The sequence below is a fragment of the Ambystoma mexicanum genome, chromosome 3p (genome assembly GCF_040938575.1).
Source record: "Ambystoma mexicanum isolate Mex_15411 chromosome 3p, UKY_AmexF1_1, whole genome shotgun sequence".
In the NCBI taxonomy this organism is placed as follows: domain Eukaryota; kingdom Metazoa; phylum Chordata; class Amphibia; order Caudata; family Ambystomatidae; genus Ambystoma; species Ambystoma mexicanum.
The window spans coordinates 984,125,363-984,197,451 of NC_090925.1; positions in this window are offsets into that span (position 1 = coordinate 984,125,363).

Consider the following 72,089-nt stretch of genomic DNA (forward strand, 5'->3'; position numbering starts at 1 on the left):
TAGAATCCCATAAGAATAACCCATATCATATGGGTGGCCCTCTCAGAGAGACCTTCCAGTTCCCAAGCTAGACCCAAACATCCAGTGTAGGAAATAAAGCCTTTGCATATAAAGAAACAACGTTGCAGCATTTCTAAGTCACCAGCGAACAGGGAAATGCATTTCTTTCTCCAGCACCAAGCAGAGGGAAGCATTTTTCATTATGAGTCGTACTCGTCCAGAACGCGAATACAAAGTTGCACACCTACAATCTTAAACTGAATTACACTGTACAGGAGAAAAAGAAGGCGCATGATTACTATTCGCCCACTCCTCTTAATGTCACAGGAATATAAGTTTGTAAAGGAGTTACAATTAAAAAAAACAGTATCACACGTTTATTCCAGGGTTTCCTGACTGCACATGTACCTACAGGGAAAGCAGATGGATCCGAAGGACACATTATAAATGGAAAAGGCTGTTTGGAAAACCAAAATGACGCAAACCGCAGACCACCCGCTATGGTACCAAGTGCATAGCTTAATTAATCAAAGAATAGCACAACCCACACTAACTAGGTGAAAAACATGTTCCTGAGTACCTGACAAAGGAGGGACCAAACTATAAATAAAACCGCCAATTCAGTCTCACGCTGCACAGCTAGAGGTGTTTTGAATGGATATCTGGGTGAGAGAGGATTGAGGAGGCTGGACGAGTTGTGAACACTTAGAGAAAGAGAGCGAGGGTATGGGAAGGTTGGACGAGTATGGTCATCTAGTGTAAACGAGGCAAGGAGATTGGAGGAGAGCAGAACCATTACATCTGATGTGAAGGATGGAAGAAAGCTAGAGGACAGCAAGAGTATGGGAGACCTCCAGGGAGGTTAAGAGCAGGAAGGCTCCAGGAGAGCAGACTTTAGAGGCAAGAGGAGGTACAGAGTGGTCACATCTCACCGAGGGCCAGGGTGTTTCATCAGCAACTGTCAGGGACCATAACTCTACAGCAGGGAGGATGTACAGTTGGAATATAGTCTCCAAACCGGTTCTCTAGACCAAAGGGAATCCAACCCCTGTGGAAGAGGGTCCAACAGTAGCTTCAGCTTGTGTAGAAGAGCCTCAGACTTTTATTGCGAATGGAGGATAGCAAAGGGGCAACGCACTGGTCTTGGAAGCAAGACGAATGCAGAGCAACAGAGGATCGAATCCCGAATCTTTATGAGTCTGGAAAATGTGATCCTCAGATGGCTTGTTCCCAGGACCTGCACATATAGGATTTGTGAACCCCAATCAAACAATAACCGAACAAAAGGACTAAGGTGTAAGACTGAACTTTGGAGTGGTTCCAGAATGAACCCTGAACTTTGTTTCTTTTGATCATAATTCATTTCGGGAGCCTTATGCTGCTTTCATAGTTTTAGTATAAATAAAAGTTTTCATCTTAAAAATGATATCATTGTGTCGGAATCCTTGTGCTACCATCCATGTAGCCTGTGGCAGCAGGTCCAGCATGCAGTCCAATATCAGGTCCCACCAGAAGCAGCAAACATCAGATAAATAACAAGGCAGCATAGGGGTAGAGCCTGCCCTCCCCAGCACCCAAGGTTTTCAGCAAACTAAATTATATAGAGGGCAAGTACAAGACTGTGTTCACTCGGAGCTTTACAAAATACGGCAGCCTTGCCAAACTTTAGTCAATGTTTCCTTTCACAATGAAAAAGTTTGCTCCAGTGGCAATCCCTGGCTTTGTCCAGTAAAGGCTTTCCATCATGGGGAAGTCCTTGGGGCAGTGTCCTTATCTGGTCCCCTACATTAGTTGGGAGGACACTATCAAGGTCACCCTCTGGCACTGCATATGGGTGAGGCACCCTGCAAATGTTTACAGCTGCTACAATAGCCCTACTAGGCACTGTTTCTGGCTCGCTACTCTGAGTGCATGCCCCCTTTTATAATCAGTGTCGTAGCAAGCAGGCAGACATTCCTTTACAGAGCTGGCAGACACTGTGGCTCCTGCAGATGCAAGCCAATCATCTATGAGAATCCAGCTAATAAACCAAACTTATCCCTGTATCTTCCAGATCAAGAACCATACAGCAAGTGGTTCCACCAGAACTGGTTTTGGGTTTTGGGGCTGGAGGTGGGGTATTCAAATGCCAACTGAATTACTCATTAGACACTGAAATCCGAGCCCCACACTTTGCCCTAGTGCTATCACAGTCCCGGCATAAGGTGGGTCAGCCTTCCATAAAAGGAGTTGACCGTTGTCATCAAGTTCCCTATGGTATTTGGTACATCTACCGAGAAGTGCAGAATACCTCTCAGCCCTGCCCGTAAATCTTTGGATCCTAGTGATTGTTGAGTAATTTTGTGCATTTTAACATTGGCTCATGCTGATATGACACGCCAATATAATGTTCACACTTATACTATCCCACCTCGCAATTACGGGCAAAGAACAAACAGTGAGGTATTCAAAAATCAAAATTCATTTAAAATAATTCGATTTTGGACAACCTGGTCTCCAGCTTCACCCTGGAACCCACTACAATATGGTATATACACAACAATTACTTAAAACAAAATGAAATGGTATCTGCCTACATGAATCCCAATATGGTAAGTCCATAAACGCATCCACTTCCAATAATAACAAACTCCATTTAAATATTATATATTCTAGTAGACATTATGGGCCCGATTAATGGAATTATTAGACAGAGCGTGGGTGTGGCTTTCACAGGGGAGAGGGAAGGGGGCAGATCTCATAAAATGAGGAAGAACAAGGGAAAATGTTGACGTTACGAGGGACAGCCCGCAGGCAGTCCATCACACGCCCCTTATTGCACGGAATGATACATATTCATGTATCCGACTGTACAACCTCTCAGTGGGGAAATGGCCACGCAAAGCCCTCATACTATCCGCCACCCGAAGGCAGTGGTACAGACACTGGCGCATAGGATTCACCATGCAGAGGTAAGATTGGGTGTCAGATTTATGGGTACTTGTATGCAACCGAGATTCCAATCTAACTTAGAGGTGCACATATGCAGTGTAGCAGGGTGCAGGAGCGGTTTATGGGTGTTCGCACACAGATTTAGTTAAGAAGTATCGTACGCATGTTGTCAGGGTGCAGGTAACAGTTACGGGGGACCTCACGTATAAGCCCCCAGTTGCAGGCCTGCTTGTTGGGGACCCCACGCACTGCTTGAAGGGTGTATATATTTGTGCCGGGGGAAGCATGCAAAGGTGGCTGTCCTGAATGTTTTTGCTTCTTTCGTGGGGGCGTGTCGAGGGCATTCCACCTGCGACTTGCGTATACAGTTACTTTGCGCAAACAATTCCATAAACATGCAGAGCGTGCATTTTTTATTCTAGGCACAGGCTTTTGCAGTGTCATTCTCGGCACTTGGCCCTTGCAGGATAAATGCACACTTTTTCATGAGCCCTACACCTACTGACATTTCTGCTTAGCATTGATCTCTTTTTTGAACATCATTAAGGTCTCACAAAAATATTTTACATAATGCAAATATAGTTAAACATTTGATTTTCTCTAGAATCAAGACAAGTATGTCACTGGAGAAAAATACATCAATAAACAAAATATAGATATGCACCAACTCCCAGGTGCATGTGTGAGATAGTGAATATATCAACAAGGACACTTTACATATAAGCAAGGACTGGTTGACATAGGGCTGTGTGTTAAGCCATTTACATGCAAAAGGTAACTTGCTTGCACTGGCTCATTTAAGTGTGCATTCACAATTACAGTCCTTGGGAATCTATATTTTCAGTTCTGAACCCACATGTACACTATGTTATTTGCATGCAGTTCTCCATATACATGCACATGTGACTCTGTGTGTGTGCACGCACATGCGTGTGCAGCTTTCCTTGCACATGAATGATTCCTTTCTATCCCGAAAAATACATATAACGCTTTCAGTCTCTTTATATTTCTGGTCTGGAGATATAATTTTCTCCAGTAACAAATATTTAGTTGACAATTCTCATACCTCCAGCACTACACCTGACCCTGGCTAGGCACTGGGCCTCATTACGACCCAGGCGCTAAGTGGTTAACGGCGCCGTAAAAGGCTGCGGCGCCGTTAACCACTTAGCGCCTTACTACGAGGTCCCTTTGCAGGACCCGACCTGAATGGCTGGTCTGGACCAGCTTATTTGGAATACCCCTGCGCAGACTGGTCATCCTTCTATGGATTGCTCTAGTTTCCCTCTCCAAATAGACAAATCTTCGCTCTGTGTTAATCATTCCTTATGTTCTCCAATCTCCAGTTTCTTTCCCTTCTGTTTCTTCCTCACTCAAGATTGCATCTTCCAGAATCCTCTCTTTCTGTCCTATGTCTATGCCATTATAGTCCCTCTAACTCCACTTCTGGCTGGTCAGAGATGTGGCTTTTCAGTCCCAAGGGTCGGAGGTTGGTCCTCCTTATTTAGAAAAGCCTTTTGCATTTGTATGCTTGAATTTCTGACTCATCTATGATAACTTGATAAAAAAATATATATTTTTAGTTTTTGGACAATTGTATGTGTTTTTTCACAAATTAAGGTAATTCTTAACATGGTGACATATCATTCTGTTTCAATTTATTTCTGATAGACCTTGCGGTTATATACAATATATCAAAAATCATATCAATCAGAGCTAGCATTTTGATGCAATGCTTAATTTTGTTTTTACATTTTTAAGTGAGATGTTTGTTCATTTAAATGCATGATTTCTTTGGTGTGCTATTGCACCAGTTCTATTTAAAATGGAAGAGATGATAATATATCTAAATATTCTTTCTCCATGTTCTCATGTTCTCACTAATCCCAGTAACTGTTCCTGGTTGTACATATCTTCAGTGACCTTTAACCTTAACAAATCCTGTACATCTAAATGTCAGTGACCTCCTACACTGACCTCTTCATAGCCTAATGGAAATTGTTTAGAGGTTGCAGTAAATTAAAGCATTTGACATTTCTTTGAAGCAAGGCCATAAGTGCATGCCTGAAGACAGTAGGCCTGATCACGACTTTGGCGGTAACCCTTAAATCCGGCGGTAGTGCTATTACCACCAGATTTAAGAGTCTGCCAAATCAGGACTTCGGCGGATTTTGCCCCAGCTCTGAGCTGGGGGCAAATCCGCTGAAGATTCGCGCTATTATCGCCAGCGGGAAATCCGCCAGCGGTAAGAGCGTGGAAATTCCCCATTGAGCCCAATGGGGAATGGGGCATTCCCGAATGGGCTCAATGGGGAATGGGGATTAACATTACTGCCGAACTCGTGATCCGGCGCTATTAGCACCAGGGAGTTTGGCGGTAGGGCTAATACCGCTGGCGTTACCGCCAAAGTCGTGATCAGGCCCAGTGTATGGTGTTTACATACACTGAAAGCCTGTGTTGAATACAATGGAGCAGCATCTCAGATAATCTTAAAAGCCATATGGCCCAACTATAACCTGTAATTATTTTCTAGGCAGTCTGACCTGGAAGACCTGAATTCTTTATTTATTCATACACATGAGAATAGCAACTTAAAATGCAAATTGATTCTGTACTTTCACTCCATCTCCTTTAAGTTTAATTTCTTCACTTATAAATGCAGACTTGTCCTTTAAATGCACATCACAGGAGTTTCAAACAATATAGTTTAAATTAATTAATAACATGGCAGAATAAAGGAACACATTTTGCATTTTCACATTGACTGAAATACATCTTTTGCTGTGCTGACATATCTTTACCTATGCTATTAAAAATGGGAAGGCACATGAAGAAATCTAAGCATAACCTTCAATTAAATGGCAAAATAACAACTTTAATTCTTGGCCTGCCTTTCACAAGTAGCATAGTCCTTTCTTGGAACACTTTAAACAGTATGGTTTTCTCTGCTTAAAGCTGAATCCATGATAAGTGCCAAAGGTGGTACATTGTATTTCTCTCTTTCTTGCCAGGAAGGCCTTTCTTATTTTATTCACTTTAGGCCTCATCTTTATTATAAGATTCCTGACAAGATTAAACATCAGGCTTTGTACATCAAAGGATATATCAGCACCCCCATGCACAAGCCAACTGTATGATTCACAATATGTAGAATACAGCTTGGTTGCACGCCAGGTGAAGGGTTGTGTCCCAAACTATCGTTTAAAACGACATTAAACTGTGGGGATCATTCTGAACCATGTACACATCATGGCATTAAAGTATAATAGCTGCCACCAGGAAAAATAAAAATGTGTCTATATCTAGCTGCACTTCATGGCTGATGCCCAATAAGGCAGAAATCTGTGTCTGGGTTTCTGGTGCTACTCCTGGTGACAGGCAAATTGCCTAGCATTTCGGTGCTGGAGTGCTTGTGTGCGTGGGACCACAATGATACTCAAATGGGAATTTCTCAATTGGTAAGCCACAGAGAGTTAAAACGTGATTTTAGCCCCCACTGATTGGCACCACACTATCACACTATAGAACTGATTGTTTGACTTTGTTCATTCTCAGTAAGGAGACTCTTACATATTGTAAATGCCCTAATGAACTTTCCATGGAGGTGAATGATCCTATTTGCTCCTCCATTCCCTCCCCCCTCCCATAATGAGAAATACGCACGCCTTTATTATGTAAAGTCATGTTAAAGTACTTTTGTAGCACACATACTCAACCAGTGTCTTTATTGCACTAACATATTTGTCCCAACACAACCCATAATGTCAATCTAGTGAAAGAGAAGGGTTGATAATTGTTTCTGATGTCCCAGCTGATTATCAATACACCTGATTGTCATGGGAGGAGCACTCCAGTTCAGGGCAGCCTGAATGAAAAGACATCAGCCCCCATATTCTGTATTTTTTCAGTAATGGGGCATGTAGAAATGAGATAAATGAGGACTGCAGGGCAGTGTCACAAAGAAAACCAGATGGCCTATGCATCAAACTATATGCTGTTGTAGCAGGAGCATTGTGGTGTCAGAAGGCACAACCAAAGAGACGCTGGGGTAGCAATGCTCTGACCTCATTGCAAGCGATATTTCAGGTAAATGTTCTTTGCATTATCTAGCCAGGTTCAGGGCAACCTGTATGTCATCAAGGAAGTTCCAGAAGAGAATTGTGCTGCTGATGATTTCTAAGAAGAGGAATCCAGAATGTACGGCCTTGAAGATCCGGGGCTAAGAAGAGTTCTCGATTAATAAAAATGCACAAATTGTTTACCCCTTAAACTGGTAATGACACTGCCAGAGACTTGAAGGGAGATCGCATAGATGTGTCCACACCAACAACTAAAATCTCAGCCTTTGAAAAAAATGTCCACAAAGGAATTCTGGGGAATCTATGATATGATATGATAGCCAGCACACATTACAGGGACAGTAGAGTCCTAAGTATCGGCTCAGAGTTCTCAATGAAGTATCATTTGGGTAGCTCCTATGTAGCAATAGATTAATTAAAAGGGAATGGTGAAAGCGCTGATCACTGCAGTGGTCCACATGTCAATTAGTATTTGTATACAGACAACTAGAGGGGTTTGAATCTGCTCATTTTCAATCATTCAGGAAAGTCTCCACCATTGATGGATGGTGTGAAGCATGCATATTTGATACAATCTGTGCAGCAAGATTTGCTGACTTATGTAGTCAAATTATGTCTGCAAGTCCAGTAGTATCATCTCATCGGCACAACCGTCATAACCTCACGTCTTACGTCATTCAATAAAGAAGCAACAATATGATCAGTCCCTCTCCTAACCTCATGGCTTAAGTTATTCAATAGAGAACCAACAATATGATCAGTCCCTCTAATAGGTTGAAAACTGGACTATGTAGGATTGAGGATACCACTGTCTCCCACAAATGCTTGGACCATTACTCTTTCTCGGAGCTCAGCAACAAATGGCAGGTTAGAAATCAAGGGTTATTTGGGAAGTCTCCTGGATCGCACTCAGGCTCCTTCAAAAGCGGGTGATAATTGTTGTCTTAAAACCTGTGAGTATTGTTACAGAGGTCACCAACACTCATCACACACAATGCCACCCAACAAATCACATGCACAAACACTTTATCGCATACATTGACACAACCTCAATACAATGTGATTCTTAGACGGACCTACATATCACTCTCACTAACCATCCAAAACTACACTGGCATTTACATGACTAAAAAATGCCAAACTGAAAATTGTTTAATTTGAACACAAACCTAATGCAGCATTCCCTCCTTACAAGCCTCCACTGTCATGACTCATAGAACCTGCCCTTTCTGGACTTCCTGGTCCTAATCACGACAGGGCTTATATTCCTTGTTACTCCCAACATGGCCGTGCCAAGTGACTTGCCTCGCACCAGCCTTTACGTCAGACACGGCACGTTCTATAAATTGGCCACGCCCCCGCGGCCCCACGCGTCTCAACGCTATCATTAGGTAGTGACTAGACGTGTGTGCGCTTTTCGGCGAATCCACTATTCCTAGTTTCCTGGTCCCTTCTTCCTCCCTTCCACCTTTTCCCTCTAAATCTGCTCCCGGAATCCTCAACCCTAGCAACCGCTACTTTCTTCCTGGACATCCTGGAACTGCGACCTTCCTGGAACTCTGGACGCGCTCTGGAGCCAGACGAGACTCGAGCGAGCCTATACAAGACCCAATCCGTCCACAAGAGGAATCCTCCCGCGGAACAGAGCAAGAAGCGATCCCAGGTGAGACGGGGGGAGATTTACGACAGTTTGAGACGCCAAACGACCAACACTGATACTGCTATGTAGAAAGCAGTCCAGGACCTCATGCATGGCATGCAAGAACTAACAACTGAAGTGCAGAACTTAAAAGCCGAGAATGCTGCGTTAAAGCAACTTGTTTTGTCTCGCAACTCCCCTAACAAGGAGAGTGTGTTACTGGGTTGAGTGGTAGACAAATATGATGGCTCAGCAAAGTCCTTACGTGGATTGCTGGATTCCTGCTTGGTGCATTTTACTTTTAAGCCCTACTATTTTTCATCTTCCAGGGTGAAGGTGGGCTTCATAATCTCGCACCTCACAGGGAACGCATTGACCTGGACCACTCCCCTAGTCAACTCTGGAGATCCCCTCCTGGATGATTATTATGGATTTATTCAGGCACTCAAAACTATGTTTGACCGCCCAGAACAGGTTTATAGTGCTCAGGAACGGTTACTTGATTTCCGACAGGGATCCCAGGATATGCTAACGTATGTTACTAGATTCAAACAATTGGCCAAGAAAGCAGATTTGTCCTCAGAAGCAAGTTTGATTCTATTTCGCAGGGGTCTAAATGAGGATATAAAGGATGAATTGGCCAGAGTGGCTCGTCCTAGCTCATTCCAGGCTCTTATGCATCTAGCCATGCAAATAGACTTCCGAATCCAGGAAAGAAAGGCTGAAAGAAGAAAGACCAAGATACCCTTTCAAAAGAACTCCCTTGAGACTTCTGTAAAAAACGATCCTGCCCCAACCCCTGACATAGATCTGGAACCCATGCAAATAGGAGCCTTCCGTGGACCTATTTCCCCACAAGAAAGGATGAGAAGGATCCCCACAGGCCTGTGCATGTATTGTGCCTCGGATAAACACCTTGTTAGAGAATGTCCTCTAGCCCCTCCATGGCGTTCGGGAAACGCCAGCTCCCGATCCTAGATGGAGCGAGGTGTCGGGAGAGAGATGTTTGCTCCACATCAATTCCATCCTTGAACTCTCCTGGACAAAACAATTTGGTGATACTACAGGCCTTCCTATCACCCTCCAAGAATAAGACCTATCCCATTCTGGCCTTGGTGGACTGTGGAGCTATGGGAATTTTCATTGATCAAGACTTGGTTATTAGTCATCATATTCCGTACGAGACACGAAGCACCATGCAGCCGGTGGAAGCAATCGACGGAAGACCCCTCTCTTCAGGACCCATAAACCTGCAGACAAAAGAGATCCAACTTTCCATAAACCATCACCAAGAGTGGATTACATTCGACATCATTAAGTCAGCCCGTTACCCCATGGTATTGGGTATGCCCTGGTTACAAAAGCACAATCCGTATATCAATTGGACAGCATGATCACTATTCCTGGGCTCAGAGTTTCTTATGTTCCACTGTTCTATCCCTGGATCCCTCCTCGACACCTCCTAAAGAACCACTAAGAGACCAGAAAACACCACTCATGGTTTCCAATATCATACAAGTCCCAGAGGCCTATCAGAGATATGCTGATGTATTTGTAACTGCCATAGTCCAGGCCTTACCCCCTCACAGACCTGAAGACTGTGCCATAGATACAGATCCCTCAGCAGTGATTCCCTTCGGCAGAATGTTCATTCTTTCTGAACCTGAGAAAAAGGCCCTCCGAGAATACCTGGACACCAATATTGAAAACGGCACCATAAGACCCTCAAAATCTCCAGCGGGTGCTTCGTTGTTCTTCGTTCCCAAGAAGGACACCAAGGAACTCAGGCCTTGCCTCGACTATCGTGGCTTAAATCAATGCACCCTCAAAGATCGGTACCCACTGCCCCTGATCTCGGATATCCTAGAAGCTGTGAGAGGCGCCGTAATATTCACAAAGTTGGATCTCCGGGGTGCCTACCATTTAATCCATGTCCGGGAAGGAGACGAATGGAAAACAGCCTTTAGAACACCCTTTGGTCACTATGAATATCTAGTCATGCCCTTTGGACTAACTAATGCTCCCGCAGTCTTTTAACGTTTTATCAACAGTGTGTTTTCTGACATGTAATTCCTCTTCATCATTGTCTATCTGGATGACATATTGATCTTTTCCAAGGATCCTCTAAAGCATGAAGAACATGTAAAGGCAGTATTACAACGACTCCGTGAACACAAATGTTTAGCCTAACCCGAAAAATGCTTGTTTCACGTTACTTCTGTTCACTACCTAGGATTCATCCTTAGCCCAGAAGGAATTGGTATGGACCCTTCAAAGGTAAAAGCCATACTGGCTTGGCCCGCTCCCACATCTGTGAAACAAGTTCAATCCTTCCTGGGGCTTGCCAACTTCTACCGGAAGTTCATTTCTACCTTTTCCAAGATCGTTCAGCTGATCGTTGCTCTCTTGAAGAAAGACACCCCCTTTATCTGGTCTACACCGCAAGATAAGGCATTCCAACGATTGAAGACAGAGTTCATGCAAGCCCCCATCCTGGCCCAACCCGATATAAATCGCCCATTCCTAGTGGAAACGGATGCCTCTAACTATGCCATAGGAGCGGTCTTGAAACAGGTACTTGAGGATAAACTGGAACACCCCATTGCTTACCTCTCACGAACCCTGACTCCCAGTGAGACACACTATTCCGTCCTGGAAAAGGAACTGTTAGCCATCCGCCAAGCCTTCACTGAATGGCGACATCTACTTCTTTATTCATAGTGTTAGATATCCAGTTCAGGTCCGCACGGACCATCGGAATCTTCAAAATCTACACTCGTTGGAGTGCAGGAACAGTCGTCAGGCGCGTTGGGCCTACTTCTTTGCCCAGTACCAAAGCCAAATCACTCATGTTCCCGGATCACAAAACATGATTGCTGACGCCTTATCTCGACATCCTGACTATGTAACCACTGAAGACAAGGCCTATCCTAAGATGTTTCCCCACACGATCTTTGTAGCTCAAGCAGTCAACCTCCTGGAAGAAATCTGAGTGCAAACCCAGTCCTCTGACCTCTGGAAGGATATTTCAAGGAAGAATCCATGGAACCTAAGAGTTAAGGAAGGATATTTATACAAGGACAATGCACTGGTCATTCCTACACAGAAATTACAACAAAGAATGATAAACCTCTGCCATGATACCCTTCACTCCGGACATCGTGGCATAACTAACACCCTCCGTTTTATACAAAGACAGTTTTGGTGGCCTGGAATGAAGACCGACCTACAACAGTACATCAAAGCTTGTGCTGTCTGCAGTCAAAACAAACATGATAATAAGAGACCGGCGGGTCTTCTACTGCAACCATCGCTGCCAACAAGACCATGGGAATTCATTGCTACAGACTTCATTGTGGAATTACCACCTTCCCGAGGATACACGACCATCATGGTAACCATAGACTTGTTCACTCATATGGCTCATTTTACGCCTCTGTATAAACTACCATCCTCCTCAGAACTTGCTGGAATTTTCATGGAACACATTTTCCGTCTTCATGGACTTCCTTCCAAGATCCTATCGGACCGAGGACCTCAATACGTCTCACAATTCTGGAAACATCTGTGTCGTATTCTAGGGATCCAACGCGCTCTCTCATCAGGTTATCACCCACAAACCAACGGAGCCATGGAAGTGTAAATCAGACTCTAGAGCAATATCTTAGTTGTTTTGCCACCAAGGTTCAGGATGACTGGTCTCTCCTTATGCATTTGGCCGAGTTTGCCTACAACAATTCCGATCACTCAGCAGTCAAGGTCAGCCCTTTCTACTGCAGTCAAGGTTTTCACCTGTCCGTTTTACCTTCTGTTCCTCCACATCCCACACCAGTACCTACTCTCGACTCATGGATTGAGACTCTCATCAACATACACAAGGAAGCCAAGGAACAATTGGAAGAGGCCCAGACACGCACTAAGCGTTACGCGGACTCCAAAAGAAGACCAGCGCCTTCTTATTCTGTTGGTGATCAAGTCTGGTTGTCCTCAAAACTATTACCACGACATCTACGGCCAAACAAATTAGCCCCCCGGTACTATGGACCATTTTCCATAAAGGAAATCATCAATCCTGTCTCATTCCGGCTCAAGCTACCAGACTCCTGGAAGAGAATACACCCAGTCTTTCACACTTCTCTATTGAAACCCTACATCCGATCCACCCGGAAAACCTGCAGACCCTGTCCTGTGATTGTGGACAATCAACTGGAATATGAAGTGTCCAGAATAAGCGATTCCAGGTATAAACGGGGTCGGCTTCAATACCTGGTTGAATGGAAAGGATATCCTCCTAGCGAGAGAACATGGGAACCAGTTTCTAACTTAAATACCCCTCGATTGCTTAGAAGATTCCATCTCATACACCCGGGCAAACCTGGTGGAACAGGTTTTCGGAGGAGGCATGCTGTCATGACCCATAGAACTTGCCCTTTCTGGACTTCCTGGTCCTTATCGTGACGGGGCTTATATTCCTTGTTACTCCCAACATGGCCGTGCCAAGTGACTTGCCTCGCACCAGCCTTTAAGTCGGACACGGCACGTTCTATAAATTGGCCACTCCCCCGAAGCCCCGCGCATCTCAACGCTATCATTAGGTAGTGACTAGACGTGTGTGTGCTGTTCGGCGAATCCACTATTCCTAGTTTCCTGGTCCCTTCTTCCTTCCTTCCACCTTTTCCCTCTAAATCTGCTCCCGGAATCCTCAACCCTAGCGACCGCTACTTTCTTCCTGGACATCCTGGAACTGCGACCTTCCTGGAACTCTGAACGTGCTCTGGAGCCGGACGAGACTCGAGCGAGCCTATACAGGACCCGATCCGTCCACAAGAAGAATCCTCCCGTGGAACAGAGCAAGAAGCGATCCCAGGTGAGATGGGGGAGATTTACGACATCCACACTATGTCTTACCTTCGCACTTTACTCAGAAATATACACACACGCAGTATCGCACCCACCTTACGTTTAGTAGAAAGTGACTTGCATTGTCTTATCCATAGACAAAAGCCTAACACTAAATGCAACATCACAATCTATGAATAGGGGTGTTGGTGGCTCGTGCTCCAACAGACCAGTTACTTGAATATGTAAGTATCTTCAATCAGCGTAGCATATTTGTTATTATGGGACTCATTGAGAGTTAGGTGGCATTACCACAGGGTGAACTGAAACACCCTTACTTCATGCAGTCATGTTGCACAACCGCCTAATTAGGGGTTGCTCTTATTTCCCTTGATCAAATCCCATAGGATTTTATTGAGCAGGGCTCATTACATGTTTCCTGCTATCCCGCTGGAAATTCTGTCGGGATACCAGGAAACTGCCCCTACCATCTCTGCCACCTGTTATTGTGGCATTACCAGGATATTACAGGCTGCGGAGATGCTGGTAAGTTCCCATTCCACATTGGACTCCATGGGATGGGATCGCTGGAATTACTGGCATTGGTAGTACCGGTGCCGGTGATTCCGGCATTTATTTTTTCCGGTAGCTGCCAGTTCTACTGGCATGTCAGGCCTGCCAGTAGATATGAGCCCCCACCGGCAAACTTGTGTTTCCCCAGTCAGAAATAAATGCCAGTGCCGGAATTACCAGTATTTTGTATAGCTTTCTTCCAGACCCAGGAACTCCTAAGGAGCCCGGGGATCCCCGGTCTGGAAAAAATGCTGGTGTCGGATTTACTGGCATTTTCACCTGCATCTCATCCTGACTGGGGAACTCCTAAAGAGCCCCGCAGTAATTCTTCCTGGTTCTCCTCTGAGAAGTGAAACGTCCACTTCCAAGTAATAGTTTTTTTGGTGTATATAGGTTCCAAAACCCATGGTTAGTTGAACAATTCAAAATAACTCCTGTTTCACAACTACCGCCAAACTCATAAACGCACCCCTTTAGTTGGCAATTCTCTTTTTCCACAACACATCTTGTGGATCTATGTAGCAAGCACTGTTTTCCTTTGTGCTAATATCCACACGCTTATTTGCCTCTCTTTTTTAAGCATTATCCTAAGGCAGTGAAACAACACATTCTTGGGGGGCAGTTAAAATTCCATTAGCACCTTAACGTGGGAATTAAAAGATAGAAGATTTAGTTGACATTTGTTAAATTATTGTTAATTCTTTTAATGGAGTTTTCATATCAACAGGGTTGTGATTGGTAACTGTTCATTAAAACGTGTTTTAATTAATTGCATCTATTTATTGATGTCAAATATTTGTATGTGGGTGTTTTATGGTGTGTCCCTGTGCGGAATTGTATTTTTCTAAAGTGTGCATGTAATATGAAGTTAAGGTGTTTGCATGTTGTTCAGTAATATTGTCAGTTGTAATCAAATTGTGGTTCTCCTCAACCCCCTTAAAACCTGTTTTTAGTAGTAACAATAATAATAATTACTTTTTTTTTACAGCGCTTGCCTACTCAGTGTCTGACGTTTCTTCGTGCTATAAATAATACATCGGAATATTACTCTATTTAGTGGTGGTACATGAATTGACCTTGGAATAATGCAAGGCTGAGTCTCAACTGCGAGCACTGGAAAATCTGTTATGCGGTATGAATACAGATCTCATATGCAGACGCTTTACGCACTGAGCTATCTAGGCAACTATATGTACTCATTTGTGTTTGGTTAAAGTACCGTGCATGGCTGGCTTGCACCAATGTGTTTATCCAAGCGTGTGAGTGCAATTGTGCATATGACCTCCTATGGAATTAGAGGTACACTGAGCAAGTTCAATGCAAACCCCAGCAGCCAATGCTTAACTCACAGAGCTGCCTGACCGGCTATTTGATACATTTGAATACTCATTTTATAGAAAGCTATATGGGTGGATTTAATTGTGGGATCCTGAATGTTTAAATGCCATTCCCACAGACCTGGCATTCTCCCTATAGCATCATCTCAAAAGTACATATTACCCATTACAGAATAAACAATTTATGATATCCAGTCCTCGAGTGGGTGAGATTTATGTGATATTGTAACCTCCACTATCGTAAACGTGTGTTTTCTATAATAATATGATTGGGATGTTTTTTATATGCATCTCAATGTACAGCATTTGTCCCTTTTTTATAACACCGTGGACAGCAAGAGTTAGCATCACTCAACTTAGTGACATTATTCAGATAGGCTTTGGAAGGATAAAGGGTGAGTCCGCCCTGCCAGGATTCACACCTATGACCTGCAGGTGAAATGCAGATCACCGTGGCATGCAATTTGGTTGTTGAGCTAGCTGACTGCCTGACAACTTAACCTCTTCCATTTTCACTGAACGAAGTTGTATGTATGGGTCTGAGTCTGATTGTGGGTTCCTGGGTGTGTGAGTGCAATGGTGTTCCTCAGAGTGTGTGAACACTTGGGCTCATCCCACCACATGAAGCTGTAGCACTACATGCTAAGTTTACATGTCATTCATTGCAAACGCAAACCTAGCTTCCATGTGGCACCCATATCATATGTGGCGCCTTTAGACAGTCATGACTTTTCACTTTTCATGTTGAGTATTTTAGTTCCATAATTATAACAGTGAAACATAACGACGGGCTTCAGAGTCCACAGTGAAAAAGCCAGGACTGGCTCAAGTTCTCACATATGACATGGGGACACTGCAGCTATGACATATCTTCTGTTTTCAATTATCGTCACATTTGTTTACGGTTACCACCAATTGCAATTGGGCAGAATACACCTGATTACAAGTTTAAGCCATAATTTCACCGTCTACAGGACTCCATTGGGATTTTGGAGGAATTCCATCACTTGGTAATGCATGTGTGATCAAATAATCCAGTTTTCGACACTAATGTTGAGGAAACACCTCGAGCCAAGTGTTGGATTAGTTCTACGTTATTTCATTGTAGTAAATTACTTTCTTGTAATTCACTTCGATGCAGTTACTTCGAATTATGCTTTGTTCTTTTTTATTGATAATAGGGGGTTCCCCAAACTCTCTTACCGACCTCACACCCAACTCCTACTTCCCCAACCCACTCTTATATTCCTTACCCTCAAATATGCATGTACATATTTTAATTGCTTGCCTACAAAGATACTGCTTCAAAGTGATTTACAACGCAGTAATTCACTTGGACAAAACAACCAAACACTGTTGCAAGTATCTCCTCTGCATTACGACCAAACTCAGAGTATGGCGGTGCAGTATAAGTGACAGTAATACCAGTGGCACCAATTTTTACTGAACCCCATTGTTTGCTTTTTTGTGGTGAAGAAGGCTATTTGTGTGATTATGTGTTGCTCAGTGTTTAAATGAAGTTGTGTTTCTCTAGGTTTGTTACCACAAGTACATATATGCTTTGCCTAACATTGTATTGTAATATAGTTCTCATTTATATAGCTCCTTTTACCATTATTATAGGCTGACCAGGCTCCAGTAGAGGGCAACCCATGCGGTCAGGCATGTGGATGGGTGCTGAAAGGAGTCAGGAGCTGGTGTGAGTGCTTGAGACTCTTTATGTGTTCAGCATGCCCAAATTCATCATAGGTCTTCGCTGCATTCTGATGTCAGAGGTGTTGAGGCATAGTCTTGTGTAAGTAGGTGGAGAATCATGTGGCCATCATGACTGATTTTGTCATAGTCCTTGCTGTATTCTAAGGTGTGCGGGTAGCCATGCTTGCGGCCAGTGTCCACAGGAGTGTAGCATTATACGTACCTAGTGGATTGGGTGGTGATTTGTTGTTTGTGTGCCCGGTCAGTTATTGGCTTCTTCTATGGATTCTTGCGGCTACGATAAAATGGTTAGAAACAGCGACAGTCTATGCTCCAACTATTTGGAACCAGAGGAGCACAGGTTGTAATTTTTATGTTCTTCTAGACGGATTGCGTGGCCAGTCTACCCAGATATTGAGCGAGTACTAAACCTTCTCACTTGTTACCTTTACTGTAGTTCATACATATTCAACACCTGCACAACCCTCAACCTCTTCCAGAGTGATTCCGGGGCTAGTTCTTGGTTGCCTTCCTGGAGTAATGCACGAGAAACCCCCACCTGGCCTAATGGCACAAGATGTGTCCGTGGCACAATTCCTCCAATAACAATTCCCTGCAGTGCATCTCAAACTGTCCAATTGTGATGGTGGCTATTCTATCACAACAACTTTGAGGGTGATTTGCCAGTTTTCTCATACATGCCAGGTGCAGTGACTACTCAATTCTGTGACATTTCATAGTGTGAAAAAGGATATGAATGGCTGTGGTGGTGCTTGTGGGAAACCAGGATCATGATAGGTGTTTGACAGTGTGTGTGGTTGGGCCTCCGCGATAACGGCCGGTGCCGCCAGGTGCTGTGAGGTCAGGTCCACCACGAATACAGCCGATGCCACCTGATTGTGAGTGATCTTCTGTTTGGAACCAGGAATTGGAAGGTTTAGGGAGGGGTTTTGTGATAATGTGGCAAATAGCCAGGTTTTGAGGACTTTTTGTAAGGAAATGTAGTTCTCGGTGCAGCAGATGTGCAGAGGAAAAGTGTTTCAGATGGTGGTAGATAGGATAGAGAAGGCCGAGCCATCACCTCCAGTGGGTGTTAAGGGGGATTAGCGAGGAGGAGAGCTGAGCCTCATCAGAGGTTTATGGGTGTTGGTAGCGGATGATTTTGTTCAGAAGGAACTCAGGTCCTGTGTTATGGAGGGCTGAATGTGGGATGCACATGGCTTTAAAGGTCACTCTTAGGTTAACAGGGAGCCAGTGTAGTACTCTGAGTGTAGGTATGAATTATTCTCTGGGCGAGAGGGCAAGGAGCAGTCAAGCTGCTGAGTTTTGAATTTGTTGAAGTTTCCCAAACTGGCATGCTGGGATGCCAAGATAGTGAGAGATGGCGTAGTCTAGGTGGGAGATGATGATGGCCAGAATTGCAGATACTCTTTGAGGGTATGAGAGGGAGGGAAATATTCATTTTAGGATGTGTAAGTGGAAGATGCAGGTTCTGGATACAGAGTTGATGTGTTTGGAGAGAGACAGGTCTGCATCCATGATGCACCCAAGATTTTTAACAGAGTTTGAAAGACCAAAAGGAAATATCGAGGCTTCGTACCACCAAAAGTGAAATACGCTTAGTACGCCACTCACAAGTTCAGAGTTATAAGTATACTTTTTAATCAAAGTTCAGAACACAGATAGCTATCTGGCTCTCAAGTGCCTCGCAGTGTTTACCAGCAGACACCGTGAGGGAAGAGAGTGCTGGACATCCCAAAACATGCTCTATTTATACACCATCCCGGTCATTGTCCAGCCCTTCTCCAAACTAATAGGTTACATAAAAGGGTCCATGCCGAGTTCACATGACAAATATGACAATATTGTTTAACACATTTAACATGTTTACTTGTCCATGAAAATTCAATGGCAATGTTGCTTCTCCAGCTTAAAGTAAGTCCCAAGAATGAACAGAAAGAGTTTCTGCCAAAGCACAGTTTTAGTTGTTTTGCATTATGTTCCGTTGTTTGAATGAGGATGTAGCTGTGGGTGCAGACAGCACTTAAATTGCAGTTCATTTCGGCCAGAAGGTCTCTTTGCACAGAACAAACATTCTGCTCTCAGCAGCCTTAATGTTGATATAGCTCAAAGTTCACTCTGCTCAGTTGCAGCCGAAAACACAATTTACCATTTTAGGATAGAAAGCAGTTGTTAGAATCAAAATGACGGTTGTTTCTAAGATGGCGGCAAAGTCAACTCTATTTAGATCTGTTTAACCACGTTTTTTATACAAATGCGAATGCGCGTAGGCCAATATTCATAATCAGGCGGTTCTATGCAAAATACAGTTTTACAAACCCTCCCTTTGGCCTAAGCCAAGAGCATAATTCAAACATTTTCACTGTACAATGACCATGTGTCATAGTCAGAGCATTCCGAGTTGCTGGTTTCAAGAACATCAATCGCCATTAACTCTTTGATAGTAATTTCCTTCATTACTAAGGCATTTTTCAGGCACTTGTATTTTAGGTCCTAGTGTACCTACTGCTTGTGCACAACATCCTCATATCATGGATCATATGACAGGGAAACATTGTACACAACAACAGCAGAACAGAAAAATACCAAGAATCACCATTAAGACTGCGAAGATCTTCCAACCCATGATCGCAACAAGTCCCAGAACCAAGTTCTAAGATTCCAATTTTAGTCTGGGAAATGTACTTCAGTACTCAAGGTATGTAGATTTTGAATTGCCTTGAATATGGTAGGGGAGGAGTTGGGTACAAAAACACAACATGCAGATCCCACCATTTTGCATATCCCCCAGGCTCAGCTACAATGATGTCTAACACCATTCTATTTTCGAGTGCTACTAACCTAATTGCCTTTTGCTCCAGCATCATATTGTACAAAATATCAGTGGTCCTATTGATGGTTTTCTCTAATATCATTGCTAATCTTCTAAAATCCTCAAAATTCATTATCTGTCCCCAAAATGGCATGAAGGATTTTGCTACGTCACCCAAGACTTGTGAAGGAGCATCACCATTCTCATCCCGCCTTGGACGAGCTTTAGAGATTTCAAAGGTGGTAGCAACATATACTCCTGGCAACAGTATACCCAAGTAACAAGTACCCTGCCAATCTATGGGCAACCAAGGATAGGCCTCATTACCACAAACAAAGTAAACAGGATCTCCTACATATAAAGGCCTGTCCTCACTGGTTAGATTTGCAATGCTAGTACAACCCATGTCTGCAGAAAGGAACAGTTTCTGGACTATGGTTGATAGTATAGGAAGGAGGCATTGTGTCCTTAATACCTTGTTCAGCTCCCAGGGCTATTGGCCATGGTAAAGGTTGGGGAATTAGAGCAGTTTTGCCACATATTAGGATTTCTGATAAACCTGGGTTGAGGATTAGCTGGTTGGTTTTCATCCGTAGGTCGATATCCGAGAGGCAAGAGGTGAGGTGGGGTGGCTGGAGTCTTGGGAATTTTGAAAATTATCTGGGTGTCTTCTGCGTAATTGTAGACGGTAAGGTTGTGAAAACGGATGAGAGCTGGCAGTGGACTTTGGTAGAGATTGAAGAGGAGGTGCTTAACAGAGGATCCTTGTGGCACCCCTTTTGTGACAAGGAGAGGAGGAGAACGGTGGGAGGAGAATGATTTGCTAGCCATTGGAAATAAAAGAGGTGATCCAATTAAGGGCAGAGTCTTGATGCCTAGGGTGAGGAGCCTGTTCCTGGGTATTGTGTTCGATGGAATCAAAGGCTGCAGATAGATCCAGGAGGATGAGTGCAGCACACCCTTCTGAATTGGCAGCTCTTTTAGGTCATCGCAGATAGAGACCAGAGAGGATTCCTTTCTACAGAGGGGTCGGAACCCCTACTGGGCTGGTGAAGGAGTCTATTACCTTCTGTGAAGAGGCCAAGTTGCTTATAGGCGGCACAGTCAATTAGTTTAGCAAGGAAGCAGGTGTTGCCGATTGGGTAGTAACTTGATTGGTGAGAGTGGGTTGAGCCTGGATCTTTGGAGTAGCAGTTTGACATGAGAGGTTTTGGGTTTTGAAAGCATCTGGGAAGGTGCCAGATGAGAGGAATTTATTTATGATGGAACGGGTGGAGGTATGGATCTTTTTTAGAAGGGGTGGTGGGCAAGGATCTCCAGACAAGCCCGAGGGTCAGCTAAGTGCTAGTAGGTTGTAGAAATTGTCCTTGGGAAAAAGGTGTGAATGAAGAGAAAGTTGGCAGGGAGGGCAATGAAAAGTTTGGGTTTGGGAGAGAGCAGGCTGTAGATGGCTTAATACAAGCTAGTTCTGTGGTGATGGTATAATGTCTTTCAAGCACAACATTATGAAAATGGTTGGAAAGTTTGTTCCAGAAAGCTTATGAGTTAGAAGGGGGGCTTAGACAACTAGGGGAATTGAATTCCCCTAGGATTTTGTGGAGATCCCTGCATGATTTTTGGAGTTGGAGATACTGTTTCCATAGTGATTTGTTTTTACTTTCTTGATTTTGTTCCGAAATGGCCTGGTCAGTTTTGCAATGGCTGTTTTGTTTTGTGGTGTGGGGTTGTTCCTCCAAGTTTGCTCTAGGTGATGCTTGAGGGTTTTGAGGGCCTTGAGGGATGGGGTGTACCACTTTTGGCGCGTGCTTGATTGCAGTGAGGGGCGATGGGTTGGTGTGAGGGGGGGTCATAGATTTGTAAAGCCATTGGACAAAGAGGTGGATGGAGGAGTGTATTTAGTTGCAAGAGAGAACAGGTAGTGTGTGAAGTAGAGAATTGTCCAGGTCTGGGATGATGATGATTTTATTCCAGAGAGGGAGGATGGCTGGGGTGGTTGAGGAAATGTTTGCTGCCAATGATGGGGAGGGGAAGTGGTATTTAAGTGAGAAAGGTAGAACGTGGTAATCAGTCCAGATGAGGGGTTGAAGACGGAGTGGAGCGACTAAACCCAATGTGCAGAATAGTGCATTGAGGGTGTATCCTGCATGGGTGGCTCGAGCGTTAAATTAGTTGTGTTAGGCCGAGAGCTTCAGATTGTCGTGAGGGTCATGGGGTTGGCAGGAACATCAAACCAGATGATGACATTTCCAAGAAAAGTGAGCACGAGGTGGTGGACCAGTGTGGTTGAGAGGGAGTGCAGAGAGAGTCCGCAAACTTTCAGTCGTGGCCAGGAGACCTATATAGGAGAAGGAAACTGTGGGTGACAGTGGGCTGAGATGGAACTTAGTGAGAACCGATTTACATTTAGTGTTGCAACGTAGATTCTCTGTAGATATTACTGAAAGGTGTTGTTTGTGGAGGATGGATAGACCCCCCGCTCTGTTGGGCCTGTTATGTATGAGCAGGGAGTAGCTGGGTGGGAGCGCCTTTTGTGCGATGAGGTTGAAGTCATCAGTGAACCAGGTTTCAGTGATGAATAGGATGTCTGGGTTTTCAGTGACTATGAGGTCAAAGATGTGTTTATTCTTAGTTACCGATTTGGCATTAATGAGTATGCAGAATAGTGTGTAGGAATTCTGGTGTATGGTTGACCTCGGAGTGGTAGCAGATTGGGTGTGGGGCGGGGGAGCAGGTATGTCTGAGTGCATGGTGGGAAGTTCAGAAAGAGGGAGGGATATTTGTCTGTGAAGGGTGTTTTGGAGGGGAGGTGAAAAGAGCCAGGACAGGGATGGTAGTGTGCTGGGGAGAATAGTGAGGCAGATCGGGGGGGGGCATGCGGTGAAGAAAGGGAGAGCAATATGTTGGTGGCGGTCTGCGATGGCTACTGCCTATGCGATTTGAACATAGTGAAGGATGTATGTTTATTCTTCAGTTGTGAGTGGTGTGTGTCTTTATGACTGTGCACTTATTTGCAAAATGCAAACGCTGAAGGAATTACTTTTTTGAAAACAGTATTTTGAAACTGGATTTATTTAATTGATTAATGTTTCATAATTTACTTAATACCAGGGACCAATCTCTAAGGTCATGTGTTGCTTGGCATTGTCTTCCTCCCAAGACAAACGCATTGCCCCTGAGCTATAAGTTTCACTTAAAGTATCCATCCAAAATTAGGTCTGACTTCCGTATCCTCCATCCAAATCATGATGCGAGCAGGGAAGATTTGGGCCCTCCACCACGTGGAATCAACTGAATGAGAACCCGGGAGTTGGTCAACAACTCCTAATATTGTCCGTTAATAGAATGTTCTCAAATTAATATAATCATCATATTAATTGTTACATTTTAGATTCACAATACACACAAGATTGATTAACTAGATACCATGAACTGACCTGGAGATACTGAAGACTGGGGAACTTCACCTGGGTCATAGCCAGAAATCATGCCATCCAGGAAATGCTGGCACGGGTAGTGTGCGTGGGAATACTATGTACACGGCTGTTATGTAGTACTTCTTAACAGTTTGACATGAAAATTGCATGCCTAGACATTCCACCATGTCACATCTTGATTGCATCATTGGCCACAATAATTTGTTCATCATCCTGCAATGGTTTCATGCAAATCGATGACAGCAGGCATCTTGCAGCATGTAAACAACGTTTTCTGCCTTTCTGTTTTAGTCTTGTCCAATAAGTGATCCAAAAAACAAGGTAAGCTAAAATCAGAGAAGTATCGTCCCCTCTTAAGCAGTCCCGTTATATCTGCTCTTTATCAGCCAAGTCATCTTCCCTTCATGGATAACTAAGTACATAGTACCATCTTGGTGGCTTGAGTCATACTCTTGAAAGCAGAGGTCTGCACAATGTGACTCTAGGGATGTTTTGGACTACAGCTCCCATCAGAGCCAATGTTATGTTATGTTACTTTGCATTTATATAGCAACTTATGTATCATCGGTATGATCTCAAAGCGCTGGTAGGTTGAACGCCCTCGGGAACCGTAGTTCAAGTCAGTTGAGAGAGAGTCATAAGGTGCATGGGTGCACCGGATATGTGAGCAGCTGGTGTGGCACTTGCATGATAGCTGCTTTGTAGCGCTAGGTGTGGTGTTTAGGAGGTCAGGAATATGTGTTCATTCTGGAGGGTTGACACCAGACTGATTTCTGGCTGCGTTAGGCCTGAGGAGACGCTTAGGCTAGCGGTGTGTGCTCAGCTAGCAGTGCTTAATTAGGATGTTGAGGAGTAAGAGGCAGGTGTTAGTATGAGAACAGCTATACCGAATGTGTCATAGTATCTCTGTGTTCTAGTTGAGTGGTGGTGTATAGAAGAGAGTTACGTGGTAATGTGATATGGTGGTTTCCACTCCATTCACTCCATCCACTGGATGAAGAAAGAACATAACAAAAACGTTCATACTAGTCCTTGAGACATTCGGATCCTGCAAGTGCTCTAACATGAAAAGAGGGAGAGAGAGGGGAGGAGGGAATGTGCAGGACAGGGAGGAAAGAGATACTTAAGGAGGGAAGAGAAGGGCACATAAGTGCCAGTGAACAAAAATCACAAGGCTGGAAATGCAGAGTGGGTGCACAAATTGGGAAAGCCTCAAATCATGGCTTTTGGGCTACATCAAATATGCATGTACAAGTAGTAAAAAGCAAATGAAATTCCAGTGCTACGCTGACGACACTCAACTCATTTTCAGGCTGCCCTCTGCCACCTCCTCTCCCTCTCTCATTTCTGATTGCCTAACTGCCATCTTTGTCTGAATGCCAGCAAGACGGAGATCTTCCTCATCGGCACACCTTCACCATCCTTTCCCCTCACTCTCTGGCCGACCTCCCTTGGCCCTCCTCCTACCTCCACCTGCGAGACTAAGAACCTCAGGGTCATCTTTGACTCCACCCTTTCCTTTTCCGCCCACATCTCTGAGGTCTCTAAAAAGTTAAATTTCCTACTGCACCTCCTCAAGAGTACTCTGCCTTTCCTTTCCTTCCCCCAGAAGCTCATGGTATCCCAAGCTCTGGTTCTCTCTAGCTTGGACTATTGTAACAGCCTCTTTCTAAATCTACCTGCGTCTACTCTCCGCCCTCTGCAACTAATCCAGAACAGGACTGCAAGACCTGCCCTTAGCCTCAAGCCCTGGGATCGTATCTCTCCAGCTCTGAAATCTCTCCATTGGCTCCCAGTGGATGTAAGGATTACATTCAAAACCCTCTGCACTGTCCACAAGGATTTCTGGGGCCTGGGTCCAAAATACCTTCAGCTATCCCTCCGCAAATACCTCCCCTCTCGAGCTCTTCGCTCCTCTACCTCCAACTTCCTCAGGGTCAGTCGTTTTTCAAAGAAACGAGCTGGGGTAGATCTCTGTCTTCAGCTGGGGCCTCCCATTGGAACAGCCTCCCTGCCACTCTAAAACTTGACAAGAACCATCTCTGGTTCTGGAAGCACCTCAAGACCTTCCTCTTTCCTTCTGCCTTCGCTCCCCCTCTCCCCTGCTGATCTGTTCTCTCTTGGCACCGTGCACCTGGCCACCCTCTGTCCTCCGGGCCCAGGTACCTGCTCACCCTGCCACCCTTCTGCACTGCCTCCAGGCCACCCCTTGCACTGGGGTCTGTATCTGTATACATACAGCCCCCCCTTTTTCTTCCTGCACTTATCAAACCTACCCTGTCTGCTGCCTTAAACCTAGCACTTTCAAATTGCTGGCTGCACTACCACTGTTTGTTGCCTTTATTATTTATTTATTGTTATTTATCTGTTTCTCCTCTGCTTCGCACTTTCCACTTCTCCCCCCTTCCATGGACTTTTCCCCTCCCCCTCTCCCATGCACTTGCGCGTTCTCAATGTCACTGGGCCTAGTAAGATTGCTGTTTTGTTCTCCCCTGTTCCCCTCCCTTGCCGCGCTCTGAAACACTTGTGTACGAGCACGATAGAAATAAAATATCACTATCAACATTGGAATGCCTCACCTCATGGTGCACAGGGGTGCTACACCAAATATCAAATCATGGTTTAAATGCAAAACAGCACAGGCTGCGAAAAAAGTTAATCGAGTGGGTACAGGTAGGTAAAATGTAAAACAGCACACGCTGCGAAACGTCAGATCAGTGGTTACAGCTCACTTCATGTTATGGGGCAACAGTGTGTAAAATGACCATATTTGTTGACAGAATCAGTGGAGGAGCAGTGTTTTCACTTTGTAGTGAGTGAGTAGCACAAGGAGTGACAATATGGGCAGCCAGCCAGAATGGTCTCGTTTGCTGGGACAGGTGAAGTGGCAAGGACAGGTGAAGTGGCAAGGACAGGTGAAGTGGCAAGGACAGGCGAGCAGGCGAACAACAGTTTCAGGTGAAAAGTGGAACCGGTAGACAGTGGATGCCACGGCTGCAACCGGAAGTGAGGTAGGGAACAACAGGAAAAGGCAAGAGGGCATCAGAATACTCAAACCGCAATGTGTGGAGCTGGCAGACTAATCAGGGGCACCAAGGATGTGCTCACGGCTGTCGGGTGATATAGTGACAGTAAAGTGACTGATTACAGATGAAAGGAAGGCATCTTGCCATGTGCTGCAGCGTGGGAGGAGTGTACTAGTATGGAAGGAGAGAATTGGCTAGGAAGTGCAGACAAGGGAACGGAGGGGGGGGCCTCCTTATGAGTGAGGATAATCCAGTGCAGTGGGTAAAGGAGACAGGAGGTGGAACGGCAGCGCCGTAGAGGCCCTTATAGGTGGCTGGCATTGCCTGTCGGCTCACATACCCACAGCCATCATATCAGAGCCTTGGCCAGTTTGCAGAGGCGGGCTCAGCGAGAAACAGGGTGTTTCAGTCCTCGAGGTTGAGCGGTGGCCATGTTGGAAAGGCACATCAACAAAAAGTTGTGCTTCTCTGTGACTAGTCTCCTTGGCTCTCAGAACCAGGTTTTAGTGGTTCCTGCACCCTTTCTTTTTCTGAGGACAGGGGCTAGCTATTATTACTTCAATCAAAAATCATTGATAACAAACATGCATTCTTTCCAGGGATATAGTACTGTGATCACACTGTCATAAGACAAGGAGTAAGTGGGGATGACCATGGGATACTACCAGTACTTACTCCAAGTCCATTTGCTGCTAGTTTAAGAGATGAATGAGGACCCTGTGGTCCCTCAATAATCACCATCAGAAGCAGGCAGAAGACCATATCACAGCACATGTATGATACACCAGACAGACATACATTTATGCACACACAAACTCTGAAGGCACAGGTGAAAAGGACATATGCAGGCACATTTACAAGGCAACAAGCTAGCTAGTGCACACATGTACAACGGATTGCCCTCCTAATGGTAGTCCCTACCAGTGCCTGTGATACACCTTGCAATTACCTCTTGAATCCCACTCTGGGCTAGGTCAGCGCCAGCAACAGAACTAACTCTCAACAGATTCTTCAATCGCTCAGTCTGGTCACTGTCGGCATCATGGGTACACTCTAAACAGCCTTCTCTTCTCCCAGCTTCTGTATTACTTAGGGGTTGCCCTTTCTATTCCACTTTCCCACAGGATCCTGCCAGGCGTTTCCCCCTTCCTAAAAGGTTTTTGCCCAATTGACTTCGACCTAGCGTGGCTCCCTGAATGACTCTTCTTCCCTCCGACATGGTGTTTTGTCCTCCTTCCAGGAAGGGGTTAACTAAAAGGACTTACCTGCTTCAGAATATTTGTGTGAACTCTTGTTCTGTCCTAATAATCTTTTTCCTTTGACAAACTCTGAAGTCTGATTCTAAATGCAAACAGTGGAATATTAATGTCCACAGTGTCCTAATTACTAAAGTCACCTTCGGGTATAGGAGGCGTCCGTGTGCCTTCCCAATAGGGTACTTACTGATTTAGAAATATTAAGGAGTGGGTATTTTGAAGTGTATTTGTCTGTTACTATTATATTGCCCCCCTTCTGAAGGCGGCTTACTCTAACTGACTTAAATAAATTAATAATTGTTTAATCAAGAAACATTGTGTGTAAGTGTTTATTTGGATACTTGTCACAGAATCTCTGTGCAACTCCCCTACAGCTCACATTGACCCCGCTTGAGATAAGCCTGGCTTATCAGCACGCTACCAACCTGTGTAGTACAGACTTATAGCAAAGGTTAGGTTCCTATTGCCAGGAGGTCAGGGTTGTTGTAGTGCACCCAAAGGTGCCTAACACTCATACACACTTATGACCAGGGCACTGGCTGATGATCCCTGAGGGGTAACACCAGAACAGCCGTGTAGCAGAAAAAGTGCAAGAGGGGGTTAGTTAACTTGCTCTTAGCGGAGGAATTCATGTAAATGAATGCTACTGCTGTTCTGGTCACACTGATTTTGAAGACTTTCTGGTTGGGGGTCACTGTAGCATAGCATCTTAGTCACACGATCTACTCCAATAAGCCTAAAGGTCGTGAATATCAGTTTCCTGTAAGAAAGGGTACTGGCTACTGCTTTGGGCACATCAGGCTTTAAGGGGCCTAGTTCTATCGAGACACTGTGATTTTCTGTGTTGCTAATTTGTGTTGCTTCTGTTGCAGTCTATGGGCAGCGCAAGTCAGCCAATAAACCCTCAACAACCTGACTAAGAAGTCTACTCTGCAGTGCCTCCATTACTGAAGCAAATCAACGGATATCAGAAATGGAAGGCCACACAGAGTCACTTCAAATCTGGGAATTCCTGCCAAGTGGATAGAAGCAAAACTGATGGCAGGGCTTTGAAATTTGCCATGCCCGTCAAAATTCATCATGTTCAGTCTACACAGCCAGCGGCCCTCTAGTCAGTCCAGGTTTTCGCAACCCATAACTGCAGAAAATGTTAGCAACTCAACCTGCTTCAAAATATTGGGGGCCGATTTAAAACAAGTCATTGGCAGTGACCCAGCTAAACTTTCTCATACAACCTCCCAAATCGGTCACTTTTCTCTTGTACATGCTTTAACTGCAGAGTCTATCCGTCTAGCACACCCTGCCCACCTTTCTTACAGAGCAATGCGCAGAAAGGCCAAAATTGGCAGAAAGGCGCTATAGAAGACCACTTTACATTACATTTTGGATAGTTCATTCTGCCCACTTACTATATTCTATTGACCGTTATTAATGCTGAAACACCCATGTGTGTTCATTTGTTCAATAACATGTTGCTATGTATTTCATGGAAATGTTAATGGACATTTCTGAATAAACAAGAATGAATTAATGTTTTAATCACTACCAATGCAGAATATCCATAGATTTACTTAATACCAAGTCTAGGGGGATACAACAAACAAGGCCATGTCTTACATGCCAATGGATAGTCTTCAAAATAAACATGTGATAGTTCCAAACATGGAATAGTTCACAACATGTAGCCAGTGTACTACCTGTACAATGCTTGCAGAGTCTGTGTTATTATGGCACTGGAATCAGAATTACTTTGTAGTTACAGGACAGGCCATGTATTCCTACAACTCAGAGTTGTTTTAGACAGCAATTACCTGTTGAGGGGGAAGCGTTTTCCTTTTATGCCAGTAAATTTAGCGTTGTTAGGTAGTTTAGGTCCATGTTCCTTATGTAGATGGATACATAGAGTGTTCCAGATAAGATTTTATATAGGAGTATAAAGTTGGGAGTAAAAAAAGAAATCCCCATTCCCAATGGGAGCATTTTATAAGAGTATTTCTTTTACTGTATTACAGAAATGTAATGTAATAAAAATGTCTTTGCACCTAGTTATTCATGCACAATAAAACATATGTTATCTCTTCAGATCAGGCAGTAATAAGAATAGAGTTTCTTTCTGTGGCTCTACGTGTACTACTGCCCAAACATATCCATGCAGTTGTGTGTGTGAAAGCATGTGCCGAGGCTCCTTATGTGCACGTTTCCTAGATTTGTTGGGAGGATTTTTACTCCCCAACTTTATTTCTTGGGAGTATTTGCCTATTTTTTGGGAGTCAAAGTGGCTGATGGCATGCATTACTTACCATAATAGCATTTCTGATGATTGTATCTGCTCAGAGTCAGATGCGGTGCATATAGTCTGACATCCAGTGGTTACCGCATAATATTGCCTATTGTCTTTCGAGGATCGAAAGGGGACGTCGACATGGGCGTGCCTGTAACACTATCCATGACGTGTAGTGCACCCAAAATCAATCATGCGTCGAGGTCCCTCCGATTGTTTTTTTTCTGCAATGATGGAGCCCAATGACTATCCTGAGTGAGTACATAAAAGAGAAAGTAGTAAGATGCCTATGTTCATTCCACCCTAGTGGGGAGGAAGGGTGGGCGCATGTGAATCTAAGCAGATACAATCATCAGAAATGCTATTACGGTGGTGAGTAATGCATGTCTTCTGACGCTTATTAATCTGCTTAGAATCACATGCTTTGCAGAGACTAGAGAGCAGTACCCGGAGTTGGAGGTGGGTTGTGAGAAAGAACAGTAGTGAAAAGATGTCTTAGTACTGCTTGTCCCACCTGAGAATCAGACCTAGAATGAGTGTCTAGGCAATAGTGTTTTGTAAAGGTGTGTACAGAACTCCAGATTGCCGCTTTGAAAATTGACTCTAGGGAAACATTTGCAATGAATGCTATGGAAGCCCCAGTGCTTCGAGTAGAGTGTGCTCTAGGCTTGAATGGCAGTTCTCCCTTAGCAAGAGAGAAACAGAGTGTGATGCAATTGACAATCCACTTTGAGATGGCCGATTTAGAGACAGGGGCCCCTTCTCTACCAGCTGCCATTGAAATGAAAAACTGGGTTTTCTTTCTCAGTGGTCTAGTTCTGTCCAGGTAAAACAGGACCGCCCTGCACACATCTAAGGTGTGTAGGCTTTTTCCGGCTACGTTAGTGGGGTTCTGGAAAAAAGTAGGCAGTTCTGTTGATTGGTTCACATGGAATGTGGAAATAAATGTAAGCGCAAATAGAGCGTGAGTGCGCAGAACCACCTTATCTCTGAACTGTAACGAATGGGTCTAGAACAGAAAGGGCCTGTAGTTCACCAACTCTTCTTATAGAATTGATAGCCACTAGGAAGGCTGTCTTATAAGCAAAATCCTTTAGACTTGCCTTATGCAGAGGCTAAAATGGACACCCCATAAGTCTAGTCAATACCACATTTAGGTCCCATCCGGGAGCCGGGTTAGAAATGGGGGGGGGTGAATCCTTTTAAACCCTTCCATGAAAGCCTTAATAACTGGTATTTTCCACCACAACACCATCTGTTGTGATGTAGTGTAGGCTGAGAGAGCAGCTAAGTGAACCTTCAGTGAACCTTCAGGGAATTAAAAACCAGGCCCGAGTCTAGTAAGTGAGTCAGGTACAATACAATGTGTGTAGCAGAATTGCATATGTATAAAACAGGACAAACAAACAAACCCCTCTTAGAACAACCCTACTCCACGGTCGGGGGCAGACCTAATCATGTTAAATACTCAAAGGAGGAAGGTACAGAATAGTTAGAAACCCATCGTCTTATTGGCCTAATAATAGAGGTAAATTCATCTACCACAGAACAAACTGAACAAAATGAATGTCCTGCACATCCTCAGTATACTATTAAATTTCAATTCAATTTATTCAAACAAATTATTATTCTTTTCTTAAAAAATATATTTTTTCATTGTAAAGAAAATTCATACATTTTATAAAAACGTACAATCATCAATTTTTATCCCTTGAACAACCTTCAATTAAAGGAAATCACCTGTGTAAATCATAAATACATCACATAACAGAATTCACAACATATAACCAAGATTAAGGTTGTTCAAGGGATAAAAATGGGTGATTGTACGTTTTTATAAAATGTATGAATTTTCTTTACAATGAAAAAATATATTTTTAAAGAAAAGAATAATAATTTTTTTGAATAAATTAAATTGAAATTTAATAGTATACTGAGGGTGTGCAGGACATTCATTTTGTTCAGTTTGTTCTATGGTAGATGAATTTACCTCTATTATTAGGCCAATAAGACGATGGGTTTCTAACTAATCTGTACCTTCCTCCTTTGTGTAGCAGAATTGCACCAGATAACAAAGCGCTTCAAGCGCTTCCATTTACTGCAGTAGCAATATCGGGTGTTAGGTTTCCTCGCCTCCCTAAGTATGTCCATGTATCTCTGAGGAAGTTGTGGGTGCCCGAACTCTATGACCTCAGGAGCCAAGACACTAAGTTCAGGGTTTGCGGGCATGGGTGACTTGTTTCTCCCTTGTCCTGAGATAACTTTGTATGGGCAAGACAGTTTCATTGGAGGAGATAGGGACATCATCAGATGAGAGAACCAGGGTTGGTGGGGCCACCAATATCATGGTGACTGGTTCCTGGTGCATCTTGTGCACGATCTTGTTTGAGTAGGGGAGTCGAGGGGGGAAAAGCATGAACAAATGTCCCTGACCATGCTATCCAGAGACTGTTCCCCTTGGAACGGTTCTGGGGGTACCTGGAGGCATAATCTTGGCATTCAGCGTTTTCCAGAGTTGCGAACAAGTCAATCACTTGGAAGCCCTATTGTGCAAAAATGTTAGAGACAATTTGTGTAGTCTCCATTTGTACTCTACGGGCGGTGGGAAGTCTCTGCTGAGCTTGTCCGCCAGAAGATTGAGTTCCCATGGAAAGTGTTGGGACAACAAGAACATCCTGTGTTTGAGAGCCCATTTCCAAATGTTCTGTGGTGCTGTCCTTGAGGATCAGGACTGTCTTCCCCTGTAGCTGTGTCTGAAAGGCTTTCAGTGCTTTGAATACGGTTAACAGCTCCAACAGTTTTATGTGGTTGGATGCTACTTCTGGGGACCACACGCTGTGTGCTGTCTGCTGAAACAGGTGAGCCCCCCACCCCGTGAGAGATAAGTGTCGTGAGAGTGGCTTCTACTGCGGGGGTTGTGAAGGTCTTTTTCCTCAATGGGTTTTCCCTTGACCACCACTGCAGAGAGAGCGAGCGAGCACAAGGGCTGGCAAGACAATCACAAGATCTTCCCATTGCCCACTGGCCTTACACCACTGGCTGTTGAGCCACTCTTGCATGGGATGCAAACGCGCATGAGGAACTAAGTAAATGCAGAACGCCATCATTCCTAACAGTCGCATGGCTTTGCGTACCGTCACCTCCTGACTGGCTACATACTGAGGGATCTGAAACAGAATGTTTTGAACCCTCACGTTGGAGGGGAAGACAAGGCCGTCTACTGTCTGAATTAGGGCCCCTAGAAACTGTTTGACTTGACTGGGGTCTGGCTGGATTTCTTCTCGTTGATGGAGAATACCAGGCTGAAATAAGAGATGTATTGTCTTTTGAGTGTTCAACAAGCATGTTCTGTAGGAATCCCCCGTTATGAGCCAGCCGTCAAGGTAAGGGTTAACTGGAACGGATTCTCTGCGCAGGTGTGCTGGTGCTGAAGCAATGCCGAAGGGGAGTACTTTGAACTGATAGTGCTTGTCCTCTACCATGAACCTTAGGTATTTTCTGTGTGTCTGCAAGATTGAAATATGAAAGTATGCATCTTTCATATCCAATGTTGCCATGTAATCCCCCTGTTTCAGCAGAGGGATTACCACCTGCAATGTGACCATACGAAACTTTTGAGGTTTGACACATTAGCTTGCTGGGCGTAAGTCTAGCATAGGGTGCATGGTGAGATCCTTTTTGGGTACAAGGAAGTACACTCAATAAATACCCTTGTTTACCTGTAGATGGTGAAGGATCATGGGAGTTGTAGGTCAAAACCTTTGATGGGCCACAGGTTAGCTGACGCCTACTATAAAGAGATGTAGTATGAAGTCTACCTTCCCTGGATCTTTGCAAAATCTGAAAATTTTATTGTGTCACAATGTTCTTTTCCTGGGTCTATAACTGATTGAATCTCAGCCTTCTAAGAATGTGCCCCTTGTGAATGGCACTGCGTAAGGCTGTGGAACAAATTCCCAATGGAAAACTTTAAAATATTGTTGACATGATCTTTTAGTGAATAATAGGTTTAACTCTTCCTCTTTGCAAATGAAACGTTTGTGAATGGGCCCTTAATCACCTTAAGACAAACAGGCCAACCACTTAAGAAGTGAATACATGATTGTACATAAAGCAAGTTTACTTTATAATTCTCAGGGGAGCAGTTAGATCGTGTTGCAGGACCAAACTAACCCAAGTCTCAACAAACCACATCAGATCACATCTTTTATACAGTTTTGCAATAGTTAAAACACTAGTATATACTTTATTGCAATCCACCCTCAAAACTTGTTTGGAGAAAGTCCTCTTAAATTAAATCCCATCTTTTCCCAATTCCTACATTTTCATTGGCTAGTTTCATCTTAATAATTATCGTCAGATCATTTAATTCCCCATTGAAACTTTTCAATGTAAAAAAAACTCCCACTTCATCGCACAATTGAATCTCCTGAACAGCCTTAGAACCTGGCTTACCCCGTGATTTACTACTGACCAAAATAAATATTGAGGTCCCAACTACTATGTTCCTAATAATAATAATAATTTAGCATTTATATAGCGCTACAAGACCTCAGGCATCTGAGCGCTGCTTATTATTACCCACGGTGTGTGGTGCTCATTTATCGACCTCAGAAGGATGAAAGGCTGAGTTTAGCCCTGCCTGGATTCGAACCTGCACAGAGGTCAAAGTGAGCGCTCTACTCGCTGTGATATCATACCAGCATGTTCCTGATTCATTTGTGAGATTCATGAATTCCCCATGTATTTGTATTATTGTATATGTATGTTTTTACATATGGTGGGTTTAACATTTCATCTGTCATCACAAACATGCAATGGGTATTCTCTATCTTCCGGCATACCCCACCTTTCATTGCTTTTAGGTGGTCGAGTATATACCGGTTTTGCAGACTCATAAGCCTGAGTGCCCTTAATTCTTCCCTAATGGCACTGAATGTGGACTCCGATGCATTCATAAAGAGTGGGAGTTCAAACTGGTCCCTTGGAGCCATACGGCATTGGCCACTGCTTGGGCGCCACGTGCCAGGAGTGCCATAAAGAATACCTCAGTGTGGCTAAACATGCTGATATTGATCAGGAATGTCTGCTAAAGCCTGTGATGATGCTGTTGAATGATAGTTGGATTGACTTCTGTGTTGCCATTGTTTGTGACTGTGAAACATAGTGTTTAATTGATCCATGTAAGGTGGAGAAAGAACGCAAGGGTCACCGCGGAAAAAGGAGGTGTAGATGTAACTTTGGGCATTGAACGTGTCAAAACAAGGGCTCTTCATGGATCACAAGGATGTGCAGATGAAGGGTAGAGAAACTACACATACCTCGCCAGGCTGGAGGCAACTTCCTGTATGCATTCTGTCCAGAGGTCCGAGTATTATCAAGAAGAGCAGCTGATCTGTGATGCGAAGCGTGCGACTGAAGTTCCCATTTGTGCCAACAGGAACCTTGCCATCGCCCTTGAAACACAAGAAAAATAGGTAAGTGTCTGCATCTTAACAGGTTTTTCTGGTTCCTTGAACCACGTCAGATTTAGCAAATGATTTCACCACACTGTCCCACAATCTTTGTTTATTCGTGCCACCCCTTCTTCCTCCAGCTATGCAACTCTTCAACCCTTGCTCCCATCAATTTTTAGAAAAAATAGCTCGTTCCAAGGTCATTTGGGCTCTTTGAAGATACCTGATATTTTTGTGTTCTGCATGTCAGCAATTGAACAATCATCATCACTTGATATGATTGATGCCACAATTGACTGCCCTTTAAACTGCTCTCAAACCCTGCACATGGCTAGGTGCACTAGACATAGTCCATCTTCTGCCTCTAGCTCACTCACGATAAATACCCTAGGAACGACAGAAGCATGGGGGATGGGAAAGCAGATGTAGCAATATTCTATGGATCTCTCTCTAACCACCTTCCTCATATGACTATACCATGTGTTATCCACTGCAAAACCATGTGCATTCATTGTAGGATCTAATGCCTCATTGTCATTGCCAAAAAGATTATTATCAACATTTCTTTTCAATCTTAACATTTTCTTCTCAGACCTCATACAACAAGAACATTTAAAATTTCCCCTTTTTCTACTAGTTGTCATCTTCAGACATAATGACCCAAGGACCAAGAAAACCACAAAACATTATTTTTTACATAACTTACAGTCTTAGACATTATTTTCCATAAACAAAAAATTATTTAAATTCCAGATCTCTATTCGCACCCACTTTACACTGACACTAACAGTGAATTCTTAGGGTGTAATTCATTTTTATGCCTGATCCTGTGCAGATGGAGGGCTGCCGGTATCCCTTTGAGTGTCCCTTAGATGGATACAACTCTTGTTACCCTCCAACTTCACGGTAGTCAGAGTTGCACAGATTACTCTAAGCGCCCCATGGAAATGTTGCTTGTTCCAGTGACACACGAAGGTGCAAATATAGACGAGGTCCCTGGGGAAAAGCTGTGGGCCTCATCAGGAGTCTGGCGGTATCCCAGCAGTAATACCGCTGGGATACCATGAGCGCAAATAGTGTTGCTGCTACTCGGTACAGTGCTATTAGTACCGGATCACGAGTAGCGGTAAAGCTGTAAATTCCCATTCCTATTGGACCCAAAGAGGTTTGGGGGGTACTATTACTGCTGTCGGTAAATGCGCTGGCAATAATAGCACCTAAAATGGTCAATAACAGGCGATAAGGGGCCATTTTTACCTCCAGCATATTGTTGGTGGTAAAACTCCCACTTACCGCTTGACGCATGATTGGGGCAACCCTTAAATGCAGCGGTAATGTCCTTTGGTAAGGTAGTCCATAAACTCCTGTCGTAGGACCGCTGCTGTATTGTGTGCATCTGATGTCATATATGTCATATATGTAGGCGAGAGAGGTGTATGTAGCCTATGCCCAGTCACGATTTCATGAGGGCTACAATTTTGGTCAACCCCTGGCTGGTTTCATTAAAAAAAAGCAGGGCTAGCGGGAGGCATGTATAACATATTTTAAGTCTACATATATTTTAGCTAAACAGGCCTTACGGGCCCCCTTCAGCCTCTCCACAATTCTGTTGGCCTGCAGGTGGTACACCGAGCACATGCTTTAGTCCAAGCAGCAAGTGAATTCTGTGAAAAAGGCATTAAAGAAGTGGGTTCCGTTGTCGAATTTTAGGACCTTGCAAATTCCCTATCTTGGAAATTCTTCTCTCACCAGAAATCTTGCTGCCGTTTTAGCATCAGGATGTCCACAGCGACCAACCTCAAGCCACTGGGAGAATTGCCAAGCCACGACAATTAGATATCTGATGTTAGTGTACCTCATATCATGTCCACAAAATTAATGTGGAGCTCCGTGAATGGACCAGAGGGTCTGGGCAAGACCCCCCTCAACATCCTCATGGTATTTTCAGGACTGAACTCCTTGCACACTGCACAATTCTCTATGAATCTACTTACCTGTTCCTGTACGTCAGGGATAAACCAGTCCTCATGGAGCTGTGAATTGTCATTGAGAAATATGTGACGGGTAATTAAGTTGCTCTAGAGGCAAAAGAAGCAGCTCTACAGGCGGCAATACTACCTTCCCATAACCACCTGCCTCCAAATTAAATCTGCGGGTGAGAGAACACATCCTCTCTTTTTTCAGAGCTCCTGTCCTTCTCTGGGGACTTTCCCTTGCATTTCTATTATCTGGAGCAATGGGACTGAGGTGCACGGCATTGGTAACTGTACATGTTGGGGCATGGTTCCATTTTTGGGGATTTGTGAAAGGACAACACATGGCTTCCCTCCCACTTGTCTGCAGCATAATTTCCGAGAGCTATTGAATTAGTGTGGTTAGTATGGGCAGCACACTTTACTCGACCTATCTGTGCTGGCAAGATTAATGCTTCAACTAGCCGGGATAGCAGCGCAGAATGCTGGAAAGGGCTCCCATCTTGATAACCCAGAATAAACAGTGGAGGTGACATACGCAGAGTCATAATAAGCATTAACTGCCTTCCCAGTGGAGGCTGATGACTTTGTAGAGTGGGGGGGAGCATACATTATTTTCCTTAAATTTGCAAGTGAGCAAGTCCAATCCCTATAAAGGTGATTCAGGGAGGGATAGGGGTTTCTCCCCTTCACAAAAATTTTAGAAAAATCAGGTCCAAAACAAGCAGTTTACTGACCAGTTTAACATAAAACTGTCTTAAAGGCCTTTGATTGCAGATACTAATAATGGTAAGCTACTCTGACCTACGTAATGGTAAAACAACTTGTATTGAGAGTGGCTGGTATGTATGTGAAAATAAATCATGATACTCTAATAGTGCAAATGTAAAACATGGGTGCATATAATGGGCATAGACTGAGGAATGATGGTATCCATTGTTCAGCCATGGCTTATTGTCGTATCACCTTTACCTCCCACCAAAATGACACTAATGTACACAATACACTACTACTCCACCCGAGAGTGAACTTTGCCAGTTAAATAATACAGGAGCAAAAATAACTAGCATACTAAGAGATGTGTGCCAACAGTAACGAGAGAATGTAATCCGTATTGCCTGATAATCGCATTCACTTGTTAAATGTCTCAACAAGCAAAGCAGTTTGTGTGGTCTGCCAAGAGAGGTTTCAATCCTCCAGAACTAACTCACCCCTTTATGCTTCTGAGGTCAATAAACTGAGACCCATCAAATTAGGTAATATTAATGCCCCAGGAGACTATTAACACACATGTGGTCCATTATATTCTTAATTAAGACTGCTCAATATGCTGTGCTGGTCTGACTGACCCTCCAGACATTTCGTGGGCCTCAATCTCTGAAACCAAGGTGGGTGGGGCTTGGAAACTGGAAGATGTGTATTGATTATCCATGATCCACAGAGTGTACCTTGCGAAAGATCAAAGACTGAATGAGTCCTGCAGGGAGTCAAACATGCAGCAAATATGCAGCATGGAGGTCAGTAGGCCAGTGTTAGGGCCTTACATTTCTTATCTGTGCTTTTGGGGGGTATGGGTTTTGACTGACAACAAAGGCCTAATAGGTTTTCTTGGTTGTCAAATACAGTTTTAGCGTTTCTACTGGGTCACTTGATGTGTTCTACTTTGCCATGCCACTAGAACTGCCCCTTAATAATTTACAGCCACACACAATCTCTCTCCATTACTTTATCTTGCATTTTGTCACAGAATAATGTCATCAGTGGTGCTGAAGGTAAGCACATATTCCTAAAGAAGCATCAGTCTCACAAAGTAAAGGCTCTGTCACTTTAAATGTGCATTTTTGACCAATGACAGACCTTCCCCAAAAAGTGATAAATAACACAGACATGATTTGTAATGCTTTCAGTACTTGTGAATATGCTGGGAGATTAACAAATTTCAAGGTGTGACCCATGTTTTACCACCTGATTCATAACACCAGGGAAATCACCCATGCAATTTGAATTAGGGAAAATGTTCTCTATTATCATCAAAGCTGCACATAGCTGATGCGTCAACCAGGGTCATTTACCTAGGTTTCACTGAATGTATCATTCCCATTGCTAATATTAATTAGGTGATAAAATATATGCTCAGAGATACAGCAGAACTTAGTTACACATTTCTCACCCTCTTTCTGCATTTGTAAACATTAAACAATACCAGATCAATGGATTGTTGTTGCTCAAGATATGCAAGCAGGTTTTCCTAGCTGTAGACAATGAGGCCAAACACATTTTGAAATGCCTCTTCCCCATCTTCTGTCGACACATCACAAATCAGACAACATATTGCCATGCTTGCCATAGAACCCTGTAATTGAAACTTCAGATTTTTCCCAACCACCATTAAAAATATCACTACATTAAGGTCAAGTTCATGCACACAAATAACATGTCTTCCAGATTAACAAGGATATCAGCAAATGGATCACAAGCATGCTTTACTACCATAAGCCTGCAGAGGCAGTGCTGCATTCTGCTGCCCATCCATAGAGTAGAGAACTCAAGCAGGTCCTGTGAGTCCTCTAGCAGACACGAATAGGTTGGGGCTTGTTTTATTGGAAAATGAATAAAAAACACATCAGCCCAGAAAGCACCCAGCCAGACCCCTCTATCAGAACGGATTCTAGTCACAATTAAATAATGTTTGAATTCTGTTGCGCTGCTGACTCTGCCTCAAAAGGGAGCCAATAACATTTGCCAGTTTTGCCACCACAAAGCAAACATAACAGAGGCAAGGAGGCTTTACATAGCAATGACTGAGTTGAGCCCTGGGGGAATAAAGCCTACCTCCACACTCTGCTCATGGTCTGGAGGTCGGAGAGCAGACAGGCATGTGAGTTTCCTTTAAGGTGTTTAATGGGGCTCAATCAGTAGGTCAGCTTGCTGCCTACTTCAGTTGCCAATCATGAGTTGTCCTCTCCTTGATGCACGTGCAGTCCAATATTGTGCAAGGCCCAGTCTTGCTGTGTGTGCCAGCCCCATGCACATTTTCAAATTCCATTGGTTCAAAATAACAACCAGTGGATATTTGAACGTGTGTATAACTGATAGCACACCCTGGCCACAGATTGGCCAAAGTGTGCTGTCAGTCACATCCTGTGTCACAATTTACGCTGTTTTCATATATTCAGAAGCAGCAGGGCCAGACCTTCTATGCCCCATCAGACTTCAAAGTAGGAAAATCAACAACATCTATGTGGAACCCTTCGGGCACCTTGCTGTAACAGAGAAAAAGCCTGCTGAACAGGGGAGGTGCCCCTGAAAACACAGGCCATAGCCGTAACAGGCAGTTCCCTCACTCCACCACCCATGTACTGCACATTGTACAATGAGAAACACGGCCACTGCTGGACACATGCGAATAGAATGAAATGCTTTTGCACAGTGCTAGGTGAAAGATGCAAATTTCCTTTTAATAAAATAAACAGTTCATCATTCACCAAGCATGTACAAAGAGTTGTGTTGCCCCTATGCCCATACATATGGACCGCCCCTGTGCCTTCCCCTTACTCATTTCTAGCACCTCTATAAGCCACCAGTTCCACCACTAGTGCAGAGTAATGAGAAGGCAACTGTCTCTCCAGTCTAACCCGATACTCCTCATCCACAGGGCCCACGATAGCTGCATCTGTATTCCTCTCACCCGTATACTGGTAGACGGTCGAAAACCCATCAACAAAAATAACCTCACTCTACTCCAGGGTATCCTCTTTCATGTTCCCCCTCTCTTCCTTTTCTCTCTCATACGTGCCACAATCATGAACCATGTCCTCAGGCGGCACCATCTCTGCTACAAATGTTGCAGTATTTACTAGGTGACATTGTACGGGATGAATTGATGCATTTGACAAATACCATGACATTCTCTGTCATTAAAGTGGACTTTTCAAGGATCGCGAAGATTGCATGCTCCATGTACAATGTCACAGGGCAAACCAATAGTAATAGTTGAAGACTTTTGAATCGCAAAAGCAGCTGCCGCTAAAGCTTGCTCACAAGGGAACTGTCCCTGCATCAGTGCGTCTAGGATTCCGATGTAATATGCTAAAGATGTGTGGCCTAGTAATGTTTGCTGAGTGAGGACTGCTGTCATCACCTATCCATTTGAATGGGAGAAAACAGAAAGAATGGCTTCTTGTAATTTGGGGTCGCCAGGACCAGAGGATTGCTAATCACTGCCTAGAGTTCCCGAAAGCAAGTGCCCATTTCCTCAGACCACATTATCAGAACTTTCACCTTCTGTTCTTCCTTTAGTCCCAGCAATAAGGGCCTCACATAACTATAGTAATCGAAGATGACCTATAAAAATTACAGAGACCCACAATTTGCTGCATCTGTTTCAACGTTTCTGGCAGAGGCGTATTCTGAACTGCAGTGGCTCTCTCCAGCATTACCTTTCTTTCTGCAGGTGATATTACTTGCCCCAAATATACTACCTCTGGCTGACAGTAGTGCAGTCTTTCTTTGTCCACTTTGTAACCCTTCTCCGCGAGGTGGGTCAGGAACATTATTGAGTCTCCTCGGCACTGCTCCTCTAAAGTGCTGCAGACTAATAGATCATCAATGTACTGAATTACAGTACTGGACCAATGGCATTTCCTCAAATCCACCTGAACCACCCTGTTAAAAACACTTGTAAATGCTGTGAGGTACTGAGAATCAGGGTTTTAGGGAACAGAGAAAATGCATTTTTTAAATCAATTACCATGAGGTGGGTCGACCCAGTAGGGATGTTGCAGAGAATGGCGGCAGGATTCGGTACCACCAGAAATTCCACCTCAACAATATTATTGAGGGGACACAAATCCTGATCTATCCTCCAACTGGACCCTTTTGCTTTTTAAACAGGGTAGATAGCCGTATTACATGGGGAAACAGAAGGTTGTATTATAACTTGCTTTAACAATGCCATAATGGTCTCAAAAATCCCTTTGTCCACTTCCTTACACATGGGGTACTGCTTAACCCATGGAAATATCGCACCAGTTTAAATTTTATCCTCACTGCTCCAATACTTTTTAGCAGCCCCACATCTTGAGTATTGCTGGTCCACAAATTCTCCTTCCAGATGTGTGCTGCATTTTTAATTATGAGCATGGTCTGGGATATTTCCCTTTGCTCTATCGCTATCTGGCAAGTCACCCCAATTTCAAAGACCCTCTCTTCTGTGTCTTCAGTGTCTTCGAACAATTACTTGTTGGACATGTCCCTCAGCAATAAGGTTGGATGGATGCACAGAAATGTGAACCACTCTCTGCCTGCCTCATCTGTGTCTGAGAGAACCACCCTGTTCTTTTTGATCACTATGGCCTCTAAGAGAATCATAACAATGGCGCCTGGCATTACCTCCTGTGGCACATCAGGCCAAAATAAAACTCAAATGGTTCTCACCAGTCCTGGTTTCTGATCCCCGGGACCCAACTCAACAAAACCGTCAACCCATAAAGAAACTATGCTGCATGCACAGGTATCCCCCTAATCGCTCTGTCACTACAATAGGTCTGAACATGCGCTGCTTCCCTTACCAGACACAACCCTGCGGTTGAGCATACTATACCCTTCTTTGTGAAAGCAATCGACATCTGCAACTTGCTCAGGATGTTCCTTCCCAAAAGATTTGCTGGGTTGTCCATACAATACAACAAAGGGGCTGATACATTTTGATTACCCACCTTGATACAAAGATCTTCAGTATAAGGAACTGACAGGATAGCCCCACAGACTCCCTGTGTGTCCATCGCTTTGCCTGACAAAGGGAACTCGCCTTACTTGATACAAGACTTGAGAGCCCCTGTGTCAACCATGAATGGTCACCTACCTGCACACCTATCTGAGATTCTACTTCTGGATTGGTGGTAATAGACAGGACTGGACACCTCAGAGATCCCTCTGCGCTGTCCTTATCCTGATACATATTAGCACCTGGGAGAAAAAAGGATTTCTCCTGAAAACACTTGCTCCAGTGTAGTGTGCTACTGTTACTTGGGTTAAAGTATTCTTTTCCCATGTCTGCACCGATGCTTGTGCTGGCATGGTTGGTGGGATCCCGAAGATCTCTGCAGCCCCAGTCGCTGGGTTCTGTTCAACCTGTGCCTGTTGCGAAGGCACAGAGCCTGGGGCATATGGCAGGGCTGGGACCTGCACCTGTTGAGCTCCAATGTTAAGGTACTGTGGCCTTTCACGAAAATCCTGTATCACGTGTCCCAACCTTCCACATGACCAACACTGAATCCCATAGAATCCTCCATAACTGTTTCCCATCGGCCCATTAAACCGAGGGCCCATTCCTCCAAACCTGCCAAATGACCCACTTCCCCATAGAAATCCTCCCCTGCCCCTCGGAAACCCTCTCATTGGCCTTGTACCAGGATCATACCCGTCCAGCCAACCCTTCATCATACCCAGTTCACTGTGTCCCTGTTGTCCCGATTGCCCCTGCTGTCCGTCCATAGAATTTTTTATTTCTGCCCCTTCTAAACAAAGGTTTGCTATTTTCTTTTGAACAACTTTAGCCTCTGCATGTTGTGCCTGCTCTACATTCTCCCTCTCTTTTTCCTGTCTTCTCTTGCAAAACTGCATTATGTGTGCCGAATTTATGGCCAACTCTTGGCCCCCTTCACTTCCACTTTATCTACATTGTGCTGGACTTCTTTATGAAGGCCCTTCTTCAGCATGTTGTCAAAAATTGACACATCCTTGTCCCATACTTCTTCCGTTTCTGCCCTCCACATCACCTGAATTATCTGGATGCGTGCGACAGGACCACCATCCAATTTCATCATCTTAGTTAAAATTGAATTGATATCAGGCGTATCAGGATTCATAATCCCCAAGGCCTCCCATACCTGTGCCCTAAGATTATTAAAAGCTGCTCGATAATGGGTATTTGTATCCAAATGAAGTCCCGGATATCCCAATCTCTTCCAAAGCTTGTATGATCGCTCCCGCATTAGGGCCGTGAATAAGCTCTTCATGTCCCCCATGGCCAACAGGACACTGGCAGTATGTTTCTCTGATGCATAAACCCACTTCCCTGCCCCTGTGGTGAGTGAAGGGAGCAATCAAGTTACTCCAGTCCATATATCACGACAGGACACAATATGCCCTTCCTAGACCATTCTGGAGCAATGGAACAAGAATTACCTCTATTTTTTCTGGAGCTTCCCCATCTCTCCCCTACTACTTGCTACAGCCATGCGAGTATCCTGGCACGTCCTATGACTCAATGGTGTGCTTCCTATTGCTGCTACTGGAGCAGGAGGTATGGTGACTATGCCCTGCACTCACTGCTCAAATTACCATCCCTCTCCTTCTTCATCATCTACTCCGGGTACTACACCCCCTGATCCTTCTACATGCACTGAAGCATGATCAGCACGACCATAGGGTGCTGTCTAACATCCTCCTTGCTCAGCCACCGTACCAAAGGCAGCATCCCTGTTCTCCATATCCACCGCAACCATTTTGATAACCAAGTTGTCCAATCTAAAAAGAATCTGCCCATGTCACCACCTTCCTTCTTCTACATCCATTACATGTCTTCTCACTTCCTCCCGCTCTTCATCCCTTTGCCGCCATAGCAGCGCTGCCTCTTCCTCTGCTAGCTTTACCGCTTCCTTCATTTTTTCCCATTCTTGCTCATCAACAACTCTTTGCAGCCTATGCTCTATCCTAGCAGGAAGGGTCCTAACCTCTTCTTTCTCTTTCATTTTCAATACTTCCTTTACTCTTCTGTCTACCGGCCTCACTCTTTGTTGCTCCTCCACCCTTAATCTATCTGCTTACTTAGCAGTTAGAGAAGTTATCCCCTTACCCACTCTCCGTTTTCAACCTTTCTGTAGCCCTTACCATTGAAGGAGTTATCCTTCCACATTCCTCAACATCCCAGTTCTTAGAAATCCTAACTGATGGAGCTGTTACCTATGTCCATCTTGCAACCACTGCAGTAGCCGCTAAGGAAAATGCTGGCACGAACTCAGGGTCTGTGTACCTTCTGCAGGTGATGAAGGATAGCACCCATATGGGGTCGATGGAGAAGGAATTGTTGCACTCTCCTTTTTTCGGCTCTCCCCCCACAATTTCAACATTATGGCCTTTCCCGCATTTTTCATAAATCCGCCATAATTCCAAGAGTTTTAACCGCTTCTATAACGTTTGAGCCTTTATGCTTTGTAGTTAAAAAGGTATGCAGAGTCCCCAATATCCCTGTATCATGGGTTCCCTCAATAAGACAATTATTTTATGATCGTCCCCTACTTTCCTTCAACTATTCTCTATGATACTTGAACATTTTCGCCCTACAGCCAGGCAACACATGGCACAAATGATTCAACTGAGGCTCCATACTCCAACTCAAGTTATCAAAAGATAGTTTCACAAAAAATCCGATACTGAGACAAACCCATGGCATACAAAAAGAAATGTTTTACACAAAAACTACCTTTTTACCCATAGATAATTCCTTAGTTGTACTTCACACTCATTCACCATACTCGTCTATATTGCAATTACCTCACTCAGCTACTTCAATTTTACAATTTTACTTCTCACTTTTGCCAAATGACAGCATCTTATTAAAAACACTCACCGGCCAATATTTCCAAGATATCCCTACCACTCAAGCATAGGAGGAGTACAATGTTTTCCACCACAGCAACGCTGCTCTTAATTCTCTCTTTTACTAGTACGACCTTCTCTACTACAAGATCATCTTTTCCTGACTACAGGAAGTTTCCCCTTCACTATTTTGACTAACCAAGAAAATCGAGGGGTGGGTCTCCGCCTACACGGCAAATACAAAAGAATGTCAAGGCCTACTTCAGAAAGGTACATATGATTGAACCTACCTTAAAATGCCACCCCACCTTTCGTCTGGGGAGAAGACGAACCTTTAACCAATATGGTTTGCGCAGATCTCTTTGTCACCGTGCATGGAAGACTGGTGCGCATCGTGAGGCACTGCAGCTGAAAGGTGTGGACAAACAGAAGAAAGCCTGGGCTCCTGGCTGGCTCACCAAATGTTCAGATTGGCCTTTAATCACCCAAACAAACAATCACCTTAACCCAAACAAGCTCACCACCTAAGAAGTGAATACACAGTTGTACATAAAGCAAGTTTATTGTACAATTTTCCAGGGAGCAGTTAGATGGTTTTGCAGGACCAATCTAACCAAAGTCTCACACAAACCACACAAGTTCATATCTTTTATACCATTTTGCAACTCCCAAAACACTCCCAAATACTTTATTGCAATCCACCCCCAAACATGATTGGACAAACCCCTCTTCAAAATCCCATCTTTTCAGAATTCCTATGTTTTCATTGCCCAGTTTTAACTTAATAATTATCTTCAGATCTTTTTCATAACACACCTCTCCTTAGAAATTTTCCATAGTAGTTAATGACATCAACACATGGTCAAACATTGGTACTGAAACATAATTAATTACTGGCAAGAACTGGGCTAAGCCATTTAAACCCTAACTCTTGATTTGCACATGGCTCAAGTGAATATTCCCTGCAATATGAGGACGGCTGGGTGAATGATTTATCTTTGTTAGGGATGCTATCTTATTCCCTAGGTCACCGTCCCATTGAAACTTTCCAATCTACAAAAACTCCCACTTCATCGCACAATTAAAACCCCTGAATACCTTTAGGCTCTGGTTTATGCTGTATTTAACTACTGACCAAAATACAAAAAACAAATGATGAAACTCCTGTCACGCTCTCAGGCATCAGGAGATTACATCTACTATCTACGATACTTATCAGATCAAAGAAACTCATGGCTATTTTCTACAGCTCTACTGACCACAAAGGTTGAAGTTACTCATTCACCTGCCTTCTGAAAACCTGGCATGGTTAGTTTAAAAGTCAAAGTACATTTAGCAAAAGGGGTCCCAACTAGCATGTTGCTGATTCATTTGTTAGAATCACAAATTCCCAATGTATTTGTATGACTCTATATGTATGTTTTTACATTTGGTGGATTTAAGATTTCATCTTTCTGCGCACACACAATCTAATATGTATCAATTTCTAGACCAACAGGAACACTAAAGTAACATATCCCATCCATAATTAACTACACTTTGAACCTATGAAATTGTGACATGGTGCCTACCTCACCACCACCCCCAGTTAGTCATACGGTGTACACAACATGAACCCCTCCTAATTATGCAGACATTTCCTGGCCACCCCAACAAACACCAGCAATGTTTTAGTTCAGCGATGAGGCAAGGGAGGGGGAACAGAGGGAAGACAGAGACAACAATCTTACTAGGTCAGGAGAAATTGAGATCGCGCAAGTTCAGGGGAGGCGGAGGCGGAAAGTGTGAGGGAGAAAAGGGGAAGGGGCAGTGCAGTACATTAGATAACAGTAAACTAAATAAAATAATAAAACAAAAAGTGCGGCCAGCTGGTGGCAAGTGCCAGGGTAAGTGCGCAGACATCAGGTGTCGAGTGCTGGTAGGGGGCTGTAGGAGGCTGTAGGGATATAGAAACAGCATCCGAGTGCAAGGGTTGCCAGGGGGACAGTGCAGGTGTGCAACTGGCAGGCAGGGGACCTAGGCCCGAGATCAGAGGGTAGCCAGGTAACCAGTACAATCTCAGTTTCAAGCCAAGTGATCAGCAGGGCAGAGGAGGAGTGAAAGCAGAAGCAGAGAGGAAGGTCTTGAGGTGCTTCCAGAACCAGATATGGATCTCCTCAAGTTTTAGAGAGGCAGGGAGGCTGTTCCAGAGGGAGGCCCCAGCCAAAGAAACAGATCTACCACCAACTCGTTGCTTGGAGAAGCGGCTGACCCTGAGGGATTTGGAGGCGGATGAGTGAAGAGCTCGAGAAGGAAGATATTTAGGAAGAGATAGTTGAAGGTATTGAGGCCCCACACCCCAGAAGGCCTTGTGGACAATGCAGAGGGTTTTGAACTTAATCCTCGCAGCCACTGGGAGCTAGTGCAGAGATTTAAGTCCTGGAGAGATACAATCCTTGGGCTTGAGGCCAAGGACAAGTCTCGCAGTCTTGTTCTGGATGAGTTGCAGAGGGCGGAGAGTAGAAGCATGCAGATTTAGAAAGATGATGTTGCAGTGGTCCAGCCTAGAGAGAACAAGAGCTCTAGAGATAGTGAGCTTCTGGGGGAAGGAGAGGAAAGGAAAAATACCTCTGATGAGGTGCAGCTGGTAGTGTGACTTCTTAGAGATGTCAAAAATGTGAGGAGAGAAGGAGAGTGTGGAGTCGAAGATGACCCCAAGGTTTCTAGCCTCACAGGTGTGAGCAGGAAGGGGGCCAAGAGAGGTCGGCTAGAGAGTGACAGGAAAGGAGGGAGCAGGTGTGCAGATGAGGAAAATCCCAGTCTTACTGGCATTAAGAGCCTGAAAATGAGTTGCGTGTCATCCGCATAGCTCTGAAAGTTGGGGCAGAGAGCAGCAATGAGGTGTCCAAGAAGTTCCAGGTATTGGTTGAACAGCTAGGGAGAGAGGTTAGACCCCTGGGGAACACCACAGGTAGAGGTAGAGAAAGAGGAGTTGAAGGACCCCAGTTGCACATGGGAGGGTCGATCAGAGAGGAAAGATGTCAGCAAAGCCAGGGCCTGATCGGTGATACCCAGGTTATCACAGAGACGGTTGAGCAGGATGGAATGGTTGACTGTGTCAAAGGCAGAAGAGAGATCAGGTAAAATGAGGACACGGGATATTGGAACTGAGGTTGGAGAGCAGGTCTTCACGGATGTTCAGGAGAGCAGTTTCCATGCTTCTGGCAGCTCTGATGCAAGACTGATCGTCATGGAGACAACCAACAGATTCAGTGTGAAGATTAAGCGGGCAGATGTCCAGCTTTTCCAGGTGTTTGCCCAGGAAAGGAGTGATGGAGATCGGGCAATAGTTAGCCAGGTAGGAGGGGTCATCTGAGTGTTTCTTAAAAAGAGGGTGCATACAGGAGTGCTTCAGTGGGGAAGGGAAGATTCCAGTGGTGAAGGAGTGGTAGCAGAAGTCAGTCAGAGCAGGAACCATGGTGTCAATGTGGTCCTTGATGGTTTTGGAGGAACAGGGGTGAACCTGTTTTGACGAGACTTTCATAGATCAGACTTCACCTGGGGAGAACAAGGGAAAGGCAGAGAAGGAGGGAGGAGAGGTGGCTGAAGAAGAGCCAGAGGAAGAGCAGGGAGTGGAGGGAGGAGGGGGAGAGGAAGAGAGAGAGGACATGATGGCCTGAGTTTTTAAGATGAAATGAGAAGCCAGGGCTGTGCAGCGGGCCTGGGAAGGGTCAGGAGAGGTAGAGACTGCAGCAGGATTGGCCAGCTCCTTTCAGATTTTAAAGAGTTCAACCGAGTTGTTCGATGCCCCAGAGACGCTGGCTTGGATGTGGGCTCTCTTCTTGGTGCGGACAGAGAGCCAGTATTGCCTTTGGAGCAGGTGGCAGACCAATTTATCAGAGGATATACCGGAAGCAGGCCATTTCATCTCAGCCACCCTGCACTTGCGTTTAAGGGTGACGAGGTCTGAGTCATACCAGGAATTGCACTTGGCTTTGGGCTTCAGGCAGATCCTTATGACAGGTGCAAGAATATCGAGAGTATCAGATATAGCAGAGTGGAGCATGAAAATGACTGTATCAGGGTGTGAGTCTGCCAAAGTGGGAGGGGCTTGAAAAAGTGGCGGCAAAAGCCTCAACTGACACATGCTTCATGGGTCAGAGAACCGAGAAGGTAAGTGGCAGTGCTGGAGTTGGCTTGGCCTCAAGGGTGCAGAGAGTGAGCTGGGAGGAAAGGAGAAAGTGATCACTCTAGGAGAGAGGAGTGGTGAGAGGGATAGAAAGGGGAAGGTCTGTAGAAATTAGAACATCCAGAGTGTGCCCTGCATAGTGAGTCGGGCCAGAGGGGAGGAAAGAGAATGAGAGAGAGTAGAAGAGGTCACAAAAGAGTTCAGAGGAAGGACAGAAAGCATTCAGGTGGATGTTAAAGTCTCCAAGAGGGAGGCGTTGAGTGGTTCAGACCAAGAGGGAGCAGGAGAGGTCTGCCCACTCATAGAGGAAAGAGGAGATCTGGCCCAGTGGCCAATAGATTGTACCACTGTAAGGGAATGGCTAGGAGAGAGAGAGAGCCTGCAGAAGAGGCATTCACAAGAAGAGTAGGCCTGCACAGGAATGACAGAGGCAGGAATCAACTCTGGGAAGACCAGGGCTACACCCCCTCCGGAACGATTGGACCTGGGCACGGAGAGGATCTTGTAGCCGTCAGGGAGGAGAGTGTCGAAGCTCATGACAGAGCTGGCCCTGAACCATGTCTCAGTGAGACCAAGGACATTGAGGTTGAGTTCTTCAAGGAGGTGGCAGATGTCAGAGGAGTGTTTGACAGCTGAAAGAGAGTTTAGAGTGGCAATATGGAGAAGGCTGCCTTCCTTGAAAGACTTCCGGGGAGGGGTACAAATCAGACGTACACCCTGCCGAGGTGTAGAAGAGGCCCGAGGGGGGGGGGGCCAGAAGAGGAAGGAGGAGAAGGCAAGGTAGCCAAGGTGGAGGGAGCAGGGGGAGGCAATGAAGCTGTGGTGGTAAGAGAGGGGACAGCAGGAGAAGAAAGGAAATTTAGGAGGTACGGGAAGCATCTATAAAAGAGGAGAAGGTTGGCCTGAGGGCCTTGGACCAAGACGGTACCATTCAGCTAAATCTTAATGATGACTTTAGAGGAGTGGAAGAAGGGCAGGAGGGCCTCCCACCGGGTGCCACCATTAATGGGAGAAGAAGAGAAAGGAAAAAGCACAGAGACCATATGAAGATTCCATCGGTCTGGCGAGGGAACGACAAAGAGGATGTCAGGGAGGGTTTGCCTGGAGGAAGCACTGGTATAGGTGCCAGCGATAGGGAGGCCTGTGATGGAAACCAGGATGTCCTTTTTAAACTTCTTCCAATCAGATTTAGTGAGGAGAGTAGGATAGTCGCTAGAGAAGCAGTTAGAAAAGATAGGAGAGACAAAGAGCACCATAGAGTAGGGAGGTAAAGAAGAGGAAGGGAATGAGAGGTTGGGACGGGGAGAACGCTAGGGAAGGACACAGGGAGGGACGCAAGCAGACGAGACAGAGAGAAATGAGGCAATAGTAGACAATTGGACAAGACGATAAAATAAGATGTTAACTGCAGCAGCTCTAGTTATGAATCCTTAAACATTCAGTGTTTGCAAGAAACAAGTTTCAATTTGTGTCCAGTACAGTCACAAAGACAGATCATAACAAACGTTGGCAAAGCCAACTGTTTTTCGTTTTGTGCAGGCATGGGATAGGCATTTTCTAGACACTGTCATGATACTGCAACATGTCCATAAGATGGCAACAGCTGGGAAATGGTTTTAGTACCTGGGAATATTATGGCAGTGCATAGAAAATGCGTATCTAATGCCTACATAGAAGCTAAATCCGTTGGCCTTACCAATGCTAATTCTTAACAGGAATTATGTGCAAGGAACAGATGCAAAGAGTCACATATTGATTATAATTCAAGTGGTGGAAAGCACACATGATTAAGACATTTTTAGTACACTAGGAGCTGGTTTACACCTATGATTTATCCATTACCTCACAAAAGACTACATAAAATTACATTGGCATACCCTTGAAATGACAGAGGTAGCTCAGAGATATCCCGGGTGGATGATGGTTTGGGATAAAATGGGCAGGTAGCAGGGTGGGAATGGCCACAGAGACTATCCTTTGAATGGGTGGTCAAATGGTGGAAACAAACAAATTACAACCAGAGTCTCTGTATTCCTGCTCACATCACATCTTTGTCCTATCTTTACTTCCCACATACAACGTGTGTTAGCTTACAGATAATGTCCAGGTTAGAAACGGTGCAGGATATAGGTGGGCACTACGTCAATAGTTTTATTTGTTTCGCTTATATATGTAAAATATTTCAAATTTACTTTGGTTGCTTTGACCTGGAGCTACCAGTAGAAAAAGGTCCTATGGCATCAGGACCACAAAACAATGAAAAGAAGAAAAATAGAGTGTATCCACCCTATTAAAACTGGTGCTCTCTGTTGGCCCAAACTGGGCTGCACATGTGAGTAAAGTTGTAGTTGTGTGGTTTCCAAAATCAAGAATTTCAAAATCCCATTACTTGAAATTTTCACAAAAGGAATTGTTTATTCACATTACTCTATAGTTCTTTCATTGAATATTGTGCCAGGCACATGTCATGGCTAACATTTCTTGTACATATGCCAATGCATTTCGGTTAATAACCTTCTTCAGGGCTGTACATACTATGTCAATTCAATTATGACCAACATACACTTTCATTGCCAAATTGGATGTTAAATAAACAACATGATGTCAATTCATTCAATACATGTGATAGGAAATATTTCTTAATACTGGGTAATTTTCCTTCCATGTGGCAACCCCTAAACTTTTTGCTGTTATTTTCACCATGATCTAGACTTTGCCAGAGAAGTGCAGCCTTCTGCTGCACTCCTCTGGGCTTTCGCTCCATTCTTACAGGGAAACTGACATGCCCTTAAAACAGTCAGTACCGGGAAACGTTGTTTTCTGTAGTTTCTTTATCATGTTGCAGCTTTCGCGCAACATGGCACAAGAGGGCACTGTAAGTTAAGTTACTGCTCTCTTGGGTCTCTAGTCTTCTACAGGCCCAAGATACTCTCTTTGGATTGTAAATGAACGGTGCAAGTGAATCACGGACGGGATTGGTGGCAGCGATCGTTTCTTGTGTTTTTGAGCTCCTTTTGGCGTTTTAAGCGCGTTTCTCATACTTAGCCCAAAATGGTGGCCTGGCTCCCAAAATGGCCAGACCACGAGGCTCTTTGTCCTGTCCGCTGACCGTCTTGCCCCCTTCACCTCCCCCAGGTTGAGCCGACCCGGGGCCTTCCTTATTTGGGCATGTACTTTCCCGCGAAACACAGATGCTTTTGTGGGCTTCTACAGGCCTTGTGTGTGCCTCCAGGATGGGGGCTAGGATGTCTGGTCCCAATACACATCCTGGGCGCCAGAGAGTATAGGGTGGTGTGAATGCCGGGGACCCCGTGGTCCGTGATAAGGTCCACATATGGTGTGAGTGTTTTATGAGCGGATCTCCATTTGGGTCCCCTCCGTTTTGGCGCCAAGGGAACCGTGGATAAGAGGGGGCTGGAAGCGCCACTACCATGTAAATTTCCTGAGTTCTCACGAACAAAGGAATACAGGAGCCAAGTATCCTGCAACCACGAGGCTGAACCGAGGAATCGCTGGTGACCCGCTGAAGGACTGCTCCTCTGCAATGCTGTCGCTTTGTGAAACCCTTTCTACCTCGGATTGAACGAGAAGGCCTGTACTGGTACTTCGACCCTTGGAATAGTGGGAACAACTATTCTCGGCATCTTCACCATCTCCTCCACGTAAGCCTTCGGAAGTGTCTCTGGGCCATCCAGCAGACAGACCAGCCTACCCAGGAGTCTTGCTCTGTAACCGCTGTCAGGTTGTGTTGTATTACGAGTCCTTGTCACTCTCACACGATTCGTACACTTGGCATTCCCAGGTCTGAAGTGAGTAGTGTACATTTGGCTGAAATACACCTGGCCGCTCCGTTGCCCTGCTGTGGTAACAAACTGTGCGGGTTCACTGCGTTTGGGACATCCTCAACTCAACTTCTGCTGCTGCAGAATCTACACGACGTCGAGAGGTGCCCTGCTCGTATCTGAACCTGCCAGCACTGAAACTGACATGGAGAAGCCTGGGTCTGCTTGCATCGGGGACCGGTGAGTAGCATCATTAGGAACTGGTCGCCCTCCTGCAGGAGCCCATAGCTTTTCCCCGCGGTGTCTAACAGCACGCCTCTCCGTACTCGCGCTCTGCTTTTGCCCACAGTGGAGGCTGCGCTTGAGTCGCAGAGCTCTGTTCATCATCATTTGTTCACCGAACTAAACTGCCTGATTCCCTCGAAGAGACTCCCCTTTTTGCCGGTTGGCACTAGCGTGTGCAGGTACTTTTGAGCACAAGGCTCCACTCTTCGTAGGGCTTGGACTTCCTTTTAGTTAGGTGCCTCTGAAGGTGGACTGGGTCTAATTATTATTCGCACTGCCTGTTTTCCTCCCCATCTAGGTGGTCTACACATTTCGTGCGTCTAACTCGTTAGACTCGTTTGTATTTGTATATATATTGTATTGGTTTGGTATGTGTTGGTTTACTTGAGTTTTATTGTGATTTCTCGCTACAGTCAATGTTACAAAGGCCCTGTAATAAATGTGTCTATATTTTTAATATAACACCTGCTTGGAGTCATTTGCAAGTGTCCTTGCTTTGTGTGCTCATTGCGGGCTTTCAGTCACCCTCAACCCTCTTGAGACCTAGTCTTGACCGCCACGATCGCTACCCTGATTGGTCTGGCTTGTCCAGAGGTTACCCTGTTCCAAGAAACTAGGCTGGCCTTCTGAACCTCTGCCCCTCCAGGACAGAGTTCAGAAATCCATCTTAACAAATTGGTGTACAGCGGTGGGATACGACTGAAGATATCCAGTGGTGCGCACGAGCGAAGGCATTTCAAGTTACTCCTAGCAGGACACGTAGTGAATTGTCGTAGTATAACTTTTAAAAGGCCATAGTCCTATCTAACAGTATGGAAACAAATACCTTGTTAACTTTAAATGCTTCTAAATCCGAAACATTGAAAATGATGTGTGCGGAGAGAGGTGTCTCCTCTCAAGGCACCAAACTGGATATGATCCAAAGAATCGTGGAGTGGCAAGAAGCGCAGCTTGACGCTATAACTTCTGAGGACAGTGCAGAAGGAGGTGGGGCTGCTCTCACTGGTAGAACCGACGGTTCTGCCACTGCACTGGTCCACCGCGACCACGAGGAAAGGGAGGATGAGATGTCTAATGTTTCCTCTGCCAGTGTTGATGGGGAGGCCATGCTTGAATTCAAGAAGCAAGAGCTGCTGTTTGGGCAGAAGGAGCTTGAGTTCAACATAACCAAAGTAAGAATCGAACAGGCCGAAAAACAGAAAGACAGGGATCACCAGTTGGAACTGGCCAAGCTTCAGGTTGCAAATGGATCCAAAGGTCCTGGACATGGGTCTGGGGCCTCCTCTCATCCACGGTTTCCAAAAGATCTGCTCAGTGTATATGAGGAAAAGAATGACATTATGGACTGGCTGAATACGTTTGAGTATGCATGTGAAGTTCAACAAGTTGTCAATGCTGATAAGATTGCCTGGTTACTCGGCAGACTGCCCCATTCTGGCGGCAGTGCCATTATGGAAATGTCAAAGGCTGAGCGAGCGGATTTCACAATGTTAAAGCAAACTCTCATTTTAAAGTTTGGAAAGACTCCTGTCCAATATTTAAAACGATTCCGAGAGTATAAGAAAAAAGAAGATGGTACTTGGGTATCTTATGTAACCGAATCCTTAAAAAACTTGACTGGCTGGGTCGAAGGTTATAAGGTTTATACCTTTGAAGGCATGATAAGTCTAGTCATGCTGGAACATATTTTTGCATCTTCTTCACCGGAGCTTAAGCAGCTTTTGGCCGATTCGAAGGAGATAGATCCTAAGAAGCTTGCCATTGCAGCAGATTTATGGGTGTCACATCGAGTGTCCCATAAGGACAAAACTCATCCTGGTAAGCAGGAGGAAGGGAAAAAGTCCAAAGATAAGGAGGGTGGAGAATTTAATAAATCTTCTTCTCAAAAGGGCCACAAAAAGAAAAATAAGGGTAAGACACAAGAAAACTCACAGGGTAGTGGAGGTCAAACTCCGAAACAGAACTGTGGTTACAATAAGCCTCCCTATGTAAACAGACCCAATGGATCTTGTTTTGCTTGTGGAGCAACTGACCACGTGAAGGGGGATCCCCGGTGTAAGGTTAAACCTTTGGGGGTCCACTCCGCTAATCTGGCCTTCTCCTCCTACGAGGAAGAAGAGATTACAGGAGCATCCTTCTCCTCAGACTCCTTCCCCAGCGGGATAGAAGCTGAGGTAGTTTTAGTTTCCCTGGGTTCCTGGGAGCCTAAAGTCGCAGAGGCTTATGCTAGGATTCCAGATAATACCAAGCACTACTTTAAAGACAGTGTGCTGATCAATGGAGTGGATACTCCAGCTCTTAGGGATAGTGGATGCAGTCGAACTGTAGTGGATTCTACCTTGGTAGACTCAGAGGAAGTTGCCAGAGCTACTCTGATGCCCACTAAGTTGGCTGACGGCCCACCTCGCATGTTTCCAGTAATACCTGTAAATCTTACTTTAAATGGTACAGCAGTCAGGATTCCAGTGAGCATTCAGAGAAATGTCCCAGGAAAGGTCTTGTTAGGCAATGATCTCAGAGCTTTAGGGCTCGTAGGAGACACTGCCGACAGACCCTGCACACAGTCTCAAAGACGGGCAGCATTGGCCAAGATCAATACGCCGCCCCAGCCGAAGGGGAAACCCAAGGCGAAAGGAGTAAGCAAGTCAAGACGAGGGAAAGAGAGCATTCCCCCGAACTGGCCTACCACTGCGGTGGAGGAAGTTGGTCAATTGCCCAGACCTGACGAGGAGGTGGCGATGCCTGAAGTATTTGACCCCAACGACCATCTGGAACTAAAAGACTTGTTAGTAGAAGGTGGTCCTGACAGGGAAGAATTCAGTAAAGGGCAACGTGAGTGCCCATCTCTGGAAGGCCTAGGGAGACAGGCCTGCTCCCAGCTTGAGGGTGAACCTCCTGGGACGCATCGGATTTATTGGGAAGGTGGACTCCTGTATAGTGAGCCCACAGAGTCTACAGAAGGAGACCATAGGAGGTTGGTGGTTCCCCTTGCTGTAAGTCCCTTCCTCCTGCAGTTGGCGCATGAAGTACCCCTTGCTGGTCACCTTGGTATTAAGAGGACCAAGCAAAGGTTATCCATGCACTTATACTGGCCCAAGATGGGGGTGCAAGTAGAAAGTCACTGCAGGAGTTGTGCCTCCTGACAGTTATCTGGTAAGAGTGGCTCAACAATCCAAGCTCCATTGGTACCACTCCCAGTTGTGGGAATACTATTCGAAAGGGTAGGGATCAACATCGTTGGTCCCCTTGACCCACAGACATCCTCAGGCAATAGGTTTATCTTGGTGCTAGTCGACTACGCAACCAGATATCCTGAGGCCATCCCATTAAAAACTGTAACTGCCAAGTCAGTTGCAAAAGCGTTACTTGGCATCTTTACTAGGGTTGGCTTCCCTAAAGAAGTTGTGTCTGACAGAGGCAGCAACTTTATGTCAAAGTATATGCAGGCTATGTGGAAAGAATGTGGGGTCACCTACAAGTTCTCTTCTGCATACCACCCCCAGACCAATGGTCTGGTGGAACGTTTCAACAGAACGTTAAAGAGCATGATTGGGGCTCTGGAAGAACCTCAGAGAAGAAAATGGGATCTTCTTTTACCATGTTTGCCTACCGAGAGGTACCACAGGAGGGTGTTGGCTTCAGCCCCTTCGAACTTCTGTTCGGTCATCCTGTACGGGGACCCTTAGCCATAGTCAAAGAGGGATGGGAGATGCCCACTCCCCCTGTTACTACCAACATAGTAGATTATGTGCTGGGGCTCAGAAAACAGATGGTACTTCTGATGGGCTTGGCTAGTGATAAATTGAAGGCAGGGCAAGCGCTGGTGAAACATTGGTACGACCAGAAAGCTTCCTCATCAACTTTACACCTGGTCAGCAAGTCCTGATCATGAATCCTATAAGGCCTCAAGCTTTACAGGACAAATTGTCTGGCCCTTACACAGTGGTGGAGCCCCTGGGTGAGGTTAACTATTTAGTGGACCTTGGAAGGCCTGGACAGGCTCCAAAAGTGTTCCACGTAAATAGGCTGAAGGCTTTCGTCCCAAGAGTCAAAATCGCAGCACTGCTACAGGCTTCAGATGTTGAGGAAGAGGAGTCTGAACCTCTCCCCGACCTGTTCCAAAGCGGTCCTTCAGATAGCTCCTTTGCGGGTGTCCGAGTGGCCCCTCACCTGACTTCTAATCAGCAGGCTGAGGTGAAAAGTTTGCTTCGGCAGTATTCCCCTCTGTTTTCACAGTCGCCAACATAGACACAGGAGACAGTGTACCTACCAAAGGTAGGGGATACAGGATGTCAGACAAAGTACGGTCTTACATTAAGACCAAGGTCAACAAGATGTTAGACCTTGGGGTGATTGAACCCTCTAGTAGTCCTTGGTCCAGCCCTGTGGTTTTGGTTCCAAAGGCAGGCACTTCTGAATTGAGGTTCTGCGTGGATTACAGGGCTCTGAATGCTGTCACCAAGACAGATGCACACCCCTTGCCTCGAACAGATGAGCTGGTGGATACCTTGGGTGCCTCCAAGTACCTCAGCATATTTGACCTCACTGCTGGCTATTGGCAAACAGCTTTAGCAGAACATGCCAAGGAGAAGACAGCGTTTTCTACTCCAGACGGCCTTTACCAATTCAGGGTAATGCCGTTCGGGTTGAAAAATGCACCTGCCACTTTCCAGAGGCTTGTGAATCATGTGTTGAATGGGTTGGATGAATTCTGTCTTGCATATCTGGACGATATAGAAGTTTTCAGTGCCACCTGGGAAGACCATGTGAAACACCTCAGGATTCTGCTCCAGGTTCTTCAGAAAGCGCACTTGACCATAAAGGCTAGTAAATGCCAGATTGGACAAGGCTCAGTGGTTTACTTTGGACATGAAGTAGGTGGAGGGAGGATACAGCCTCTTCCCAGTAAAGTACAAGCAGTACAAGGCTGGCATGCCCCCAATACACAGACCCAAGTGAGAGCCTTCTTAGGACTCACAAGGTATTACCGCAACTTCGTGGCAGACTATGGCACCATAGCTGCCCCTCTGACTGCCCTCACTACTCCGAAGAAACCCAAGAAGGTAACTTGGACCGACGAGTGTGAGAAGGCCTTCAATGGCTTAAAAGACTCCTTGTGCTAGGCCCCTGTCCTCAGGGCCCCTGATTATCAAAGACCTTTTATTGTGCAGACGGACGGCTCTGACACTGGGATAGGAGCTGTACTATCGCAAGTAAATGAGAAGGGTAAGGAACACCCTATTGGTTTTATTAGTCGTCAGCTTAAGGACAGAGAGCTCAGATGGTCCACAGTGGAGAAAGAATGTTTCTCTGTTGTGTGGCCCCTACGGAAGCTGAGGCCCTACCTCTATGGGACCCACTTCCCTGTGCAAACTGACCATAAGCCCTTAAAGTGGCTAATTAACATGAAGGGAGGGAATCCAAAGTTGCTTAGGTGGTCCATAAGTCTACAAGGCTTCGACTTCACTATTGAGCATAGGCCAGGTGTCCAACATAGCAATGCTGATGGGTTGTCCAGAATGTTTAACCGACCTGAACACGAGACTCATCCAGGGGTGGATTAGTTCCCCCTGTCCATAGTCTGGGAGGGGCGAGTTTTAGGAAAGATTTCTTAATACTGGGTAATTTTCCTTCCATGTGGCAACCCCTAAACTTTTTGCTGTTGTTTTCACCATGATCTAGACTTTGCCAGAGAAGTACAGCCTTCTGCCGCACTCCTCTGGGCTTTCGCTCCATTCTTACGGGGAAACTGACATGCCCTTAAGACACTCAGTACCGGGAAACGTTGTTTTCCGTAGTTTCTTTATCATGTTGCAGCTTTCGCGCAACATGGCACAAGAGGCACTGTAAGCTAAGTTACTGCTCTCTTGGGTCTATAGTCTTCTTCAGGCCGTAGATACTCTCTTTGGATTGTAAATGAACGTTGCAAGTGAATCACGGACGGGATTGATGGCAGCGATGGTTTCTTGTGTTTTTGAGCTCCTTTTGGTGTTTTAAGCGCGTTTCTCGCGCTTAGCCCAGAATGGTGGCCTGGCTCCCAAAATGGCCAGACCACGAGGCTCTTTGTCCTGTCCGCTGACCGTCTTGCCCCCTTCACCTCCCCCAGGTTTAGCCGACCCGGGGCCTTCCTTATTTGGGCATGTACTTTCCTGCGAAACACAGATGCTTTTGCGGGCTTCTACAGGCCTTGTGTGCCTCCAGGATGGGGGCTGGGATGTCTGGTCCCAATACACATCCTGGGCGCCAGAGAGTCTAGGGTGGTGTGAATGCCTGGGACCCCCGTGGTCCATGATAAGGTCCACATATGGTGTGAGTATTTTATGAGCGTATCTCCCATTGGGTCCCCACCGTTTTGGCGCGAAGGAAACCGTGGATAAGAGGGGGCTGGAAACCCCACTACCATGTCGATCTCCTGAGTTCTCACGAACAAAGGAATACAGGAGCCAAGTATCCTGCAACCACGAGGCTGAACCAAGAAATCGCTGATGACCCGCTGAAGGACTGCTACTCTGCACTGCTGTCGCTTTGTGAAACCCTTTCTACCTCGGATCGAACAAGAAGGCCTGTACTGGTACTTCGACCCTTGGAATAGTGGGAACAACTATTCTCAGCATCTTCACCATCTCTTGCACGTAAGCCTTTGGAAGTGTCTCTGGGCCATCCAGCAGACTGACCAGCCTACCCAGGAGTCCTGCTCTGTAACCGCCGTCAGGTTGTGTTGTATTACGAGTCCTTGTCACTCTCACACAATTCGTACACTTGGCATTCCCAGGTCTGAAGTGAGTAGTGTACATTTGGCTGAAATACACCCAGCCGCTCCGTTGCACTGCTGTGGTAACAAACTGTGCGGGTTCACTGCGTTTGGGACATCCTCAACTCAACTTCTGCTACGGAATCTACACGACGCCGAGACGTCCCCTGCTCGTATCTGAACCTGCCAGCACTGAAACTGACTCGGAGAAGCCTGGGTCTGCTTGCATCGGGGACCGGTGAGTAGCATCGCTAGGAACTGGTCACCCTCCTGCAGGAGCCCATAGCTTTTCCCCGCTGTGTCTAACAGCACGCCTTTCTGTACTCGCGCTCTGCTTCTGCCCACAGTGGAGGCTGCGCTTGAGTCGCAGAGCTCTGTTCATCTTCCTTTGTTCACTGAACTAAACTGCCTGATTCCCTCGAAGAGACTCCCCTTTTTGCCCGTTGGCACCAGCGTGTGCAGGTACTTTTGAGCACAAGGCTCCACTTTTCGTAGGGCTTGGACTTCCTTTTAGTTAGGTACCTCTGAAGGCGGACTGGGTCTAATTATTATTCGCACTGCCTGTTTTCCTCCCCATCTAGGTGGTCTACACATTTCATGCGTCTAACTCGTTAGACTCTTATGTATTTGTATATATATTGTATTGGTTTGGTATGTGTTGGCTTACTTGAGTTTTATTGTGATTTCTCGCTACGGTCAATGTTACAAAGGCCTTGTAATAAATGTGTCTATATTTTTTATATAACACCTGCTTGGAGTAATTTGTAAGTGTCCTTGCTTTGTGTGCTCATTGCGGGCTTTCAGTCACCCTCACCCCTCTTGAGACCTAGGGCCTCATTACACGGACGGCGGTAAGGGTTAACGGTCACCGTTAATGGCAACGGTCACCGTTAACCCTTACCGCCGTACTACGAGGTCCCTTTGCGGGTTGGTGCTTTAACGCCTGCTTTTTGCAGGCGTTAAAAACCAACCCGCTAAGGGACCTCGGAGCTAATTACGGCACCGCAAAATTGCGGTGCCGTAAATAGCGCCTTACCCATTCCCATAGAGCCCTATGGGGCAGAAATGTGAATGGGGAAGGGCAATGGCGGAAGGGGGATTTACCGCCCCTCCAACCTTGGAATGGGGCGGTAAATCCCCTTTCCGCCAAGGCGGTGCCGGTATTTTACCGGCATGAGCCATGGCGCTAATAGCGCCATGGCTCACCGCCTTCCGTGTAATGAGGCCCCTAGTCTTGACCGCCGCAATCGCTACCCTGATTGGTCTGGCTTGTCCAGAGGTTACCCTGTTCCAAGAAACTAGGCTGACCTTCTGAACCTCTGCCCCTCCAGGACAGAGTTCAGAAATCCGTCTTAACAACATGCACAGAAACGGTAAATTACATACCGATCGTATTAGTGTCCATCAATGTGTCCCAATGTATCAATTTATGGAAAAAAGAAAGCTTCATGTCAGTAAAGTTGTTAAGATCAAAACGCATGGTGTGTAAACGAAAGCGTAGAGGCTGTACCTTATGTGTCAAAAGGATCTTCTACTTGCATGCATAACACACGTAAAAGTCGCCGATCCTGTCAATAAGAATAGGAGCTTGTGAGTGAGAAATAAGGTCTGCAGTAGTCTGCTTATCTACATTGTGCTCGAGCGCTTATCTTCGTTTTCGGAGACGTGGTCCTGGAATGAAACGCACCCGCGAAAACACGAGCGCGAGTGACTTCAGGAGCATTTATGCGTTGCCATGGAGACTGGGGCAAGGCGACGCGCCGCAGTGTTGCTGCAGTACTTTTACCTCGGGCCCCACACAACCGTGGAGTAATGGGTGGGCGGGACTGTCACCCTAGCAATGACAATAAACAAAAGCATGATAGTGTGTCGCGCGCAAGAGACGTGAGGTGCCTGTAGACATATGTTTAGTTCTTAAAGTGTAAACCCTTAGTACTATCTACGTTGTGGCCGCAAAAGGTTTGCAAAGTCATGTTCTCAAAACAATTACACATAACTGCTGCATAATCAAGCCGGTGCCGAGTGTGATACTCCAGACGCCTGAGTAAATGACCACAATACTAGCAATAAGCTCAAAGCTAGATACAATTAAGAGACTAGTCTGTTCGCAGTAAGTAAAATGAAAATAAGAATACTTATTACATGTAACATTGAAAATGTTTACAGATATCCGATGGGAACAAGATCGTAATGTAAAAAATGAAAGAAATGTGAGCTGTAAATCTATCGCTGCACTAATCCTGTCCCTATGGATTCCATCCCACAAATATTCAAATAAAGAAGACTGCATCCTGCAAAATGTTATAATTCATAGGAAACAGATGTTGTTTATTTCTTCATTAATCCCTTTGGGTGTCAAAGAGTTCAATCGGTCAATCCAAAATGTTTCACGTTGGTACAATCTTTTCTGTAGATTCTCCTGTTTATTGAGTCTCTTGACCACTGCTAGGATTACAAATTTGATCTGGGCCAAATGATGTTGTTTTTCTTGCCAGTGTTTGGCTACTGCTGAGTTAGCAGTGCGATTTCTTATGCAGGATCGATGTTCGTTCCACCGAACTTTCGCTGTGCGTTGTGTTTGGCCAACGTATAATAGGTCACGTGGGCATTTGATCCTGTAGATGATGTTATGCGTATCACATGTGGCGTAGTCTTTAAGTTTGATCTTCTCTCCAGAGTATGGGTGGTTGATTGTTTCACCTTTGATGATAAAATTGCAGTTGCTGCAATTTAAGCAAGGGAATGTTCCAGTGCGATGAGTAATCTTCTTTTTGCGTGGAGGTTTGGTGCTGACCAATCTGTCTTTAAGATTTTGACTCTGTTGATGTCAGGCCGAGCCCTGCCCTCCCCCTGCTCCTCACATACTTCTTCCGTGTCACTGTCTTTGGAAGAGGATGACAGCTTCTTCGAGGTTCTTGAAGTCTCTCTTGTTGGCTTCTCATTGGATTTCCTATCGTGCAAATAAGGTCTGGCTCCATCAGAGGCCACCTTGACAGGTATTGGGACCTGTCTTGCGGGACTCCAACGAGCCAAACCCCTATGGTCAGGGAAAAAGAAGGAAGGCGCCAAAAAACCCTGATGTATTGTCTTCTGTGGTTGGGTTCGACTCTCCAAGAGGAAGTACACAACTGGCAGAAGAAGTTCCAATGAGAATTGACTGTCGAGTCCTGGATGGAATAGGAAGAAAATACTCCGAAGTGAAGATCTGAAGATGAAGACGGTGAATAAGGGTTCAATGGCTGAGAGAACACGAGGAGCCGGTCTGGTAACTGGCTGGGATCAACGGAACACTGCACTCATTTGAAGAGCAGAGAATGAACCCCTAAAGCAGGCTAGCTTTGGTCCAATCACCTGTGAACTTTCACTTTTAAATGAAGGGGTCTAACATTACTTGTTTGAATCATCCTTTGGACTCCAATCCTGAAAGATGTTTTTGTTGGACCCTGGTGTGAGAGTAATCCTTTCCAGAGACCTCCAGTTGAGAGGTGAAGGCAGGTGTTGCAAGGAAGAGGTGAGTTCTGTCTCCTAATCATCCCCAGGGACACTTTGGGGTGACCTCTACTACTGGATCAAGGCTGCCTCTCTGCCAGCCACCCTCTTGCAGGACCCATGAAGGTGTGTGCCAGCCTCCTCTATGTTGGGAGCCCGAGAAGAGACTGATATTGGCCCTTGAGGGCCTGGAATGGGACTCACAGCACCTGCAAGCCAGAACAACTGAGTCCCCTGTTTTCGACGTCGACCGACAGTAAGCTGCAACTCGAGCATATTCGACACTGAGCAATCCATCAGGATCCTTTGATGCTGCCTTTGACATTCATTGTTCTTCGAACCGCTGTTGCCTTTTCGACTTGGCTCAAATCTACAAAGCACTGCTGCCTTGAATTGCTTGAGGCTCTGTCCGAAGCACCAGCCTCGTCATCGCTGCTCCTGTAAGTCGATCAACCTGACCCGGGTGCCTCCCGAACTGTGACCTTTGGGCCCAACATAGAATCAACTCACCTGTGCATCATGGCCCAGCATGACTGCTGTTGATCCTTGACTGCTGAGCTGAACCTAATGACAGGCCAATCCGCACATCTCGAGTAAACAATTTGAGACTGAAGCTTCCTTCCCTTCAGCCCTGGATCAACAGCAGCTTGCCACTGGACCACTGTGACTGCCGCATCTTCGAACTGAACAGAACCTGCTATGGACAGCAAGAAGCCTAATTCCATGCTGTTGATCCACCAAGAAATTTGCAAAGGTATCATTGACTGGTTTCTGCCCCCCCATCCATCTTTGCGCCCTTGAAACTGATTAGGTTATTTGAATCACCTTTTGCAAGCTCAGAACATATCCTTGAACATTGTGGTCTTTTATTGCCTTTAATCCCCCTTTCCCATTACCCAGAGTGCTGCATATTTCCTATTTTTGCATATTCTGTGTTCTTTCTACATGTGTGGGTTTTTATAGTGTTTTCTAGTTACTTATTATTGTACATGGTGTGCTTCATTAAAGCGTTTCCCTTCATATAACGTTGATTGGACATTCCTTTATTTTGGACTGTTTTACTTAGCTGTTTGGGTTGCTACTGAACGACATTCACACCCCTCTTGAGAGTATAGCCTTCACTCGGCCCACATTACGACAAAAAGTGAAGGAGGAATGTCTCTTGAAGGTGCTTTTTTTTCTTTTATGATTGTGTTGGCTCTTGGTTTGTAGAAGTGTGAGGACTGAGTGGGCTCTTTAGCCTCTACTCATCATTGTACTCCTGCAGGGCAGAAGTCAATTCATCACAGCTCGTCTCAGCAAATCTAAGCTGGCTCAAGAAAGGAGCTCCAGTTCTGTTCCAATCAGAGTATTCAATTGAGAACAGGGCTCTCCAACACACTCTGCCCTTCAGCTTTTTGAGCCACGCTATATCACAATGGTCTCAGATCTCGGCTTTGTAAAGAATTGCAGATATGATTTTCAGTCTGAATACCATTGTTGAAGGTAATACAATAAAGCCTAAATAACTCAGGTCAAACTCACCTTCTCTTCTCCATCGCCTATCTATGCAGGGCCCACTTCATCGTACAGTATCTCCCAATACTTAAACTTCTTGGCTAAGTCAATCTTCTTCTCTCTTAGATGCCACTTAAACTTTTTAATTCTTTTAACACTTGGTGGAACACATCACTTTTGACTTGTGATTAAGGGCAAGGTGTTTTGGATGGGAGTATTTCAGTACCGGGTCTAAGAGCCCCTGCAACACAATGGTTGAAATGTGGGAGAGTATTACCTCATAGGTACAACCCAACCATTGGATATGCCACAAGCCCAAGCAATGGGGAAATGCTCATACTAATTCAAGATGGTTTGCCACATCTAATATACAAAAGTGAGACGAGTTTTATATTTTTCCAAGACAGAACCTTTGAAATTCAACCTAACATTCATCAATGGTATTTCATATGGGAACATAATCTTTTTAGTAGTAATGGTTTCATCCTCAACTGATTTCTCTTGACCTTGCTCGAAGGCCACGCTTTCATAGAAAAAAAAAGGATCATACAACGGCTTCCAACCTCCTTAAACAGGGAAATTCGATCAAGGTGTGACAGGATTTCTTAAAATCATCAGCTTCTTAATAGATGGGTAATTGTGCCAGTGTACTGAGTATGTGGTACAACTGTAAGCTATTCCTTCTACACAGTGCCACGTGGCCTGGTGGCAAGCCATACTTAAGAGCTACTTTGTGCTGTGGCACTTTGCTCAGGACTGGCTCTGGGGTTATACGCCATGCGCAGCACTCATAGTTCATGTCCATTTGCCATGTCCTGCAGCGACTGTTGATGGTGGTTTTGTCATGAAGAATTGACAGGTGTGTTGCCCCTTTTACCGTGCCCACAATCAATGTTGCATGTCATGACTCTGGAGCATGCAGTATGTATAATACACCCAAGGTACAGCTTCAGGCCATCTCCAGTGGGGCTGTAAATGTGTGCACTTTCCTTGGGGCAGGCGGACAGGTCGTGCGTGCAATGTACTATGTGGCTAGGGTTAATAAACTTGGAGAATGGCTGGTGTGTGTGTGTATTTGTGGGCGTCTGTTTGTGAATATGGAGGCATGCATGCGTAAGTGTATTGATCCAGGTAACTGTTTAGGACGACGGCGGCTTGCCCGTGTCCCTTTGCGTCCACGCATTTTCCCTGTTTGTTTGAAACTGCGTAAGTGTATGTGCAGGCCGGTGAGTGTGTGAGTTATTCTACAGTCACGTGTCTGTTTTATAGCAAAGGGACTGCCACCGGACGTATGCGGTTCTTCAAAATGAGGTGCCTGCCCTTTAACCATCACTTGGCACAGGATTGCTTGATTGCTGAATTCAGATCTACTAGAGGCGGAATTCTCTCATCAAAGCAGCTCTTTATGAAAACTTTGGAAATGTTCGTTTGTGCTTTTCTTTGAAAACCTGACCAAAGGAAAACAGAACATCATGCATTTAAACACATCTGATACAGAATGAGGAAAATTATTGATTTTTAAAAAAAATTTATTTATTGCAAGATGCCAGCGTGGTTTTGAATCTCAGGAACAATATAGTATGGTAGGAGTAGGATAAATGGGATGAACCTTTTATTGTATAGAGGGCACACTTCCTTTGGATAAAGGCGCTATATAAATAACACATCATTATCTTTATTATTATCCAACCAATAACGCTGCATGCAATGCTCTGTATTCTTTTAGAAGGGTAATTTTCTATGAAAGGTTCAGAGAAATTGCAAAGAACAGCGTCGGTGTTCCTCTATTTCACTGCAACACATGGCTGATGACCAATAATACATTGTAGGGTCTGTTTCGAATATCACTTTTTATAGTGACACCTTATTAATTGCCACAAACACTGGCACAACTTGTGTGGTGGTATGCAACTAATCAACGTATTCATGCAACAGTATTCTGCCAACTAGTGGCTTTGCGCGATTCTCCATTGCTGCATAACTGCAGTGGCCTAAGCAAGGATAAAACCTCTTTGGCGTTTCCACTAAGACTAAACACAGACCTCACTTGTACTTCAAAGTTAGTAAAAAGAACTGTCAAAAACACCATCCACACACTGGCTCCACACAATCATCTTTGAAACTGTCATGTTCCCCATTGGCCTGATCTTTCCAAATGGGCTCCCACAGCACACCCTTCCCCTCCTGCACCTCTCTACTCTTCTCCCCTTTGCCATTTTCAGGTAGTCTGCAAAATGAAGAAGGCCGTCGAGTGGATTGAAGCACCTCATGCAGGCATCAGTGCTATGTGATCTGATCCAAAGCTTTTCATCGAAGATTTCATCAATCTTCTGCCGCCAAAACTCCCTATCCCCAAGCATCTGCGTGCAACTTTACAGTTGTTTAGTTTAGTTTAGTTTAGTTTAGTTTAGTTTAGTTTAGTTTAGTTTAGTTTGTTTATAAAGCGCAAACCAGGCCCCGAGGCAACCGGGCGCATATTCTTACAGGCGGGTACAGTATACAAAGCAGACACAGTAAATTACAAACAATGATATATACAGTAAAACAATGTGCAGCAGGAAATACAAAGGCAGATTAAAGTACACATGGAGGATATGTAAGCCCCTAGCTCAAATGCAAGTGGCAGGGGCAAGGCAGGTCGAGGGGACATATAACTCAAGGGAGAACAGCCACTTTTTGGCCTTGTTCTTGAAGGTTTGTAGGTCCAAATCGCAGTTGGGCCCATACACTCTTACACTGCACCTGCATAGATGTTTAGGTTTGCCAGCCAGCATTCTTATGGTTGTTTTTTCTAAAGCATACTTAGTTAATAATTATAGGCTGGCTTAACATTGGCTTAACATTGGCTTAACATTGCCAATGCACTGTAAATAACAAGATTGTGGATGTGGTTCTGTGGATAGAGTTCAAGAAACAAGAAGCCATTTTGGTAGATAATGGATGTAATGATATGTGTGCAAGGAGTATGTGGTCCTTCTCCTTCTTTCTACTTCGCCCATATCTAAGGTTCCTCGGTGACGCCATATCATCTGGTACACCCTGCCACTCTCCTGGGCTTTAATCTCTTCACCAATTGCATTCTGGGGCTTGAAGTGTTGCGTCATTTCAATTCAATGAAAGTAATTTAGGTAAAACTAAAGTAGAAGCAAAGTCCAGGACTGAAAGGTTCTGTCCTCGGATGCATGGAGTCATCTGATGACCTTACAAATAGCACAACCAATTGTTTCAATCGTTGGATCACAAATCTCCCTCTGGACTCTCTCGTCTGTATAGAATTCTTGAGTAAGCTCCCAGTACGCCTCTGTTTTAGATGTCAACAAGATCGAAGTGTTTTGATTGGATATTGTGAATATTTTGATGGGCTTTTAGCAGGACCGAAAAAGTGAATGCACCACAGCGCAACTGACGCCCTCCCACAAAAACCAGAAATGTGATAGAGGTAAAAATTCAACAAGCCAACACATTGACACATGCATATACCCGTGTTTAGCACATACAAGTCAGTATCGTATCTGAGTCCAGACTCCATTCCCCTTCAACACCAATAAAATGAACTTCAGGCAGAGCAGCTTTTCAGATAAGAAGGAGCGTCGGTCAACAGCAGTGCACAGTGCACATCCCACTAACATAACATAACCCAGGTGCAAGTGCTAATTGCCTGGTCTGTGGGCAGAAGCTCAGCTGCACAAATGAGCATGGCCAAAAAAAGCCTGCAGTAATCACTGTGATTTATCTCCTGGGGTCTTTGGACATATTGAGCCAACACAAAAAACCTCCCCTGGGTGTAATCTTCCCACTAATCTCCATTTTTGCCTGGTATCTCCGTACGTGGCAATATTACACCCCATCGATATCTGTCAACAGCCCAGGTTCTGAAGCGATATTTGCCTCCTGTTCAATTTTATGGTCAGGGTTTTCAAAAGTCCCTCTCGAGTCCTCTTTCCGTGGTATATCCTTTCGACTTGTAGTTCCTTGGGCTAATTAATATGAAGCTGTGATAACTTGACTAGGGCTCTGAAAGGCAATGCAAACAATAGGTAAATATGACATATTACACAGAAAACAATCTGCAAGCGGGCCCTGTAAGTAGAATTTTCCGAATTCTAGATGTGTTCTAATTTTGCGAGTGGGCGGGTCTTACAGTGATTTACAATGTAACTCAGGAGCAAAATATATGCCCTCAGCACTTAAGGTTCAGTACATGCCTCAGTCATAGGCAAGATAGCTAGCTTCCGCCCACAGTCCTGAACAATGCAGAAAAAGGGAGCACAATTGCAATGACTTGAAGCACATTTCAGACAGTACCAACATAGACACGCTAGCAATTAGAGCCTTTTGTCCCGAATAAGGGGGAACTTCAGTTAGCACGGTTGTCCCGTGTCAGATTCTGTGGTACTCATCTAAAACCAGAAATGACATGTTCAATGTGTGTACCTGTCTGTAATTATACATAAAATGCATCACCGTATCAGGATCTTGTGTGCAGCGCAACCTCTGGCATTTGAATGGTCTCTTGACGCAAGGCCTTTTAAGATGGATGCGAGAGTTGAGTCGGTGGGAAGAAGTGGGAGAGGCAAGTTGTGAAACCTGCCGCGTTCATGCACGGGGATCAGAAACGCCAACTCTCTCTGTGTGCTCATAAGAGTCTACGTGAGTTGACCATGGGCACATAGGAACAGTGTTCCCAGAGGAGAACCCCAAGTATTGTAATTATGCTTAGTTCTTGATAACAAGTTCTCCACTCAGAGTATGGATGGGCCGGCTGGTTGTGCAGAGTGGTCTCTAAAGTGGTGGGTTGGCCCACAAGGTGTTTCGTTTGCTGGGTGTTGATTTTGGGACATCAGGGCTGGTAAAGTGCTGGTGGCTATGTAGGTCAATGCAGTCGATGTCTGGCTGGCAGGTCAGAAGGAAATATGTTACAGGTCATTTCCCTTTCGCAACAGGGAAATAGAGAGCACAGCTGTCCACTCAATATATGCAAAAGTCAAGAATAGCATTCCCAAGTGATGCCTTCCCTTCTGAACCCTTCTCTGCACACCCATTAGCTCAGGATGCAGGTGAGATCAGCAATGCAGCCTCAAAGAGCATGCTTCCAGCAAGGACATAAGTGTACTCTTTCTCAGTTCCAAAACCTAAATCCTCTATGCCTCATCCCTTTAGACTCAGGCCGTGCCCTGTTTCCTGTAAAACAGCCATTTCTACCAAGTCAACAATCAGCCAACGTGAAGGAACTGAGTGTATTGCAGTTAGGAGGCAATTTCACAGGATCAAGTTCCTTAACTTGTGTGCTGTAGCTTCGAGATCAGGCCGGTTCCCTCAAAGATTAGCCCACTGCTTCATTAGCACTAAGCAGGTTTAAGACTTTGGAACACGTTACAAGTTTGGCAGGATGGGAAGATCTGATGGTAAAGTGGTGGTTACAGAATTACTGCCACTTACCTGGCACTTTCCTTTGCTACTGAGCTCCGAGTTTGGAAGTGAAGTAGCGGGTTTACCTCCATTTATGTGTTGTAGGATTTACTTGCAGAATACAGCTGGAGGCCAATCCTCCACTTTATCTCCAGAAATCATCCGATTTACTGCAGCGTAACCCAGCGTTTTCCTACGGACTCCAAAAATGATTAATTACACCCCCATACCACTACTTGTAAACCTGCAGTAAATATTCAGGAACAAGTGGTGGTAACAGTAATGTAGTATGCCGGGATTGGTGGTAATGGGGTATGCCAAAGGAATAACTGCCAAACTCCTAATGAGGACGTGTGTGTGTCTGCCGAACCACAATCAGTGTTCTTCTAATGCAGCTTGCTCAGGGGCCTATCACCAAGAAATGAACACTTCTGCTGGCCTAATAAAACAGAGCCATGCATCAATATGTTGTGCCTTGTCGGGGCAGTGGTTAACGCACCATTCCGGGTGGTAATACAAAATAATGGTGTGGCTGTCTGTGTTGTCTAGGCATAATAGCATTGCTAAGGAGGGGGTGGAATGTTGTGTAAATACATTTGCGATCATTTTGTGGGTTTCCGGTAAAAATAAAAAGGTGCCATAAGATGTTTCTAGAGCTGATGAATGTTCCTGGCATTAGCCTGTGTTGTTTCGGGGTTGAAGTTGTATGTTGTGATGTTGGTTAGGATGAGAGGTTTCATGATTTGAGGTAGGTT